Source organism: Physeter macrocephalus, chromosome 4 (assembly GCF_002837175.3).
Source record: "Physeter macrocephalus isolate SW-GA chromosome 4, ASM283717v5, whole genome shotgun sequence".
NCBI lineage: Eukaryota > Metazoa > Chordata > Mammalia > Artiodactyla > Physeteridae > Physeter > Physeter macrocephalus.
In genome coordinates, this window is record NC_041217.1 from 5,071,021 (window position 1) to 5,142,165 (window position 71,145).

General features: G+C 37.1%; 2 protein-coding genes across 2 annotated transcripts in view; both read right to left on the reverse strand.

The window, feature by feature from the left end:
- Nucleotides 1–5,588: 5,588 nt before the first annotated feature.
- On the reverse strand, nt 5,589–39,640 carry LOC102992938 (complement factor H-related protein 5). Its single transcript, XM_055083852.1, has 13 exons — nt 39,586–39,640; nt 36,065–36,259; nt 34,995–35,171; nt 29,826–30,008; nt 27,425–27,601; nt 24,219–24,395; nt 22,934–23,116; nt 22,632–22,811; nt 19,401–19,573; nt 12,352–12,526; nt 11,766–11,963; nt 9,876–10,058; nt 5,589–5,785 (listed from the first exon to the last, which is right to left on the reverse strand). The coding sequence occupies exons 1-13, from the start codon at nt 39,638–39,640 to the stop codon at nt 5,589–5,591; spliced, it is 2,253 nt and encodes a 750-aa protein (XP_054939827.1).
- Nucleotides 39,641–65,756: 26,116 nt separating this feature from the next.
- LOC102993205 (coagulation factor XIII B chain) overlaps nt 65,757–71,145 on the reverse strand; it is a 38,671-nt gene continuing 33,282 nt past the window's right edge. Inside the window, exons 11-12 of the mRNA XM_024130720.1 lie at nt 67,379–67,592; nt 65,757–65,982 (exon numbers count right to left, since the gene is read on the reverse strand). Of these exons, the coding sequence (XP_023986488.1) occupies nt 65,949–65,982; nt 67,379–67,592 (248 nt within the window). The 3' untranslated portion in view covers nt 65,757–65,948. The remainder of the gene's footprint in view (nt 65,983–67,378; nt 67,593–71,145) is intronic.

Below are 71,145 nucleotides of genomic sequence, written 5' to 3' on the forward strand. Positions count from 1 at the left end.
CGGTACGCGGGCCTCTCACTGTCGTGGCCTCTCCCGTCGCGGAGCACAGGCTCCGGACGCGCAGGCTCAGCGGCCACGGCTCACGGGCCCAGCCGCTCCGCGGCACGTGGGATCCTCCCAGACCGGGGCACGAACCCGCGTCCCCTGCATCGGCAGGCGGACTCCCGACCACTGCGCCACCAGGGAAGCCCTCAATCCACTTCTGATGGAAGAACTCCCATTCTTCTGATTTTTAAAAATGTATGTTGAAGATGATGTGATGAATTGTCCTGATGTCAGCAACTTAGTTTAACTTGGTTCAGAGAAAGTAAAGAAAGGTAAATATATACATGAATTTATATAGCTGGACAAGCTGATAAAGCAGATATGGTAAAATGTTAAGAACTGTTGAATTTAGATGTTTCAACAATTGTTGAGTAAAACTGTTTAATCAGATATTCTGTGTGTATACTTGTCATAAAATAGAAGCTGACGGGGAAATGTGTGATAGGCATTTAAAACAGGCTTTCCCATCTTGCTCTCCTTTAGAACTCAACATGGGTAAATGCATGAATACATTACGGAAACTGGACATTTGTCCCATTCAAATGCCAAAGCACACAGTTTATTTTCTTAACAGACAGAAGGGAAGAAGCATGGCTGTGCATCATCCTAATTCAAGCTCAATGTTCGCATCAGGAATGTTTTGTCAGCGAAGCATGTCTTTTGTGGTGATACAATATAAAATCCACATCACGGCTTCCCTGCTGGCGCAGCGGTTGAGAGTCCGCCTGCCGATGCAGGGGACACGGGTTCGCGCCCCGGTCCGGGAAGATCCCACGTGCCGCGGAGCGGCTGGGCCCGGTGAGCCGTGGCCACTGAGCCTGCGCGTCCGGAGCCTGTGCGCCTCAACGGGAGAGGCCACAGCAGTGAGAGGCCCGCGTACCGCAAAAAAAAAAAAAAAAAAAAAAAATCCACATCACAACGTATTTGCCATCGATTCAATATAATAATCAGAAATCTGAGCTTGGTCCAAAGTGAAGCTTGGCCTCTCTTGCCCCAGGCCCTCCAGGTGAAGGTGTGGGTAAGGGCCCGGCCAGCTTCCTCTGTGTCGCCCCAGAGCTCTTCCCACACTCTGCTCCCTCCAACTCAACAGCCAGGACTTTGGCCCCTCTGGGAAACATAAAAGAAGAAAAGGTGGAGTGATACACTTGTGGATAATTACTTCAACAACCTTTTGGGACCTGTTTTTGTTTTGCATTTCAGTCTTGCTGGCTCTCTCTTTTTTTATGGCTGAGTAATATTCCATTGTATATATGTGCCACATCTTCTTTATCCATTCGTCTCTCGATGGGCATTTAGGTTGCTTCCATGACCTGGCTATTGTAAATAGTGCTGCTGTGAACATTGGGGTGCATGTGTCTTTTCAAATTATGGTTTTCTCTGGGTATATGCCCAGGAGTGGAATTGCTGAATCATATGGTTGTTCTATTTTTAGTTTTTTAAGGAGCCTACTGTTCTGCATGGTGGTTGTACCAATTTACATTCCCACCAACAGTGCAGGAGGGTTCCCTTTTCTCCACACCCTCTCCAGCATTCACTGTTTGTAGATTTTTTGATGATGGCCATTCTGATCTGTGTGAGGTGATACCTCGTTGTTTTGATTAGCATTTCTCTAATAATTAGTAATGTTGAGCATCTTTTTTTTTTTTTTTTTTTTTTTTATGGTACGCGGGCCTCCCTCTGCTGCGGCCTCTCCCGTTGCGGAGCACAGGCTCCGGACGCGCAGGCCCAGGGGCCATGGCTCACGGGCCCAGCCGCTCCGCGGCACGTGGGGGGCGCGAACCCGCGTCCCCTGCATCGGCAGGCGGACTCCCAACCACTGCGCCACCAGGGAAGCCCAATTGAGCATCTTTTCATGAGTTTTTGGCCATTTGTATGTCTTCTTTGGAGAAATGTCGATTTAGATCTTCTGCCCATTTTTTGATTGGGATTTTTTTTTTTTTGATATTGAGCATGCAGCGACATGGATGGACCTAGATATTGTCATACCGAGTGAAGTAAGTCAGAGAAAGACAAATATTGTAAGATATCGCTTATATGTGGAATCTAAAAAAAAATAAAACGTACAAATTAACTTATTTACAAAACAGAAATAGAGTCACAGATATAGAAAACAAACTTCTGGTTATCAGGGAATGAGGGGGGAGGGATAAATTGGGAGATTGGGATTGACATATACACAGTGCTATATACAAAATAGATAACTTATAAGGAGGACTTACAGTATAGCACAGGGAACTCAATACTCTGGAATGGCCTATATGAGTGGATATATGTATTTGTATAACTGATCACTTAACTGTACACCTGAAACACAGCTAGAGAAAGTCCACGCACAGTAACGAAGACCCAATGCAGCCAAAAATAAATAAAAATTAATTAATTAATTTTAAAAAGAATATATATGTATATACATATATCTATATATATCTGAATCACTTAACTGTACACCTGAAACTAACACAACATTGTAAATCAACTCTACTTCAAAAAAAAATATTTTTTTTAAAGTCTCGCTGGCTCTCCTTTGGTAACTAGAGCCGCTGCAGGTGGACCTTTTGGGTAAGTCCTTTCAAGTTGGCTTCATGCCAGTTCTCCTTTGCCTCTGACTCTTCTTCTCTGCCTTTTTCTCTTTCCCTCCTTAATTTCATTCAGTCATGAATCAGACACAGTCCATAAAAAGTAAACATCAAGGCTTCCAAATAGCCTCTTTGAAGCCCTTCTGACTAGATATGAGGAAAAGGGAATGAAATGCTACCCGCCTCCCCAAGAAAGGTGGTTGTGGCTCAGCACCTGACGCTTACCTATAAAATGCCTCCTCCAGCTTCCAGTTTTACCCCTGTTATGTTTTCTGACTCCTTCACATCGTGGAGGAGGGTAGTAAGCTGAGCAACAAGCTCTGCCTTGCTGCCCAAGCTCCTGGCTTTGGAATATGTGCCACAAAAGAGTTTGAGAATGAAAGAAATCCTCAGAAACTGAGAGAGAATATCCAAGTTTAAAATACTGTTTCAAACTGTGCTCTGAATAAAACATTTTTATATGTATTTTGTTATTCTGAAAATTTTAGGTAATAGTTCCATTTCAAGATTTCCCCCTCAAAACTGAGGAGAAATAAAACTTCTACCTGCCTTCTTCCTACCCAAGAGGTCAGCTGTTTTAACAGATAGCAAGTGTGAGTTCCAGGTTCTTATTTTTTTATTCAACCCCACCAATCTTTGAGTTAGTGTACTTTCCTTATAAATTTTGATACTGTCTTAATTTTTAAGGTTTTTGATTTTTAAATTCCCAGTGTTTCTTTTTCATTGATTTTAAAATGTTGACCACTATTTCTTTAAATAACTTTATTGAGGCATAATTCACATACCATACAATTAACCCATTTAAAATATACAATTCAGTGTTTTCTGGTATAATCACAGAGTTGTATCACCACAATCAATTTTAGAACATTTATCACCCTTAGCTCTCAGCCCTCACTCCCTCCCCCATTCTAGCACTAAGCACCCACCCATCTACCTTCTGTCTCTATATAGTTTTCTACTCTGGACATGCCATGTAAATGGAACCATATAACATGTGGTCTTCTGTGACTGGCTTTTTACACTTAGCATAATGTTTCTGAGGTTCATTCATGTTATGACATGTAATAGTACTTCGTTCCTTTTCTATGGCCCAATAATATTCCATTGCTTAGACGTATCTTTTGTTTATTTCTTGGGTATATTAATGAGCATCTTGGTTGTTTCTCCCTTTTGGCTACTATGAAGTATTCTGCTAGGAACATTCAGGTACAAGTTTGTGTAGACATATGTTTTCATTTCTCCCAGGTATTTATCTAGGAGTGGATTGCCGAGTCAACGGTAACTCTATGTTTAACCTCTTGAGGAACTGCCAGGTTGTTTTCCAAACAGAGGGCACCATTTTACATTCCCTTCAGCAGTGCCTGTGGGTCCACATTTGTCCACATCCTTAAGAACGCTTGTTACTATCTGACTTTAGATATTGCCATCCCAGTCGGTGTGCAGTAGTGTCTCATTATGTTTTGGATTTCAGTTTGCTTAACAATGATCATGTTACACATCTTTCAATGTGTTTATTGGCCATTCATATATCTTCTTCAGAGAAATGTCTATTCTGATCCTATGTTCATTTTTAAATTGGATTATTTTTCTTATTCTTTTAAGTTGTAAGAGTTCTTTATATATTCTAGATACAAGGCCCTTAACAGTTATATGATGTGTAACTATTTTCTCCCATTTTGTTTGCTGTACTTTCATTTTCTTTTTTTTTTCTTTTTTACTTTCTTTGAAGCATGAATGTTTTTAATTTTGATGAAGTCCAATTTATCTATTTTTTCTTTTCTTTGTGCTTTTGATGTCATATCTAAGAATCCATTGCCAAATCCATGGTCATGAAAACTTTAAGCCACATGTTCACCTGTATTGGTAGTCATCTGTTTCATAGATACTTAAAAACAAAACGAAACAAAACAAAAACCCTGCCAGCCAAAGATTATTTTAACTAAGATATGCTGTCTACAATAGAAGAACATCCAAAGTGTAATTCTCAAACTTCCTGTTCAGTACTTCCCAAACTATGGTACCTCAAAAAATAAAGGAATTGTTGCATGAAATCAGCATCATGACCCAAAGGGTCTTTATACTTTCATCTTCTATTTTCTTGGTCTCTAATAACAGTTCTTGATCACTCTTTTCTGACTATAAAAGCAATATATATTCAAAATGAAATATAGGAAATATAAGTAATTTGAAAGTATTCTAATTTCTTAAAACTATTAATCTCAAATCACATAGAATTATTATAGCCAACATTTTTATTTCCTCTCAGTTTTATCTTCTTTATCCATTTAGTCCTACCTAGACAATTCTATACATGTAATATTGTAACCTAATAGTTTTCACTTATAGTTACCTTTTTGTATGTGTATGTCGCCTCTTGACTATATTAGAAGTCCCTCACTGCGATTTGTGTAAATTTCAAAGTCTTCTACTTATTTGTAGAAGGTGGTGTATTCAATCCTTTAAGGGGTATTTAGTGTTTGATGGATGGTTAGAGTCACATTAGAGGACTTATAAACACTTACTAATGCTTGCTGCAAACATAAGAGGTGACGGTGTTTGTATTTTTATGAAATGATAGTAATACAAAGAGGGAGATTACCCTAACAATTCCATTTCCTCTGAAATAGAGTTGACTCAGAAACCCTCGAAGTTATCTTATAAATTTCAGACAATGAGAAGAGGGTACTAGAATTAAATGCTGAATGTGGGTACGTTTCTGTGTATATTATAGGAGTGGGAGACCAAGGACTGTGATGTGCCCAGGTATAAATGGTCCTAATAAATGAAGCATAAGTTTCTCAGCTTAAACATCTAAGAACCTCTAGAAATCCAGAGTTCTAATTAAAACTACGATAAACCATCCTTGAAAGTATAAAGACAATATAGAATTGACTACATAACAAATACTTACAGCTTACCTGTAAGATTACTTTTAAGAGTATATCCAGGGAAGCTATGCTTGTTTCATTCACACGTAGGATATTGAAATTTCCCTTCCTGACAGACGGCTCGAAATGATTGTATAGATGTTCTCGCTTTATGTGGCTGTTTGCATTCAAATTCAATGATATCGCCTGTCCTTGCATATATTTTTTGGGTTTTTCTCCATTTTAACTGTATGTTATTTTTGTTCATGTTATCTTCAGATATGACACATGCATCTGAAAGAAAAAAATAATAAGATAAAATAAATTATTAATAATATATCTTTCCCTATCCAAGAATGGTGAAATTTCATTTAAGAAAATTTGGAAACAAATAAAATTATAAAAGGATATTAAAAATTAATATTGGGCTTCCCTGGTGGTGCCGTGGTTGAGAGTCCGCCTGCCGATGCAGGGGACGCGGGTTCGTGCCCCGGTCCGGGAAGATCCCACATGCCGCGGAGCGGCTGGGCCCGTGAGCCATGGCCGCTGAGCCTGCGCGTCCGGAGCCTGTGCTCCGCAGCGGGAGAGGCCACAGCAGTGAGAGGCCCGCGTACCGCAAAAAAGAAATGTTCTATTTGGGTCAGTGCTATTTACCCTCCTTTCCTAACTCAAGATTCTTTTACATTTATAGTTTCTACAATGTGCACGGTGTGAACACTGCAAATGCATTAACCTCTTTCCATATATTATCATAAAAATAAGTTTATTTCTTCCTATCAGATACACAGTATGGAACGTGAACTGGAGAAGACAATACATCTAAAAACCCATTATCTCTTTGAATATTCACTTAACATATTCTTGAAGATAACTCTTTATCAATGGGACAAAAAATTCTACCAGCTTTTATGTTGCTTGTTTGGAGCTTCTTTTCCACAATGTCATCATCTTTGGTGAACCCTTGATTTCTGTGGAAAAGCAATGTTACCTTCCCGCATGATCACTGACTCCACTGATTCTTTTTGAAATTAGCCATTTGAAGAGATCGCATTTCCCTGAGTAGATAACTCACTCTGGCACAGCTAAGCACTGTGTTCTCCACGGCCCATAATCCCTCATCTAGGAATTGTCCAGAGATGCTGAAAAAGGCCCAGGGTTTAATTTAAGGAGCCATCCTAGGAAGTGGCAACCATAAAGAACTTCTTTTTGTACCTAGATTTACCTGTGCCCAGGAGACCCTAAGATACATTGCCAAGTATTTTCCTGATGCCGTATGACAGACCAGTCCTTGTACTGCTAAGGAGAAGCTGACCTCTATCTCCCTGACGTTTCTATCTATGGATGTGAGAGGCCACCACAGCGTAGGGCTTAAATGTATGGAATTTGGAGCCAGATTGCTGTGTAGGAATCCTAACTCTGCCAGATACTTGTCAAGCAGCTTGAATTAAATACTAAGGCTTTCTGTGTCTCTGTTTCTTTTTTTTAATCGAATTTTTTGATTGAAGTACAGTTGATTTACCATGTTGTGTTAATTTCTGCTGTATAGCCAAGTGATTCAGTTGTACATATCAATAATTCTTTTTTTATATATTCTTTTCCATTACGGTTTATCATAGGATATAGTTCTCTGTGCTGTACAGTAGGACCTTGTTGTTTATCCATTCTATGTATAATAGCTTACATCTGCTAACCCCAACCTCCCACTCCAACCCTCCCGCATTCCCCTCCCCCTTGGCAACCACCACTCTGTTCTCTGTGTCTGTGATTCTGTCTCTGTTTCATAGAGAAGTTCATTTGTGTCCTATTTTTAGAGTCCACAGATAGGCGATATTGTATGATATTTTTCTTCTCACTCACTTCACTTAGTATGACCATCTCTGAGTTCGTCCATGCTGCTGCATATGGTGTCTCCATTTCTTCACGGATAGGCACAGGTTGTTAATAATACCAATTCCATAAGACTATTGATAGGAATTATGTAGTTTCCATTTCTTGCTATGACAGGCAATGTGGCAAAAGAATATCCTTGTACAGATTCTTTTACCCTCGCAAGAGTATGTGTATAGACTAGTCTTCCAGAAATAAAATAATGATGTCAAAGGATGTGTGTTTTTAAATGTTGAGGTTTATTCCCAAACTGTTCCTCAAAGAGTTCGGCCCACTTTATAATTTCATTAAGAGAATATGAGAGTACTTAACGCCCCACACCCTTGCCAAGCCTTCGTATTGTTCTTTTTCTCCCCCTTTTGCCTCACTGAACATTGCCACTTCATTAAAATTTTACTTTGGTGTGGATGAGCATTTTTCATGTTGCCGTGTTTTTCATTTTTTTGCTTATGTAGTTTGCATATTTTTCTGCTGAGTTTCTGTTATTTCTAGGAATTGTTACATGTGAAGGACCTGAGAATTCCCCCCCACCGCCCATAAGTCATTGAGGATTTTTGAAGTTTAACTCATCTTTCTTTTGGTCTATATTTCCTGTTTACAAGTCAAGACCCAAATCTGGCCAAGCAATCACTTTAAAGTATTTCTTCTCATTCTAGTATAACCACACGGTCTTAGTGAACTGATCCTTTAAAACACTGCATCAAAAAACTGTGATAAAAAAAAAAAAACTGTGATTAAAATTTAAATGGCTCGCAACCACACTTAGTAATTGTGAAGCATCCAAAGAAGTCTAGATCTGGCTTTAGAAAAAATTGTTTCTCCAGAGTTGTCTATCTTGACTCTTCTAGTCTAAGGAAAGCTATCAGATCATTTTCCTTGAATAGGCTACATGACTACGATGAGGTATTTTATTGTTCTTCAAAGCATTGTTTCTCCTGGCTAGAATGCCCTTCCTGCAAACTCTGTTCGTCTGCATGGCATACACTTTTTAGGTTGTAACTTTGGTCTTACCTCTCTCCTGGAAATCTATTTTAATGCCTCTGCCCATGATAATGTCTACCTAATTTCAATCCTCATACTATCTAAAATTTTGCTGCATTTAGTATCTTAGGTAATGGCATCTTCATCTACCTATCAGTTACTCCCACTTAAATGCTAGAAGTTATCTTTGAATCCTAGCTCTTCTTTGCTCTAGCAAAACTGTGCAGATGGTACTTTTGCCATATTCTAATTCAACACTTTCTGAGTTTGGTTCCCACATTACTGTAATGACATCCTAGGAAAAGGGACTCACATATGAGTGGCTAAGAGCCTAAGGAACAGGGCACATCATAGCAGCACTGAGATCATTAGTGATTACAGAAGGTGAGAGAATGTGGCAGAGTCAGAGGGATAAAGTCCCAAGAATTCAAGGAGCATCTGGTCTAGCCCTGAGGAGTGAGGAGCTGGTAGGATTGAGAACTGTTGCAAGAACAGGTCCTTATTAATGTGGTGTCCTCCTTGGGAACAGAAAACAGAAGGACTTTATGAAGTCCTAGCTTTCCCTTACTTAGCCTGGAGTAAGCTGGTGTCCATGCTCTTACTGGTGTTGCCATTGTTATTGAGACCCATTCCCTTATATTTTGTCCCTTTCAGTTTGTAAGACCAGTGAAGTCCCTGTTAGACCCTGCCTGTGACTCTCCTTTTCATAGTGTCACTTATGCTTATTGTTCTTAATGCTACGAGATTCCCATGGTTTGGGGGTGAGGAATATGTGTATCGGTGGCCTGTGTAGATGAAGAAGATAGAGTGAAGTAAGGGAACGTGCAGATTTGGGAAATGACTTGTTAGCCCCTCCAGTTTCTCTACTTTCCTTGTCACAACTCCTGGCAACATGCAAGTAAAAAGCCAGGTCGGTAGCAGTCTGCTGAGAGTTCTACCGGGAAGAGCCTTCAGGTTTACAAGTAGAACCTTATATACTGATAAAGGACAACTCCTGGACCAATCTTTCACAAATGGTCTCTGCAAAAAAACCCTCAGATGTTTTTAACGTGAAAATGCTTAGTGGCATGAGAATATGTCCTGCAGTTAAATAACTTTGGAGGTTCAGGGAGTTTTATAATGCTACTTAGCATACTTAGGCCTCTTAAAAATTGATTTATAGTTTTTATTTTTTTAATTTTTTAAATTATTTATTTATTGGGCTGCCCCGGGTCCTAGTTGTGGCACGTGGGATCTAGTTCCCTGACCAGGGATTGAACCTGGGCCCCTGCACTGGGATCGCAGAGTCTTAACAACTGGATCACCAGGGAAGTCCCCAAACTTGATTTACAGTTTTTAAAGAAACTTTTTTCCACTCTGTTTAAAGCAGATTTTTCAAAATTTTCTGTTATATGTCTACACTTGTTAGACAAGTTTTCGGCTGAATGAAATTTCAGTAAAAATTATCCTACAAAATTAGTGATGAAAATTCTCTAAATATCAAATCTCAGACTCTGGAAGAATATGCACAACTCACCTATGCATATGGGTGGCTCTGACCACCGTCCATTTCTGCACGTCACATTCGGGGAGCCCCGAAGCTCGTAGAAAGACTGGCAACGGTACTCAGCTGTCGATCCTGGAGGGTATACCGATAAGGAGAAGGGGGTGATGTCTCCATTGTTAATAGGTGGAGGGGGCCCACAGTATCGTGTGGACTCTGGAAAACAACATGCGAGTGTTGAAAAAAATCAGTATATAGTTTAAATGGAATAATACAAAGCTCCATATATCATATCTTCAGTATCTTATGTGATGTCTGAGAGTCCAAATAACATTATAGAATTTCTAGCATACAACCTGATGACCAAAAATAATTACAGCATTTTCTTTCACCCTAAAGTAAAACACACAAAAAATAAGTATTAAGTATATCTAAGGACATATAAGTACTAAGAATCATTTTTGTTTAAAGCATGACGAACAGGTGAGTAAACCTCTGGTCTATTTCACCCTTCCTCATAACAATGTTTACTTAAAGAGGAAAGGTAAAAATAAATGACTCCCTTCCCATTTCTATTCCCTGGGGCAACTGTTACTTTATTCAAATAGAACATAGCTATCAGTTATGATCATGAACTTTTAGTTTTACTGAAATGACTTGTAGACAATACTCTTCTGCATTTATTTTTTTGACTCCAAATAATATCATAGGCCTCTTTCTCTGTCAATAAATGTTTCAACTTCACGTTAAGACTGGCTGGAATACGTTCCAATGTACCGATTGATCTCCCTACACAATCACGAAAGCTACAGATATGGAATGACCAAATAAATAATCTTATCACTAATAATTTGTTTTATCTGCTGTTTCATTGAATTGCTGTCCCTGCTCTTTTCTCAAACCAGCTCCTTCATGTGGGCACTAGATTCCACACCCTTTAAATTAGGCAAAGACCCTGCTCCATTAATTGTCCTCTTTCTTCTGTATCATCTATTTCTCCTCTCTTGAATCAGTAACCAACATAGAAACATGCTGGAAATGTCACAACTTAATAAGGTAAAAGCAAAGTCACCAATGACTTTCAGGTAGCTAAATCCACTGTTCAATTATCAGGCAACTTGCCCAGTTCTAAGCAGTCTTTGACACGTTTGATGTCCTGTCAAATAACATTTTAAAATAAGTCTTTTTGACTCATGTCATTGGCATTGCTTCTGGGACACCAGCTTTGATATTGTGATTTATAATAAGAAACAAACATTTGGTCTTCCATCTCATTTCTGGCACAGAGCTCCTGAAACCCTTGGAATTTCCTAAGTAAGGAGAGCACTAAAGGCACCTTTTGTTATGTCAGTGAAGTGATTTTTGGAAAGCCCTTTGGTAACCTAAGGATGGGCTGGTTGCCAGGAGAACCAACCACGTGATTAGGGGGTTGGAACTTTCAGTCCCATCCTGACCTCCTGGGAGAGTGGAGGGGCTGGAGGTTAAATCCATCACCAATGGCCAATGATTTAATCAATTGTGCCTATGGAATGCAGCCTCCAGAAGCCCCCAGAAAGGACAGGGTTCAGAGAGCTTCCAGGTTGGTGAACACATGGAGATGTGGGACGAGGGGACATGGAGGGGGCATGACCCTGGAGGGGGCATAGCAGCTCTGCACCCCTTTCCCCATACCTTGCCCTGTGCACCTCTTCCATCTGGCTGTTCTGGAGTTATAGCCTTTTATTATAAAATGGTGATCTAGTAAGTAGAATGTTTCTCTGAGTTTGCTGAGCTGCACTAGCAAATTAATGGAGCCCAAGGAGAGGGTCATGGGGACCTTCAATCTATACATGGTCGGTCAGAAGCACAGGTGACGACCTGGACGTGCCGCTGGCATCTAAAGTGAAGCCACAGGGAGCAGCCTTGTAAGACCGAGTCCTCAACCTGTGAGATCTGATGCTGTCTCTGGGTAGACAGTGTCAGAACTGAGTCGAATTGTAGGGGACGAGCAGGTGTCAGACGCTTGTAGAATGTGGGGTAACAGCCCCACATTGCAATAGGGTCCTGGAATCATTTTAGCAGCTGTCGCTAGTTTTTCTCCTACAACCCTGTCTGGCTCCTCCTCCTTGTCCAGATCTTCCTCTTATTTTAGACATTTGAACTCTTCATGTGATCCCATCCAGTCCCAAAGCTTTAATATAATCTCTACAGCAGCAATTACCAAATTCATTCCCTAGGCCTGACCACTCTCAAATTGCCCGTTCTACATCTTACGCTGGATATCGAGTAAATATATTCAATAGAATTGGGTAAACAGTAGATAATCTTAAACCTATTTCTTCTATGATCACTGTCAGAGATACCTCTTAGAGAAACAGTTTAAAAAATGGACAGAATTGGGTAACTAGATGACAATTTAATGCTTCCGAATATTGTGTAACAAATAGGTCATGAGTTTTTTTCCTATTCTTTAGATAAAGAAGATCAGTAACCTCTTTTTAAATGACATTATTTAGAAATAAATACTAACCAGTACAGTGTGGTAATGACTGCCATAGTCCACTTTTACACACAAGTTCTTTTGCTTCATGAAGTACATAGTTTTCTTTACAGAGAACAGCTACCTTCTCTCCTTCCTGATAATTCACTGTGGTTAGCATATTATGAGCATTAGGTATCTGAGGTGGAGGTGGGCAGAGTTGTTTCTTTTTTCCTATGAAAGATTAAATTATTTGATTAATAAAAGCTAAAGAAAAACAGCTCAACAAGATAACATTTCGGTATAATGGAACATCCAATAACTAACACACTCTCTCTCTCTCTCTCTCTCTCTCTCTCTCTCTCTATATATATATATATATATATAGTATATGTATGTATGTATTTATGATGCTATAGTAATAACTGTATTTTATGTTAACATAGTTTATGGTTTAGAAAAGCACTTTCATGTTATAAGAATTGATTTAAAATTTCTCAGGTGCCCCGTTCAAACAAGCCAGAACAAATATAGATATATAGATATATAGATATATATAAATATATATAGGAACAGTAATGATAGAATCAACTAAGACTTCCCCTTACAGCCTAGCCTTTGATCACAATAAAAGATTTTCATTATTTGCATTTTCTTCTAAACGGAACAATGCCTGCTGATGGATGTAATTCGAATGCCTCTGTTTGACTAGGAGTTAACTTCTTTTTGGTTGCTTGGCTTGTTCTTAGGGAAACATTTTAAATAATCTCCTCGATGCCAGAGCATCATGGTCTGAGTCACAGGCTCACTACCTGACCAAGGCTCACAGCAGTGTTTCCCTTCAGCTCATCTCCTCCCCAAGGGCAGCGGCTGCTGTCTAGTGGCAACTTCCCTTTCAAATTTTCTTTTCTCTCAGCCCCACCTCACAGCTTGCAGGATCTTGGTTCCCCAACCAGGGACTGAACCCGCGCCCTCGGCCGTGAAAGCACGGAGTCCTAACCACCGGACCGCCAGGGAGCCAGGGAATTCCCACTCCCTTCAAAGTTATTGCAAAGCAAGTATTAGATATGAGTAAAACCAAAGGTCAGTATCAATTAAGCCAAAGCATGCATATTATCTGAATTTTACATTGGATCGTGGTTTATTTTTTCAAGGGAAGGAAGGCACACTGGCATTCTGTAGCGCAAATTTTCTCAACAAAAGCTGTGTCTATGAACAAACTAGAGAGGTGTCTGGGAGCTGGGTCCATTCATGCGTTTTCCTATACTCTATGTGATTTGCCCTGTTTATTTATTGGCTTAAGAAATATGGGAAATGTAAGAATTTGATGCCAGTTGCATCATTTTTCTAGTCAAACTTTAACAGGGCCAAGTCATTTATAGTCTGTTTTGGTTCAGTAACTAACTCTGCAGAAGAAGATAAGGATTCGCCTGGTGTTATTGTTATTGTACATTTTTGATTCACGAAGTTTGTCTCATAAGCTTGAGGACAAGCTCTGGAGAGCACGTGAAAAGAGGATTTCAGACTCATTCAGAAGAGAGATGAATCGGTTTATGACCTCATTTATTGTGTAGAAGATTTCCTGCTTAGATGTTTCCTTTCCTCTTTGTTTAGGTATTTTGTAGTGACATAAATTTGTTTCCGTTTAGTTGTTCAAATATTTTTATTTAAATAAAAAGTCACGGGGATGAATACGTATTGGGTAGCGTCAAAACTTTTAAATGAGCATCAAGCCTGCACTGCCCATCTTGGGTTGGCACTCACGTGCAGACAACCTCTTAGAGGTCCCAGTGAAGGGAAGTGGGGAGGTTGACGTCGTCTCTACTCTCAAACATATAAATCATGATTTACAAAAAGGGTAAATAAAGTCCCAGCTAATCAAGTTAGATGTTCAGATACCATACCAATATCATCGCTGTTATATTTCAGATAAAAAGAATTGTACATGACGATCTCAGTTGTCCAACTTACTTGCCTTACAGAATTAGGGGCAATGTGGTTGGAAATGTCAACCTAGTGTAGGTAGTCTAGTCTAGACTGAACTGATAGAGGAACCTGGAAACAGGTTCCCATCTTGACTTCGACCGCGTAACTTCTTGGGGCTCTGTATTCCTGATTTGTAAAATAAAGAACTTTATTGTCTTTCTCTAGAACAAATCTGGCAGCTTGTGTGATGAATTTTCCGTCTCTCTCCACCTACCACCACCACCACTTCTCAAAAGTCTTATCCGACTCTTTCAACTTTCAAGAACTCCTCCTGGGGGGTTCCCTGGTGGTTCAGTGGTTAGGACTCGGTACTTTCACCGCCTGGGCTCCGGGTTCAGTCCCTCGTCGGGGAACTAAGATCCCCGCAGGCCGCGTGGCACGACCAAAAACATAAAAGAAAAAAGAAAAAGAAAATGCCCAATTATTCTTAAAAAAAGAAACTCCTCCTCCTTTTTTTTTTTTTTTTACCTCATTCTAGGAGTATAATTTTACTAACTGCAAGTACAACCCTTATGAAAATCAATTTGATGCAATAAATCAAATTTTTATAGTTTTTTCATCTAGCTCATATTGACTATTTGGAGATTCTAAACACCACTGTTCATAAATGCGTTCTTGTAAATTTTAGAGCATTTTAAAGTATTAAAATTGTCAGTAATCTGACAACAATGGAGGAATGGAACATTATGTACAGCTTTATATAATACAGAAACACATTTCGGTTCTAATGTTAAGTGGACAATGCAGGATAGATATTAATGTATGTGATATGAGAATAGGCTTAGTAGTGAAGTCCGACTGGGGTAGAATTAGAAAAAACAAAGCCTGCTGCTATTGCATTTAGGCAGATATGGTTTATTCCAGAGTCACTTGAGTGACTCTCTCAGACCAACGTGAGGCATTTCCTGCAGAGTGAGAGTGGCGGGATATTTTGTTTCTGTCATTGGGCAAACACTACCTTTTTTCCTCAAATGGAGATGAGGGAATGGGGAAGGTAGACAGGAGAAAAGGGCTGTCAGGAAGTGGACACATTTACACAAATATCCCTGGGATTTCCAGGCACCATTGGACCGGTAATTCCAACCTCTTTTCCCCAAGATTTTGTGTAGATCTTGTCAAGGTGAAGGAATGACCAAGGAATAGAGTATGGAAACGGAACTCAGGAGGAAGAAAGACGGGCATCCTGACTTCACCTCAACATTGAAGTTCGGGAGAGAGAGTTTCTGGATGCTTTATCTCAGTTTTCCTGCCCTAACCTCAGATGTTAGCAGGGCCCTTGGAAAAGATTGAGAGACGTTTTTTGTTTCAGGGCTCCCAGAAAATTTAACAGTCACGCCAACTTTCACACCACCTGTAAACCTTCTCTGAAAGTTCTGCTGTTTCATTTATAATCCATGTATCTGGTGGCTTTCTTAACCTCTCGCTGTTCCAAGAAGGATGAAAACAGTGATGTGACTTTTTTTTTTTCCTTGGAGAGACATTACTTCCTGAAATTTCATTCATTAGGGTTCTCTGTGTTCTTCGCTCTCTGAAGGACTTTTTAAAAGAACCTATGATTTTATAGTTTATCTTGATTCCTCTTGGTTTTAGGGTGTAAATAAGAGTCTCTTCTTTCTTTTCTTAACAAAAACCCCTAAATTTTACAGCTAAAATAAAGTTACTCTTGTGGCGTACTTAGTTTCATTATTTTTCCTTCTACCCCTTCACATATGTGTGACTACAATTCTTATTTTCTAAACACATACTTGTGAATCCATATTTAACATATTTTTAGTGTCTGTGAATTGTGTTTTTTTTGGCATCCATAAGAGCTATGCTATAACATATAATGGGGAAGCTTGTTTTTTTCCTGAAATATTGTGTTCTGAGATCCGTTTGTATTTGTACATACAAAGCAGAGCATTAAAATAATTAATTTTCTTATTACCTTTGCCTGGTCTTTCAAGCTCAATTATCCCAAGGTTTAAAGTAAGATGACAAACAACTTTTAAAAGCTATGTCAAGAGATTATAAAATGTGCTCTACAAGCCTTAAAATACTACTACAAGTGTAGGAGGGTAAAGAAATGAGTTTTTAGGGGCCAGTAGTGAAGGTTTCTTTAAAAAATGCTGTCTGTATGTTATATCATAGGGGAGAGTAGGGGAAACTCCCATTCATCTTAAGCTAAGTGAAAGTAGGAAGCTTCTAGACCACCACTTTCCCCATGGAATTGATGGTACAGGGAATAGTCCCTGACTCACACTTAAGATTAACTGAAGTATGGGAACACAAACTGCTGCAGCTGCTATGGAAAACAGGATGGAGGTTCCTCCAAAAACTAAAAATAAAACTACCATATGATCCAGCAATACTGCTGGGTATATACTTGAAGAAAACAAAAACACTAGTTTGAAAAAAGATATATGCACCACTATGATCATAGCGGCATTATTTACAATAGCCAAGATGTGGAAGCAGCCTAAGTACCCATCAATAGAGGAATGGATAAAGAAGATGTGGTATATATATATATATACAATGGAATACTACTCAGCCATAAAATAGAATGAAATTTTTGCCATTTGCAACAACATGGATGGATTTGAAGGGTATAATGCTAAGTGAAATAAGTCAGACAGAGAAAGACAAATACTGTACGTTTTCACTTATGTGTGGAATCTAAAAAATAAAACAAGCAAAGGAATATAACAAACAGAAGCAGACTCACAGATACAGAGAACAAACTAGTGGTTACGAGTGGGGAGGGGACTGGGGGGAGGGACAAGGTAGGAGAAAAGGATTAAGAGGTACAAACTGTTAAGTATAAAATAAAAATAAGGTACAAGAATGTGATGTACAGCACAGGGAATATAGCCAATATTTTACAATAATTTTATATGGAGTATAATCTATAAAAATATTGAATCACTCTGTTGTACACCTGAAACAAATATAGTATTATATGTCAACTATACTTCAATTTTTTTAAAAAAATGGAGGAACACACACACACACAAAAGATTAACCAAAGTGGTCTGACTGATAAAACATCTGAAGACATGGCTGCACTGGTGACATCATCCATTACTAAATCTCAGTGGCTACAATGGTACCTGTGGGGAGGCCTCTACCTGGAAAGTCAGCTGTGGGGAGTGAGATAGGGTCAGCAGAGAAATGGACGTGAAATCCAGGGCTGGCAGAGCTTTTACAAGGTAACTAACCCATGTCAAGGGAGATCTTCAGAAAAAGCATCCTCTCAAGAATCTATAAATGCCCTATGGTATTTTCCTTTTCAGTGATGCTTTACATTTCTTTATTTTATTTTTATTTTTTTAAAAAAATTTTTTTAAAAATTTTTAATTTTTTGGCCACGCCGTGCAGCTTTCAGGATCTTAGTTCCCGGACCTGGGATTGAAGCCAGGTCCTCGGCAGTGACAGCTGTGAGTCCCAACTACTGGACCACCAGGGAATTCCCTAAATTTCTTTATTTTAAAAATTGTATTCTCAAATTTTCCTATATTTGTATTTTCACCTACTTTTTGGTTGCGGAATGCTTGTTCCAGACTGCCCACCATTCTTCTTGATTAGAGTAAAATTCGTTAGATATGCTTAATCTTTTCAAGAATTCGTTTTACTTAATGGATCAGCTATAAGTAAAATAGTCTATTGCATTCACTTCTGCTTTTATTTTATTATTTCTTTTTCCTCTTAATATCTGGAATGTACATTTTCCCCTAGCTATATATTTAGCTAATATATATATATTAGCTAAATATATATATATATATATATATACAAGTTTATTTTTTCCAGAAATAATATGCATTTAAGCCTGTGAATGTCACTCTACATTTTGGTTACTGTACACCTCATAGGTTTTACTATGTGCTTTTATAGTTATAATATACTTCTTAGTATTTTAAATATTATCTCATTTGGAAGTGAATTATTTCACAAAACGAAGGCTAGGGGAGTAGACAAATTTCATTATTACTTTTAAATATTATTTCTTTGTGGTTATGAAAGTGATCTATAGTGTTTTAATATTGGAAATGTAACAGTTAACAATAACTGGTTAATTTAAGTAAACATTCCATAGGCACATAAAAGGCATTGAAATTCTTGAAACTCTCAGAACAATATTCACTTCCATATATAAAAATAAAAATATGTTGAAAAAAATTTAATAAAAATGAAAACATTTTAGTTGTTTTAAACAAATTATAGTTTACTTTATCTTCTTGAAATCATTCTTTATTTAAATTTAATAATATATTCCAATTACTTTCTCCCTCACAATTTCTAATGCTATCATACTCTTGTTAAGAGTTACTATTTCATCATATATATTTTATATGATCTCTTTCAAAGTATGTCTTTGAGTGGTAAATTCTCTTAGTCTGTCCTATGTTTGAAATTTTCTCTACTTTGTAATCATTAATGGATAATATGCTATATAGAAAAATTGGTCACCAATTACTTTCTTAAGCACTTTGAAGAAATCGCTCTGTTTTCTTCTGGCTTTTTACTTTGCTGACGAGGAGTCTGTAACCCACCCTCTCCATTTTCTCTATCTTGTTGCCATTTCTCTGTTAGCTCTCTGTCTTTGTACCTGGTTTATTTTAAAATAATACAGTGTCCACTTATAACTGTGATTTATAACCTTATTATTCAAGTTAAATGATTTGAAAATAGGCCTTCAAAGAATGTGAAACTTATTCTTATGGAAATAATTTTTACATCAGGTACTTTTTTCTTCTGGACTTTTGGTCCAGAATTCATCATATATGTCAATTATCCATCACAGTGTGTAATTTGGGTTTTAGTTGTTTCCTAATGTCATTGAAGATTGACTTTTTGCTCTATTTTCACAGTTTTTTTTTTTTTTTTAATGGCTTAGAGAGACTGTAATAGGGTAAAAATGGCATTACTACATCATCTTGACCAGAAATCCAGGGTTCTTAAAGGATAATGTTTGTCTGGAAACAGTGTTATGAGTGGTTTCTAACTTATCTTCAATTTTAAAATTATATGTCACAGTAAATAATTTAATTTAAAAGCATGCCAATTTCAAGAGAATTTTTCTGGTGAAGAAGCAAAGAATCTACAAAATCTTTCAAACAAATCTTACCTACGCAGTCTGGTTCAGGGGCCCATTTCCCGTTGATGCAGACTGTTTGTATGTATGTATCCTTCCCAGTACATTTGTAATTTATTCTGGCATTATGATTAAATTCATGCAAATATGAACTTAACAGTCCTCTTGCATGAAGCCTTGGTTTTATACACCTCTTAAGTTGGTTTGTTGCTATAAAAAAGGAGAATATCCATACAAGATAGGACTATTAAACAGAAACTAAACAATCACCTCAATAAAATATCTGAAATACTTATGGTATCATTAAATTATGCTTGATGCGTTTAAGCAGCATCCTACAAAATTATTCTTTATTTCATTACATGAGGTAGGCTGTGCTGTCGAAAAAATGAAAAAGAAAGCAAAAAACTGTAGCCTGTCTTTGAATGACAAAAAAATATGTCAGAAAGTCTTTTGAGAAATGAGAGTGCAAGATGGATTCCTCGGGTCCAGGGTTTTGACTGAAGGGCAGTCCTTATGGAGTTACATTCAGCCTAATGCTTAAAGGCATGAAAAGGTGTCCACTAAATCATGTTAAAGAAATATTTTCAAAGCATTTAAATAATAAAAAGAGGTGATGCACAAGTATGTCTGTGGGAGTATAGTATTAATAAGGAGAGATAAATCTGGATGTTCCTTGAGGTTCAATCACTCCCACATTTCAGAAGCTCAGCGAAGACCCAGAGTCCCATGCCCCAGGGAGAATTTCCCTGATAACACTATCCACCCTCCGAACATGCATTTCCAATAGGCTCTTGCTTGTTGAGGTGGTTTTTATTGTTACATCTCTCCCCTTTTGTCCACAAATATATAGATTGTTATGGAACCTTCCCCTTAGTGTGTCAAAGGATGGGATAATGAGACATGGAAGTTTCTGCTACTTCTCTGCTGATAAGTGGTTTTTCTCCAACAATTCCTATTTTAAATGTACAGCATGTGATGCTGGTGATTGGATGCCTGCATCCCGCATTTACGATTGGTGACCATGAACAGTTGACACCTTCCTGGGGGTGGGAGACATTTCCTCCCAGTGAGTCATCACAGACTGCCAGTGACCAGGTGTCTGCCAGGCTCAGAGGGGTGCAACAGCTAAACTTTTCATCCCCAGAAGTAGGCCAGTGGAGGATCCAAAAGTCTAGGAGATGGGGGAAAGGAGTGGCTCTGGGTTGTCTACTTTAGAATCTGGAAGAAGAACAGCAGCAGAGAGTCTTGCTAGTTTTTAAAGCTCAAAATTAAAGGCTTTAATATATTGGGGTTGCTGGAAATGGGACAAAGGAGGCCAGTATCTGACCTTATCAGGGAAAAACTGGCAAATACTTATGCATTATGGCTGCAAGTCCAAGGACTGCTGGAATGCAAGGGGAAAGAGCAGGGCACAAGGCAGATAGACCGATAGAAAAACCTGGAATAAATCTTATGACTCTGTGGAGGAAACATATAAACAAGCTAATCTGGAAATCTGAAATAGAGTTAAGAGAATTTGGAAAACAGGAAAAGCAGGGATCAGGCCTCGTTCCTGGGTCCCCCACTCTTTCCATAAGAGGAGACTCCAAACACCCAAGAACTTAATAGAACTCAGGCTACATAGTTATTTTGTTTGTTGTTTCGGGACCATGCAGAAGTATTTTTCTGAGCTGATGCAACAAAATAAAAAAGATTAAATTGTAATTATTTATAGAAATAAAATATCCAAATTTATGACTGGCAGTAAAATGGGAATTCAGTAAGGCTGCTGGAAACAAAATCAATATACAAAATTCAATTTTTTTTTTTTTTTTTTTTTTGTAGTATGCGGGCCTCCCTCTGCTGCAGCCTCTCCCGTTGCGGGGCACAGGCTCCGGACGCGCAGGCTCAGCGGCCACGGCTCACGGGCCCAGCCGCTCCGCGGCATGTGGGATGTGGGATGTGGGATCCTCCCGGACCGGGGCGCGAACCCGGCTCCCCTGCACCGGCAGGCGGACGCGCAACCACTGCGCCACCAGGGAAGCCCACAAAATTCAATTATTATCTTGCCTATAGAAAGCATAACACTTCGAATATATAAAGTTGTAAAAGATCCCATTTACTATACCAATGAAATCCCAAAGAAACTGGGGAAGAAACTTATACAGAAATAGTATTAATGAGGAATCTATAAAACATATGTAAAAGTTTAGTATAAGATCTGAATAAGCAGGTTGATGTAGTCCACTTAAAGGTCAAGTAAAGCTTTACAGATGCTCTGCGTCTCTGACCAAGCCTAGACCAACAGAAGGGAGGTCGCAAATGCGTGAGACAAAAAAGAAGGCTGGCACCTATCGACCACACCCTAGAGGAGGAGCCATTGGAATGGCAACCAGGAGCTATTATGAAAAGAGTTACTGACACATAGTCTTAATGCTTAAAATCTACGCAAACCGAAGTGAATGTTTACCAAGGCTCTGAATTAGGCATTGGGTCCATGCAGATGGGCTCTGCTATTCTGGTACTTTATGATCTAAATAGGAAGACGGATGTCTTAGGTACAAGACAGTGTGATAAATGTTATAATAAATGTGCAGGCAGATAACACAGTGGAGAAGCTATATCCTACTGGAGTTTCAGGATGAGCATGTGGGTAGTGGAAGATGAACCACTAAAAGTTTCACAGGTGAGTGAATTTTGAGTTGAGTCTTGAAGGTGAATAGTTTTATATGTGATTAAAATGGAGAAAGACATTTCCGGAAAAGAGTAAAGAATGAGGAAAGGCACAGAGGTTTAAGAGAACATGGCTTTCCAGAAGCTAAAAGAAAATTAGTTTGCCTAGTTCCATCACATGGTAAATGTGGGATGGGGCAGTAGATACCTGGAAAAAGCAGTCTGGGATTCACCTAAAGCAGAGGTCCCAGGACTTCCCTGGTGGTCCAGTGGTTAAGACTCTGTGCTCCCAATGCAGGGGGCACGGGTTCGGTCCCTGGTTGGGAAACTAAGATCCCACCTGGCATGGCCAAAAAAAAAAAAAAAAAAAAGCAGAGGTCCAAATGTTCTTGATTCGCAGAGCCCTTAGTGTCTCAGTAATTTTGCACAGTATCCGTAGATCAAAGGAGATCCTTAACCATTCAGTTTATTAAATAATAAGGAGCAAACAACAAGTGTCTTACATCCTAACAATTTAATACCTGCTGGGCACCAGCATGTGCTGCTATAAATATATTTATTGATTTAAAAAGTTATAAACAATCATATATAAAATTGAGAAATGCATTCTCACCAACACACTTAGGAAGCTCAGTCCACATTCCATCAATACACGTAATTGTATTATTTCCAATCACTGTATATGTACTTCTGCAATTCAACACCACTGAAACTCCATGTCGATAGGGAGGGACAGAGGGCTGGCCAAAGCCATTCTCAAGTTCAGGTATAAATTCACATGTTTTCCCTGGTTCTAAGAAAACATCATAAAAGATATGCTTAGCTTTAAAATATTTTAAATCTTTTTACCTATGTATTTATATATAAGTACAAAGTAAAAGTAACTCTTCTGTTTAAACATAAGTATCTATTTACCGACACAGGTGGGCAAAGTTGTCCATTCTCCATCCATACATTGGATTTTCTTAGGTCCCTTCATTAGAAAATTAGGATTGCAATCATATTCCACCATTTTACCGTGTTCATACTTTTCTTGTTTGATGTCCTTGATTTTCCCACTGGGGAGCTGAGGAGGTTGACCACATGACTGTACTTGCCCTGTAATAAAATAAGCTGTAAATAACTCTTAAATGGGCTTATAAATATGGCAAAATGTGGACTTACTATTTTGGTTGATCTGGAACTAAATTACATTTATACTACATTCCTATTTTTTTTTCAGGTTCGTTTTTACTGTGTATATAGTTTATTTACTATTATTTTTCTCAAATTTTGACATTTTAGTATGAATAATTTTGAACAAATTAAAGAGGAAAATGCATAATAAACACATATATTGATCATCTAGGTATATAAATGTTCCTTTTTGCCTAATTTGCTTATTTTTTTGTGAAGTAATTTAAAATAAATGATAAACAGTGAGATTTTACTTCTAAATTCTTCGGAATACCTATCTGAGAAATAAGGACATTTACCTACATTCATAAAACATCTTATTACATTTCTTCAAACTAGCAATAATTTTTTAGTATAATCTTATATTCTTTCTAAATCCAAATATCCTAGTTTTCCCCTACCCGCAATATTTTGCAGGTTACTTATTACATAGCCAGGCTATTAAGTTGCACTCTTAAAGATTTTAAAGTAGGTCAATAATCTGTATATTATACAAAAGTTAATAAATATCAAATGTGTGGTATGATATTCACATAAATTATAGTTTTTATTAAGTAATATCTATAAACACCTAAAACAATTTGATCAAATAATGTCAACTGAAGCAAGTCACAAATTATCATTGTTTTAAATTGAATAACCCATATTTACATTGATTTGATTATTTCCTTAATTATTTAATAGAAATATATCAAGGCCCATGCAATATTTTTTAAAGTATATTTCTTTAACGAGATTAAGGGGAAAACACTCTAGCACTTCTTAATCCCAGCCACTATATTTTGATCTATAAAATCCCATTGTATATTTCAAAACACAGAGGTAGAATTACCCCTTGATAAAAAAAATAATAATAATCTATGCAACTCAATTACTATGGCCTATCACCCCTCCTCCTTCTCAGTTAAAATACCACCTTTGACATTTTTTGCGGTTTGTCAATTACAGACATGAGTCAATAAAATACATAGATTTAATATAAAAATCTAATTCTTGTTTCATCAATTCTAAAATAAATATTGACCTTTGCATGTTGGAAAATTAGGTGACCACCCAAATTGGTAACATTGAACTGAATCCGGCCCAACTCTTCTAAGTCTTTGTCTGCAGGAGAATTTCAACACGTCTCCAACTTTGTATTTTTCTTGTTTTGGATGAGCATCTACATTTGCTTCCAAAAGTGGAAGATGACATTCTATTTCTAAAGATAAAATTAAAGTAAATGAATATATGTGAAATAATCATTGCGAAAATGAACTTAACATCTGCTATATAAAAATAAGATTCAGGGAGCTTCATATACAGAGCAGCATATATTCTTGCCTTTAAAAAAATATTTGCATCCAACAAATATGTGTAAGACCCCTTAGAAAAATTAGGAAATTGAGTAGCAAGGTAAAATTTGTATGACAATCTCTTCAGGATTGTAATAGACAAGTTCTGAGAAGTTACTTATAAAATAAATTATTCACTTTGTTTAGTTAACAGTAAAAAGTTAATAACTTTTATAATTTGTTTATAAAATAGAATAGGAATAATTTTCACACTCAAAGCACATGAAAAGCCTTCTTTCTGGGCTTCCCTGGTGGCGCAGTGGTTGAGAGTCCGCCTGCCGATGTAGGGGACACGGGTTCGTGCCCCGGTCCGGGAAGATCCCACATGCCGCTGAGCGGCTGGGCCCGTGAGCCATGGCCGCTGAGCCTGCGCGTCCAGAGCCTGTGCTCCGCAACCGGAGAGGCCACAACAGTGAGAGGCCCGCGCACCGCAAAAAAAAAAAAAAAAAAAAAAAAAAAAAGCCTTCTTTCCAGTAATAAAAATTAAAGCACAACGTATTTAATTACATTTTCTCATTAAAAATGATAGTTATGTTTAGAAAGTAGATAACTGGGATGCTTGAATAAGACATAAAAATTTTATGTAGGAGGGAGCATTAAAAAGCAATTCTTAATTTTATAAACAAGGAACTAAATATCAAAACTTTTTCAAAAACACGTGGCTCAGTTGTCTCTAGATTTCTGAATCTTTCCATTATAGCCAACTGTATCACCTGTAAAACGTTAACAGAAACCTCAATTCAATTACGTCAGGAGACCAGAAGGGGGAGCTCTCACACCCTGTGATCATAACAGAGCCCAACAGGAGGAAGAAAGACTCTTCTTTCCCGCAAGGACTCAGCCAATGAGAAGCCATTGTTTACATAGTCCTCCTGACTTCCTTTTCTGCTCTGTAGCAGAGGTCTCCTTCCCTTGCTATGCAGGGACTTGCACGTGGCTCTTCATGGTTGCAGACCCCAGGCTGCAATTCTCTGCTGATCCCAAATTAACTCATTGCTGGAGAAATAACTGACAGTCCATTTATTTCAGGTCAACCTAGTATGTTTGTAAAAACTAAAACATTATGAATACCTTCTGATTCAATTAGAAATGGTTGTATAAATGAATATGTGTGTATCTTTCTCATTTGACCTTCTGTAATTAAAGATTCATTTATAAAATAATATATCGAAATTCACATGTGAAAATATAAATGGCAATCAAGACAAAATAAACACTCTCGATAGATCAGGCACACATCAAAAAAGTGCAACGAGATATGTTCTAATTAAATAATCTCAGAAATGTTATCTAAACTACCCAGTTTTATGTATCGTTATTGGCAATTTAATGGTTTAATAACAGTTTATTTACGCATATCCCTCTGGAATGCAACTCACTCAGCTTCTATAAAATTTACATCCTTGTATCTGTATTTTATTCCAATATTTTGCACAACAATTCTTTACTGATTGTTTACATTATTTTTCTTATCCAATTGGAAAAGAAAGTTCCATTGAAAATACTTGATCTTGGAGGATACAGGATTTTCCAGCTTGTTTATTCATGCACGGTTATTATATGGTGCTGTAGACGGAATAATGGCCCCCAAAAATGTCCATATCCTAGTCTCTGAAACTTGCAAATGTGTTACCTTACATGGAAAACAGGCTCTGCAGATGTAATTAAGGTAAAGACCTTGAGAAGGAGAGATTATTCTGAATTACCTGTGCAGTGGTGGGTCCAACGTAATCACAGGGTCTTTATAAGAGAGAGGAGGGTCAGAATCAGAGTAGAAAATGTGACAGCAGAGCCAGAGGTTGAAGTGATTTGAAGAAGCGGCCATGAGCCAAAAAATGCAAATGGCTTGGAGAAGTGGTAAAAGGCAAGGAGACAGATTTTTTCCAGAAGGAATCTTGATTTGACACATTTTACATAAATACATACACCTTACCAGAGCAAGCATTCTTTTTTTTTTAACTTTTTATTTTATATTGAAGTATAGTTGATTAACAATGTTGGCTAGTTTCAGGTGTACTGCAAAGTGATTCAGTTCCACATATACATGTATCTAATCTTTTTCAAATTCTTTTCCCAATTAGCGTGTTACAGAATATTAAGCAGAGTTCCCTGTGCTCTACAATATGTCCTTGTTGGTTATCCATTTTAAATATAGCAGTGTGTACATGTCAATCCCAAACTCCCAACTTATCCCTTTGCCCCACCCTTCCCCGCTGGCAACCATAAGTTCGTTCTCTAAGTCTGTGAGTCTGTTTCTGGGGTTCCTTAAAAAACTAAAACTAGAGCTACCATATGATACTGTAATCCCACTCCTGGGCATATATCTGGAGAAAAACATGGTCCGAAAGGATACATTCACCCCAATGTTCATTGCAGCGCTGTTTACAATACCCAAGCCAAGGAAGCAACCTAAATGTCCATCAACAGAGAATGGATAAAGAATATGTGGTACATACGTACAATGGAATACTACTCAGCCATGAAGAAGAATGAAATAACGCCATTTGTAGCAATGTGGATGGACCTAGAGATTGTCATACTGAGTGAAGTAAGTCAGACAGAGAAAGAGAAATATTGTGTGATATCGCTTATATGTGGAATCTAAAAAAAAAAGGTACAAATGAACTTATTTACATGACAACTTGATTTCAGGACGTGGACCTCCAAAACTCTAAGATAAGCTGTTTGTGTATGGCATGAAAGCAACCTTATTCTGAGTGGGCTAAGAGCTTTGCAAATATCTGTTATTACGTCATATTTTACTTTGGCTTCTTAAAGCTATGTGAACATACCTTGAATTTCGACGATTGCTACTTAGGAAACATCTTTCTAGAAAGCCTACCAAAAAGAAACCCATCCAGAATTGTTTTTATTTTCTAGATAAACAAGTACTTACCATGGCATATGGGCAAATGGGACCAGCCGTCTTCACCACACACTATGGAGCCTGTGGTGCGTCCATCCTCGTTCTCATAGCCATCGTGGCATTCATAATCCAGCCTGTCATTGAGCTTAAACCACGTGTTCTTACCTTTGTTTCTGGCATTCACTAATACCGGCCTATCACAGGACTCTGAGGCAAATAAAAATCAGAATTTTATTTCTACTGTTAACTCCAAGCACACAATCAGCCAACAATAACATTTAACAATCATTATGTCTTAATAAATAAATGACCTTATAGAAAACATCATTACTAATAATTTAATAAAAATTAATTTTAGTTACATTTTCCTTATATATCCATTCTTGGATAAAATACAGCAAGTCTTTGGTAAAAAATACATATATATATATATATATATATATATATATATATGTAGTTCTATCTGTCTGTAGTATATATTCTAACAGCAATGCACTAAATAGCAGGCAGCATAAATACGCATCTACACGCGCGCGCACACACACACACACACACAAACACACACACACACACACACATCGTGACAGGAAACATTAGTTCTCTGGATAAGATAGTATGTAATTTACTGCTTACCGAGAGCCATAGAGCCACAGTTCTCAGAGCCCCCGCCCCTAATCCATCAGGCCCCGATGCACCAGATGCAAAGGCAGCCTGATGTCATCCTGCCCGTGCAATGGCTTTGCACCATAGGAAAGGAACCTCAACATTATTAGACTTGAGCTCCTATAGGGTAGCTGGCACACTGATCTATTCTCCTCTCAGGAGAGAAAGGGAAAGCGAAATCTCCTCTGGAAGTTATGAACATCTCCTAAAACAGACAGCTGTGGCCTTAAAAGACGCCAGGCTGCTACAGCCCCACAAACTCTCTGTCCCGAGCCGCCCCGCTGTGCTGGGAGTACCCCTCAGATGTGTGTGAATCTTCCTTCCTGAGTCCCCTCTGCCCCAGGAGATCCCTTGTCTTCTTTTCCCTCTGGGTGCAGCCACACACTGCTGTCTCTGGAAAGTTCTCTTGCTCTGAGGGACTTTCCTGGCGTCCCCCTATCCCCATGGCACCCAAATAAAGCTCACGGTGTGCAACTGCCACCCCGAGGTCATGTCTTTGTCCTCAATGAGCCTCAGAATCATCGAACTCCTCACAATGACATAAATGGCATTTTTGGACTGTGCCATTTTCACTTTGAAGCCTGTCTATAGATGGGGGGAAGCAACAGGAAAAAATTTTTTTTACGGACTCTGGAATAACAGTTTCTGTGTTTATGTGTTCAGATAGATTTTCAGTAACAGTTAAATAATAATGCAGTAAGTATCCGAAAGAGTTGTATTCAGATACATAAGTACATATACTAATAGAAAGAATTTTCTCTTCTGTAGTAGTGTAGTTTGTGATAGATTATTCTTCCTAATTTTAGTAAAAGTAAAGAATTCACACTTGGCTTTTAGAACTCCATAAACTGAGGATATTATAAGAAAAGATTTTATACCTCTTCTTTACTAAGAATCTATGAAAAGAACAGAAATTAAAAGAAAGGATAAGAAGTAGAAGAAGATATAGTAGAAGTAGAAGTTGAAGTTTCTGAAAATATGACTGAGTAAAACTTAGATAATAATAAGCTTACGACATCAATTTTAGGAAGTCTGCATTAAGAAAGAGAATAAAATATCCCTGTATAACTTCAAATCCTACCAAATTTAATATTTTTCCGTGTCTCTTAACTTGATTAAAGAGTACAGATTTAGCACTTTTTTTCCCCTAAGAAAAACTATAAAAATCAGAAATCCATTGGTAGTGTAAGTTTCCCATAAACAAGAGCCTGCCACCCACCCATACCTCTCAAATATTCACAAATTATAAGAACTTCTAGACCTGTTCCTTCTCTGCAGCATCAGATTATGGATTGAAAAGAGCTTAGTATTAGTGTCCTTTGAACACTGCACCACGGATGCAGCTTATTCCCTAGACTCACAACTTGTATTAAAAGGAACAAGAAATCAACTACAGGAGGTTGAGAATTTGGAAATGGTGAAGATAAGTGAATAAAGATCTTAGTCTCAAGTAAATTAAGCTGTGCCTGAAGCTCTGTAAACCTAATTAGTTTTCTTTCCATTTAAAAAATAATGGCATTTCTTCTAGGAAAAAAAAAGACTCAAGAAAAGGATTATCTCCTTTGAAGAGAAGGAAAAACATAACCAAGGAAGTTAAATCAATCTGTCATAGGAGTATAATGTACTTTATTAATACATTTTTTTTAAAACGAGTTTGACATCATTTTATATGGTATCACCTAATCCCTGAAGAAGGAAAAAAAATAGCTGAAGTAAACTTTCATGTTGCAGGTTCAGAAAAATGCATAGAAAATATAAAATTACTTACTAATACAAATTGGTTGAACAGACCATCCACCTTGCAAACACTGAACCGTCCCTGACGTTTTTCCATCTGCTGTTGCATATCCTGGTTTGCATTTATATTGTGTTTCTCTATTTATGGGATAAGCATATTCTGATTCAGACAAAAACCCATTGCCAACTACAATATCTGTTTTTAAACATTTTTCTGAAAAAAAAAACCATGGAAAATATAAGTATTTGTTAAAATTTTTCATGATAAATCAATGAATACGACTATAAAAAGAAAAAAGTAAGCCGCATACCAGGAAAACTACAGCTTAGAATTATCCTTGCAGTCCACATTTTTAGTTTGTTAAAAATAAACTAGCTATAAAGTCTCAAAGAAAATATTCTAGGAAACTATATAAAATATTTTACATAGAATAAGGCAAATCATAAATAACTGTGCTGTTCTTGAAAAAGCAAGCAAAGAACTCTTGCCAGTAGAGTTTTGGTTTGCAAAAGAGAAATTTGATTCAGTAATTTAATAATTCCCTATAAAGAATTATGGGGGGCTTCCCTGGTGGTGCAGTGGTTGCGCGTCCGCCTGCCGATGCAGGGGAACCGGGTTCACGCCCCGGTCCGGGAGGATCACACATGCCGCGGAGCGGCTGGGCCCGTGAGCCATAGCCGCTGAGTCTGCGCGTCCGGAGCCTGTGCTCCGCAACGGGAGAGGCCACAGCAGAGGGAGGCCCGCGTACCACAAAAAAAAAAAGAATTATGGGTGATTTGCAATAAACTGGACCCCTTGCTTAAGTTTTTACACTGGTTTGGACTTCTTAGTGGTCAGAATTCACTTAACTCAAGTCTCAGACCAGGTCCTGTATCAGATCAGAAGTGGCACTGAATTCGTAACTGGGGAACCAAATACTACATAATAAATAGTAAGGCAGTTGTCTCTTGAAGTTTGGGATATGTTGAGACAGAACAATGAGAACAGGGAAAATGAGGCTGTGTATAGCTCATCTGAGGCCAGGTTTTCACTCAGCTAGACTTTCCATTCCTTTAGTTGTTAAGGAGTAGGATTCTGTGATTTCATATGCTCATTGTTTTTATTGTAAATGACTGCGGTAGGCTGAACAGTGGCCCCCGAAGATGTCCACATTATAATCCCCAGAACCTGTGAACGTTAAAAACGGCAAAAGAATTTTGCAGCTGTGATCCAGTTGAGGATCTGGAGATGGGGCAGTTTTCATGGGTTATCCAGGTGGGCCTGATGTAATCACAATGGTCCTCATAAGAGGGATGCAGGAGGGGCCAAAGTCATACAGAAGATGATGTGGTGGTGGAGAGAGAGGGACAGGGAGAAAAATATTTGAAGATGTTAAGCTGCTGACTTTGAAGATGGAGGAAGGGGCCATAAACCAAGGAAAGCAGGTGACCTCTGGCAGCTGGAAAAAGTGCGGAAACAGAGTCTTCCCCAGAAGTACCAGGAGAAGCCAGCCCTGCTTACACCTTGACTTTAGCCCAGAGAAACTGGTTTTGGAGTTCTGGGCTCCAGAACTGTAAGAAAATAGATTTGTGTTGTTTTAAGCCACCAAGTTGGTAGCAATCTGTTACAGCAGCCATAGGATAGGAAACCAATACAATGACAAACAAATGGTGAAGCACCATTGTTTAGAGTTTTACAATTAGATAAATTGGTTTTAAAGTTTGCCTTTAAATACTCTATCAATTTAATTATAGCCTATAAAGATAGCATCACACATGATCACAAATGACCTCTGACCTTTTCAGCAAGAATATGGGAGCTATACTGAAAATCATTTTGATCCCTGAAGCCCATATGACTTTCACCAAAATAGCAGAAACTTCAGAATTTTAGACTTTGTTCATTTTTGAAAATTTTTTCAGAAACGTATTCTTAAGTTACATACAATTGTGTATCAGTAAATAAAGAAGAGGTAAATTAGCAGGTAGAGCAGATACAGTGGTCTCCTAATTTTAAATAATTGGGAGTCAAAGAATTGAAAACTGATAGAACACTTTAGAGATGTCTATGAACATTTAATAACTCAACAAATGGCCAAAATAATACTGTTCAAACGTAGTATTGTGATCTGATGATAAAAATAAGCATCAAGTTGTTTTTATCAAATAATATAAAAAGCTATAGTAAAAAGAGGATGCGACAGAGTTTAGAATGTCCTTAAGATGAATTTGCAAGTTGGTAACATTGATACGTAAAGTAGAAACAATTCATAAAATAGTTTTTGTTTGTCTGAACCTATGAAAATTACCATAAGAGAGAAATCACTATATCTACATATATATGTAGATATGTGTATATATATATATATATATGTATATGTATAAATGGTCAGATAGATAGATGTAATAGACTGATTATTGTACCAGGGCTGCAATGGGTTTTGCACATATTTTGTTTTATATAACTTTAGGGGCTGTCATTTACAGAACTTGAGTAACTGAATGCAGGTACCTGTTTTGGAAGGTAAGCTAATATTGCTTCATGTCGACTGCCTGCACTGGTAGTGACCTTACTATGCCAAGAAAATAAAACCAAAGATAATTTGTTACTGCAAGAAAATCAGTGGTATTTGAAAAGAGTTTGATATGATGAAAGGACTTCCTTGAAAATTTATTTGCTATATTTGAGAAAATGTTAGTGTGAGACACGGTTTTCTTCACTTTTGCAGGTTCTAATAAAGGCATGAAGCTGCTTAAATACAAATGATATGATTTTCAAAAATGTGCTTTCTTTCTAAGACAATGGCATTAAGAGAAAACCCAATACGTGTGATTTACAATGTTGTTATTATTGCCACAAAATGTAAATGCATGTATCATGATTAATTTAATGAAAGGATTAATGATTTTGTCAGCATTTCCACAGCCTATTTTGGGGAACAAAAGGTGTGCGAACTTCAGGAAAGGTTTAGAGCCCTTGTTCTAGATATTTATTTCTTTTCCTCTATTCTTTTCTAATAGTCCTCTTAACTGATTTTTCATCTTCCTGTATCTCTCCCCACTATTTCATTATCCAGTCTTTTTTATTTCCTCCATTGCCACTTGAATCCTCCTTTTAAAAAAAGCCATTTCTCACTAAATATTTGTCAATAAATCTAACACAGTTGGTATAAAATATGAGCTTCCACCACAGGTGGGAAAAGCTTAGAGATTTAAATAAAGAAAAATCTTTCAGGTTTTAGTCATTGCCAGTGAGAAAGCAGTGGGGGGGACCCATTGGTTTAACATTCTCATTTTACAGATGAGCAACCTTAGCTCAAATAGCTGGTCATTTACTCATGGACACAAAGGTAACATTTCTCAGAACCGGTGCTGGAGCCCAGTTGCCCTGGAACGTCATCGACCCTCCACGGTGTTCTGAATCCACCACCCGACCTTGGATCCACGGTGTTCTGCTGGGAACCTCCACTTGGGAGACCCCTGACTTCCTGCTTCTACTCTGCTAAACTCAGAATGTCCTCTTGTATTCGTGGAATATTTGGCAACAGGCAGAAAGAGAAGGCGCCCATTTTCAGACGAGAAATTGAAAGATAAGATGCTATGCTTCTTGTCTGAATGCAAAATACACTAAATTTTGAAGCAGGTTAATTTTGGCTACTTGGTTTCTAAGTACTATTACCCATGAAAAGGAACCAGGACTCACTGGAGATGTGGCTGAGTCCAGTTCTGGGTCAGGGTGAGTATGAATTAAACCTGGGATGCTTTTTGTGCCACAAAACAACAGAATTGCTCAAAGGCAAATGGAGTCTTACAAAACGTACTCAGGACCCAGCTTGGGTGGGTTGCCACTGCTCAGATGGAGTTGTCAGGCTTCTGAAATTCAATTGTTGGGCTGGCAGTTGCCATCACCCCACAAAAAGAAGAGAGCTTGTTCTAGAGATGGAGAAGACAATAAAATATTTGTACCATAACTGAAGCCTATACATCATGAACCCTGTTCAACCACTGGACATTTCAGATATGATGTCAATAAATTCATTCTTTCATTTTTTCTGGAAAATATTGGTCACGTTTAAGCCCTTTGTAATTGAAACAAACCATGGCCTCACTGGTAACTGAAAGACTGTTGTCGTTCAAGCTGCTTTAATAAGACTCTGTTTTCTAAAGGTTTAAATTTAAATATTGAAGATGTGGAATAATTTTGATAACATCATTGTTTTTTAAAAAAAGCATGCCAGAAGACTTCGCTTCCTGGCAAGATGGAGTAGCTGGTATCAGCATCCCCTCCCACTGGTTAAAAAGTTAGAAAACTGTAAAAAATATATTTCCGGAAAACTGGAAACTAGGCAGTGCAGGTCTGTGATGATCGAGAAAAGCCGGATAAACAAAATCCAAACCCCAAAGCATATCTGTGAGTGTCCCAGCTCCCAGGGAGGGAGAAGCCAGGCAGGGTCCTGTGGTCTTTCTGAGAAGAGCAAGATAAGAGTTTTGGAGGCCATGGTGGCTAGAATTCACAGGGCAGAGTAACAAAGGATGGGCGTTATGATGAGAAACAGCTAGAGAAGTTTTTATGTCTCCTTGAATCTCTGGTTGAATACTAAACTGTGCAGGCATAGAGTTAAGAATGATTACAGGAAGCTAGAAAGATAATTATAAGAGTTCACGCAGGTCTGGGAGATGCCACCATATTATAAAGTTTCCAGTGGAATTGTTTTCCAGATTTTAAGCCACTGACAAATAGAAATAACTCTCACAAGTGCAAAATTTTTAAAACATAGAAATTGATTGCTTATTGAATCAAGCATGTGAATTTAATATTAACACAAAAGGTTAATTATTAAAAACTGTCTTAGCTTTAAGACATTTTAACTGGTATTGGATTTTTTTCCCTTTAATATTCTACTTTTGTAGTTGTTTATTTTCAACTAATGTGACCATTTTAATGTACTGTAAACAATAAATGGGCGTTACTTTAACATAAAGTACTATCTTCAAGTGTTTGTATTCTTGTCTAATATTTCTTTTTATTACATACATTTGATTTGTGTAGGCAGGCAAGTTGTTATTTGTACAATCATTCAGAGACATTTGGAAATAAAAAACAAATGTGTAATGATAAAAGCAAGTGGTGAAATCTATATTTAACACCTGACAATAGATTTATTTCTTTTTAAAAAATCACGACATATTCCAGGATCTAAGAAGTCAGGATTTTACTTACTGGTGGATAGGCATTCAGGAGGGGAGGACCATCCACCTTCTGTACATGCAATGATGCTCTGATTATTTGGGAGGCTGTAGCCTTTATCACAGGCAATTTTAACAGTGTCGCCTTCCAGGTGTGTTTGTCCTGAAGATGTAGAACGACCGTTTTCCACGAAAGGAAAGAAACACAGTCCTAGGGACCAAAAGTTGTTCAATGTACCAGATGGAAGTGGTAAAACAATAGTAAAATACATTTGCATTTTACAATCTTTTTTTTAAATGGAAAAAATTCAAAGCTAAAGTTAAGTATGAAAATAAAATTTTAAAAGAATTTAGATTATACTACTAGATTGATGGAATATATGCTTTTCATATATATTTCATATACAGAGGGAAATTAACATTTCATTCTGTTTGTCTATGGTTTTTATAATAAAATATTTTATTTTTATAAACGTTTTTAGGTATAAACAATATCTTAATATATCTCTTTTTCTCTTAATTCTCATAAATGTTTCTTACAGAAAAAACGTTATTATCTCCTTTGTTGGCTCATTTATTCTGCTCCCCCATTGTTTTTCTCTTTTAATACACTTATTACCTCCTGAGTATGCTCTTCACATTTATTGAAGGGTTAAAACAGACATAATTTTAAGGACGAAAGAAGTGATTTATGGAAAATGTAAAAGTGTAGATACTAAAACTTATGCAATCCTTGCAATATTCAAGAGAATGGTACATTTCAAAAGAGAATGTATATGGACAATGACTGTTTTTTAAAGAAAAAATATGACCAGGCTGATACCAAATAAATATTAGGAAATAAATATTAGGAGTGAAATATATTAATCATCAGTTTTTAAAATTAAAATATGCAGCATACTTCTAGATAATACAAGAAAGTTCAGCTATTTATTCCTCATTTGGTTCTTATAAAAGCTTCTCAATAAAAGAAGGACTCATCTCGCATCTTCGCTGGCTCCTCTAGTCCTGATACCTGTGACTGTCTGTCAAGACCTCGTGACCCCATCTGCCACATCCTTCTCCACCCCCCGAATGATTCATCCACATCGAGCGTTTACTCACTGAGACACTTTGGTGCTGGTGACCATCCACCCTCTGTGCATGCTATGCGAGTCCAAAAGGATTTTGAAGGTGACATAAAATTATATTCACAGGAATAATAGAAAAATGTCCCAATAGCAAGTGGGAAAAATGGCTTGTATTTCTTTTCGTTATATAAAATTCCATGGTTTATTTTTGGAAGATCACAATGTCTCACTGGGAAAAATAAAACAAAACTGAAGTATTAAATATGAATCTACATTTGTGAATCATCAAATCATGTTTTAATCACCTTATGGATGTTGTTTTCTTTCATCCAGCTTAAATTCCTTTAGCTTAATGCCTTCCACTGTACTAATTAGTTAAGAACAAAGAAAGATCTCTAATTGTGAGTACAAGAGTATTTGAAGAGGCTGTTGTCAATGCATGTAAAATGTACATGTTGGAGTCATGTAAAATATAACCTGTTTTGTAGTATCTTCAAGAAGAAAATTTCACACAACGAGTTAAGAACCAAGCAGAGTAGGACAGTAGGAGACCTCACTGGTCTACATGGCATGCTGGCATCTCCATTCATCTCCTTTCTCTAGTCTGAATCATAATCCTAGGTATCTCCACCTGAAGTCTCTATCTTGTCTGTTTTTTCCTGGTACAGTGAAAATGAAGTAGATTTTTTTTTCTTATTATTTGGAAAAAGAAAAAAAAAAAACTTACAGAGACTCAGCTCACAAATTAGTTAACCAGGGAAATTCCCCCTTTCCACTTATCTAGAGGTAATTCTCAATGTTGCACAATATTTGAAACTAGTAATTCCAGTAGTATTTCACCTGTGAAACTTGACGTTGCTTATCTAAGTGTTTAAAAATGTTACATTAGATAGTTTTGAGAAAAGACCCCCTCACACATTGAGAGTAGTACTTCCCATAATTCTTTTACAGGTATTCTTTGTCCACCCGTCAAATTATGGTATTTGATTTCTATGCATTTCTATAGAGCACCTACATATTCTTTGCTACCCATCGTAACTTTGCTTCCATCCTCCAGTTGTCCCTATTCTACCCATCCTTCAAAGCTCATTCTTCAACATTTAGCAAATAGTCATTGTGCATATCAGCATTGGTGCTGGCTCTGAATGTTAACTTCTCTTCACGGTCTCCTTTACCCAATTACCCACTCCAAAAGTGGAAAATAATTTCTCAGGTCCCTACTTTCTGATAAAACCTTGTGAGTATATTTCCTATGGGATGTGCATGGATACACACACACACACACACACACACACACACACACACAATCTTGCAATCTATTTGTTTACATGGTTTGCTTTCCTCATAGGACACTGTAAGTTGTAAAGAGACATAGAGTTTTCATTCTTTTGAGCTTTTTGATGCGATGTGAAGCATATAGTGTTTGATAAATATTTTGCTACTGAAAGCATGAAGAATTTTCGACTTATACAAAAGTGTTACTTTAGACTGGCTCTTTGGCCGGTCTCTCAATAGGCATATAAACAGTAGTGCAACACAAACATTCAAGTCATTTAACATCTACACAACTTTCGGATAGAGCTTCACTAAAGGTTCTCCAGGAGACTAGATTGAAGCTTGAGCATCTTTTTCTGGATTAGGGGTGGTCAAAATCATACATATGATTATATTTCACACTCATCTTCCTCTGCTTTTTTTCCCCATTTAGAAATCCCCTCTTACTGTCCATTCTAAGTGGTGTTTAAAACAACATATACCAGACACAGAGGTTAAAAAAGAATCAAAAACACCCATACACACAGTTCTTCAGTGAGGATGTGGTGAAGATCTAGCCCTTACTGTAGGCTAACCAGAGAAGTCGGTATTTTTAATTGGCAAAGCAATGTCTGTTATTGGAGAAAAATTCCGTTTTTTTCCATTAGTTAACTCTTGTCCTGTGATTATAACTCAATGATAAAAGTAGAAACAACTAGAATGAGTTTCAAGTCTGTAGAGATAATGTTTTGCAACTTTTTAAGGGTAGGTCGTAAAAGGGAAGAATTTTATAATTCCTATTTTTTATTATGTTAGGACTGAAGAGACACTGCCCAAAGAAAACTTCAACTATGTGCAAAAATTAGCAAGCAACCAAACAGCAAAATAAATGCTTTCTGAAAATCAAACAGTAAAACACATGACTAAAATCCCATTTTAGTTTAATCAGTTAGCCTAGACCTTGTTAGATTTCATTTGCAATTATTTGGATATGATGAACTTTATTTCAACAGGAAATAAAATGTGACAATTTTTTACATATTGTGAGGCATAGTGTTTGGTGTTAATGGAGAAGTGGTGTACATTTTTTTTTCAATTTCAACCTTTGTTGAAAAGCTCAGAAAAAGCAAATGACTTATTGATATTTCACTAGTTTTATTACATATAAAAATAAGGATATACTCTACTGTTCTATTAAAAGAGATAAGACACTAATTCAAAAAGATATATGCACCCCAATGTTCATAGCATCATTACTTACAATAGCCAGGATTTGGAAGCAACCTAAGTGTCCATAGATAGATGAATGCGTAAAGAAGATGTGGTATTTGTACATATCATGGCATATTACTCAGCCATAAAAAAAGATGAAAATCTTACCATTTGTGACAACGTGGATGGATCTGGAGGGTATTATGCTAAGTGAAATAAGTCAGACAGAGAAAGACAAAAACTGTATGACCTCACTTACATATAAAATCTAAAAAGCAAGACAAACAAAGAAACAAACAAGATGAAACGAAAACTGACTCACAGATAGAACAAACAGGTGGTTTCCAGAGGGGAAGAACGTGGTGGAGGGGTTAAATAGGTGAAGAGGATTAAGAGGTACAAACTTCCTGTTATAAATAAATAAGCCACAGGGATGTAATGTACAGCATAAAGAATATGATGGATAATTTTGTAATAACTTTGGGGACAGATGGTTACTAAGACTTATCATGGTGACCATTTCATAATGCAAGCAAGTGTTAAATCACGATGTAGCACAACTGAAAGTGACATACTATTGTACATCAAACTATATTTTAATAAAAAATAATAAATAAATAAGAGATTTTTCTTTAGCAAGTGATAATTAGATTGAAATAGGAAATTCTTGGTTTTTAATAATATTTAAATCTTAAATTCAAAAATGAAAATTCAAACACGTTGAATGTGTCCAAATTTTCTTGGGATACTTTTCCTGGTCAGTGGCATTGCAGAATTTATGCAGAATTACACTGGTACTTCACTCTTTTGACTTCATTATATGCAGATTTTTCAGCATTTAATTCCTCTCCAGATTTTGTATTTGGTGGCTATTTACACTTCATAACTTAAAGAACAGAGAAAATTTATTTAATTTTATTTTCCTTTAATTGCATATTAGAAAATATTTCCATAAAAATAAAAGTGATGATCCTTCTTTCACCATGTTCTCAGCCATGTATTCATTTCAAAATATATGTACACACAACCAACACACACATTTGAGAGAGGAAATAAATATTCAGAGCTGTTTTCATGTTTTCAGCTTACCTTGTCCCCCCACAGTAGAAATCCATAAGATTAGAAGGACAATTGAGACCAACATGCTAGTTATCCCAGTCGCGTGCAATTGAAAATGGTCCACCAGTGACGGCGAAAGCAGCTCTGAAGGCTGCTTTTATTTACAGTTATACGCATGACTGTGAATTCAGTGCACTACCAGGAAGCCAGTGTAATGAAATCCTCTTGGTAAATATCAAAGTTCACACAGGGTAGTGTGAAATAACTAAATAACGTCTGATCAATGTTTTCACATGAATGCTCTGAATTCATCACTTGATATTTGAGCACAATACTAGCTGTGCAACTTCTTTGTGGTTGCACTTACTACGTTTCCATGTTTGAAGCGTGCAGAAATGGACCACTGAGGGGGAGAGATGAAGCCCCTTCTTGTCTACTTGCTGACCAGGAAGTCAGCTGTTTCAGGGACAGCCAGGTGTAGGTCATCAGTCTTCATTTTAATACAGCATCAATCTTACAGTTATACACTCCTTTTATTTATTTATTTATTTTTTAAATTTATAATTATTTTAATATTTTGGTTTAAAAAATATCCTAGAATAATAAAAAGTATACACTCCTTTTAAAGTGGCATGAAGAATTAAGTTCCTTCTTAATAGTTTCATATTTGTAAATATTTTGAAATTCTAGTCAAGAATAATTTTGCCAAATAATGCTCCCTGAAATTTTTGAACAAATTATGTTTCATAAATCATTTTATTTAGGAAGGACTTTCAGCATGTCTATGAGAGGAGCTTGATATGTTCTCTCCCCCAAGGCAGAAATAAAACTGGGCAAAAAAAAAATCAGCATTTACAGTTTCTGGAAATTGGTCAAAGAGTATATTCTTGACGAATGTTTATTCAGTAAAAAAGAGTGGCTGCTCCCTGGCTACTCTCTCTCTCTCTGGCTCAGAAGTTTTACCCTGGGTGGGTGGGCAAACCAAGTGGACTGGAAGCTCTATTGCCCTCCTGGAGGGAACCGACTTCATAGCAGAGCTTGGAAAAATCCACGCCCAATGACACCGTTGAATACATCAGAGATGATAGTGGGAAACAATCTGGAAAGGCCAACATCTCTAGATGATACTGTTTGGGGCAAGTAAGAAAATGGCAGCCCAGCCAGACATTTAACAGAGCAATTAGGAGAAAGGGACAGCCCCAAAGGGCCCCACTAAGATGCCCCTTATTACTAGTGGTCAGAAGTCAATGGATATGCACACAACTGCTCAGTCAGGGAACAGAGAGACAGTAGTCCTTGGCTAAATATGGAGCAGACTTGTAAACTCCCTGAATTTTGTAAGCATTTTCCCAGACCCCACACAGTTCCAGAGGCAAAAGGTGGGATGCTTACTTGGTCAATATGTTTAAGCAAAACCTCTGACCAATTATTGATTGACTACTGAGCTATGCTGACTCAGGAATGACTCCTAGGAAGTCAGACTGAAAAATAAAAAACTGAGCAATGCCATCAAAATCTATGCACTGTGGAAGACTCAAAATCCACAGAACTAGTCCAGGCTGGTCACTAAGCAAAGAAACAAAAGTTAGCAATTGCAGCAAGCACTTGATCGGGGAGGATTCAGAATTCATATTTATTACCATATGTTATCTAAAATATCCAGTTTTCAACAGCAACAAAAAATATGATGAATTTTCAAAGAATTTGAAAAAGAATAGATACATGTATATGCATGACTGAATCACTTTGCTGTACACCTGAAACTAACACAACATTGTTAATCAACTCTACTCCAATATAAAATAAAAAGTTTAAAAAATGTGATGAGACATGGAAAGAAATAGGGAAGTGTACCCCATACACCGGGGTAAACACACTTATTTTATTCACATTCAGGCTATTACAGTCTTTCTTCCCAGCATGTTGCTAAGAATGATTGTCTCGATGTTTTTGTAGTATATCCTGGATTACATACAAGTTCAATAACAACTGTTTTTGCACAAAGCTTTTTTTCCAAGTTTCCATTTAATTGAAATCCATAAGATTAGAAGGACAATTGAGACCAACATGCTAGTTATCCCAGTCGCGTGCAATTGAAAATGGTCCACCAGTGACGGCGAAAGCAGCTCTGAAGGCTGCTTTTATTTACAGTTATACGCATGACTGTGAATTCAGTGCACTACCAGGAAGCCAGTGTAATGAAATCCTCTTGGTAAATATCAAAGTTCACACAGGGTAGTGTGAAATAACTAAATAACGTCTGATCAATGTTTTCACATGAATGCTCTGAATTCATCACTTGATATTTGAGCACAATACTAGCTGTGCAACTTCTTTGTGGTTGCACTTACTACGTTTCCATGTTTGAAGCGTGCAGAAATGGACCACTGAGGGGGAGAGATGAAGCCCCTTCTTGTCTACTTGCTGACCAGGAAGTCAGCTGTTTCAGGGACAGCCAGGTGTAGGTCATCAGTCTTCATTTTAATACAGCATCAATCTTACAGTTATACACTCCTTTTATTTATTTATTTATTTTTTAAATTTATAATTATTTTAATATTTTGGTTTAAAAAATATCCTAGAATAATAAAAAGTATACACTCCTTTTAAAGTGGCATGAAGAATTAAGTTCCTTCTTAATAGTTTCATATTTGTAAATATTTTGAAATTCTAGTCAAGAATAATTTTGCCAAATAATGCTCCCTGAAATTTTTGAACAAATTATGTTTCATAAATCATTTTATTTAGGAAGGACTTTCAGCATGTCTATGAGAGGAGCTTGATATGTTCTCTCCCCCAAGGCAGAAATAAAACTGGGCAAAAAAAAAATCAGCATTTACAGTTTCTGGAAATTGGTCAAAGAGTATATTCTTGACGAATGTTTATTCAGTAAAAAAGAGTGGCTGCTCCCTGGCTACTCTCTCTCTCTCTGGCTCAGAAGTTTTACCCTGGGTGGGTGGGCAAACCAAGTGGACTGGAAGCTCTATTGCCCTCCTGGAGGGAACCGACTTCATAGCAGAGCTTGGAAAAATCCACGCCCAATGACACCGTTGAATACATCAGAGATGATAGTGGGAAACAATCTGGAAAGGCCAACATCTCTAGATGATACTGTTTGGGGCAAGTAAGAAAATGGCAGCCCAGCCAGACATTTAACAGAGCAATTAGGAGAAAGGGACAGCCCCAAAGGGCCCCACTAAGATGCCCCTTATTACTAGTGGTCAGAAGTCAATGGATATGCACACAACTGCTCAGTCAGGGAACAGAGAGACAGTAGTCCTTGGCTAAATATGGAGCAGACTTGTAAACTCCCTGAATTTTGTAAGCATTTTCCCAGACCCCACACAGTTCCAGAGGCAAAAGGTGGGATGCTTACTTGGTCAATATGTTTAAGCAAAACCTCTGACCAATTATTGATTGACTACTGAGCTATGCTGACTCAGGAATGACTCCTAGGAAGTCAGACTGAAAAATAAAAAACTGAGCAATGCCATCAAAATCTATGCACTGTGGAAGACTCAAAATCCACAGAACTAGTCCAGGCTGGTCACTAAGCAAAGAAACAAAAGTTAGCAATTGCAGCAAGCACTTGATCGGGGAGGATTCAGAATTCATATTTATTACCATATGTTATCTAAAATATCCAGTTTTCAACAGCAACAAAAAATATGATGAATTTTCAAAGAATTTGAAAAAGAATAGATACATGTATATGCATGACTGAATCACTTTGCTGTACACCTGAAACTAACACAACATTGTTAATCAACTCTACTCCAATATAAAATAAAAAGTTTAAAAAATGTGATGAGACATGGAAAGAAATAGGGAAGTGTACCCCATACACCGGGGTAAACACACTTATTTTATTCACATTCAGGCTATTACAGTCTTTCTTCCCAGCATGTTGCTAAGAATGATTGTCTCGATGTTTTTGTAGTATATCCTGGATTACATACAAGTTCAATAACAACTGTTTTTGCACAAAGCTTTTTTTCCAAGTTTCTATTTAATTGTATGTTATTTTTGTTCATATTATCTTCAGATATTACATATGCATCTAAAAGAAGAATAAGCATAGAATCAATAAATTAATCATCTTCACATTTCCTTCCATAGACTAATACAATTTCACCTAATGAAAATTTTAGGATTGAATAAAATAAATTATAGTAATATCCAACATTTAATTAGCAGTTCTAGGACTTGTCCTTACAATTTTTATCTCTTTTAAACCCCCAAACTCCTTCTTCAAAGTAGGCATAATTATCTCATAGTTACCAATGAAGAAAGTGAGACAAAGAGAAATTAAGTGCAACTTTCCCTAGGTGATTTTTATCAAGTGTAGGAGAAGATTATGGACCAGGCAGTCTTAATCCAGAGCTGTGCTAGTCCTGTCTATTTTACAGTTTCTGTATTACAGTCTACATATCAAGTAGGATTATGTTAAAACATCATATTGGGGGACTTCCCTTGTGGCACAGTGGTTAAGAATCCTCCTGACAACTCAGGGGACAAGGGTTCGATCCCTGGTCCGGGAAGATCCCACATGCCGCAGAGCAACTAAGCCCGTGTGCCAAAATTACTGACCCTGTGCTCTAGAGCCTGAGAGCCACAACTACTGAGCCCACGTGCCACGACTACTGAAGCCCGCGCGCCTAGAGCCTGTGCTCCACAACAAGAGAAGCCAGCGCAATGAGAAGCCCTGGCACCACAACGAAGAGTGGACCCCGCTCGCCGCAACTAGAGAAAGCCCGCGCGCAGCAGTGAAGACACAACACAGCCATAAATAAATAAATAAAAATTAGAAAAAAAATCATATTTGCATCATGGATATTCACCATTCTTGCTCCATTAAGGATCCCTTCAAACTGATGATCACTATAAACATTTGAAGTTTGTTTATATTTTATTATAGTTGAAATATTTATGAATATCCTGCTCTTAGATACATATGGCTGAAAGAGTAACTTTAAGAGCCCTAAACACTTTAACAGCCAATATTCTATTAAGATTTTATTTTTTCTAGTTTATCCTCTGGATAGAAGACCCGTAGGTCTACTATGCAACTATAATGTGTATTATAGGTATTTTATATGCAGCATAATATCTTCCAAAGACCTCAAGAAAATGTCACATAATTCATGCAAATCCATGTACCAAACTACACCCTATGGTATGATCATATATCTAAGACCATCTTCATTCCCTTTGACCTTGCTGTAGTCACGACAGGTAGCATAAATTAGTAGTCAAGTGAATGGGCTAGATTTGAATCCTACTTGACTGTGTGCGAGCTATGTAATCTTGAATAACTTATTCAACGTCTCTGTGCTTAGTACACTCAGCTGTGGTATCAGGATAATATTATTATCTGCAATGGACACTTCAGTAATTTCTAGATGCTTTGATGTAACAATAAACATTTTTTCATAAAATTTCATTAGGTATGTGAGTAAAATTATAGGTTAACTTCGCATAGTAGAATTTTAAAAGATGATATGTGCTTTTAAAATATATGTTTATTTCCTCATCTTCACCCAAACTATATATTATAATTTTTTTTTCTTTTTTTGCCGGTCTAATACTTGGAAATTGACTCCTTAGTTATATTTTTATTTAATAGATCTGTTTAGTGGAGACCATGTGTTTATTGACCATATTTATTTCTTTACTTGATAATATAGATCTCTGCATATTTTCTATTAGGTTATTATTGATCCCTAGAAATCTTATGTGTTATGTATCTTATTATTTTTCTCTCTTAACTTAGTGAAGAATACTTGAAGATATCCTTGACTTTTCTTTTTCTCCCTTAGCCAAATTTTCTTGAATCCCAATACGGACCTCTACTTTCCTTGGTAAGGCCTTAAACAGTGTTCCTATATTACATGCTTCCTTATTATAATACATTTTACATGCTGTAATCCAACAGATGTTTTTATTTTTTTAACTGAAGTATAGTTGATTTCAACTGATATTTTTAGAATACAGCATATCATCATCAATACAAAATCTTTTAGGAGTTCCACACTACATTTAGGGACACTGAATTTGTATATTAGCTCTAATATTTTTTTTTGGTGGAATCTTTAGGATTTTTCTCTATGTAAGATTGTGTCATTTGCAAACAAGGACGATTTTACTTCTTCCTTTCTGATTTGCATGACTTTTATTTCTTTTTCTTGCTTAACTGCTCTGGCAAGGACTTCTGGTACTATGTCAAATAGATGTGATAAGAATGGAACACTTGTCTTGTTCCTGATCTTAGAGTAAAAGCTTTTAACCTTTCACCACTGAATGTAAGGTTAGCTATGGGCTTGTTATATATGACTTTTATTATGTTGAGATGCATTCTTTTTACATCAAATTTTTTGAGAATTTTTATGATGAAAGAATGTTGAAACAAATGCTTTTTTTGCATCTATCAAGATTATCATATGATATTTATCTTTTACTTTGTTATTGTGGTGTATCACATTTATTGATATGGATATTTTATTCTATTTATTTTTTATAAGGTTTCTTTCTTATATATTTATTAAAAAAATATTTTTGGCTGCGTTGGGTCTTAGTTGTGGCATGCAGATCTTCATAGCAGTGCATGGGCTTCTCTCTAGTTGTGCTTCTCTCTAGTTGTGGTGCGAGGGCTCCAGAGTGTGTGGGCTCTGTAGTCTGTGGCATGTGGGCTTAGTTCCCCCTGGGATGTGGAATCTTAGTTCCCTGACCAGGGATCAAACCCACGTCCCCTGCATTGGAAGGTGGATTCTTAACCACTGGACCACCAGGGAAGTCCCAATATGCATATTTTAAACCAACCTTGCATCCTATGAATAAACCCACTGGGTCATTGTGTGTGATCCTTTTGATGTGCTCTTAAATTTGGTTTGCTAGTATTTTGTGAGGATTTTTTGCATCTATATTTATCAGTGATATTAGCTTTTAATTTTCCTTTTCCGTAATGTCTCTTATTTGGCTTTGGTGTTAGGGTAATGCTAGCCTCATAAATAAATTTAGAAGTCTTCCCTCCTCTTCAATATTTCAGAAAAGTTTGAGAAGGATTGACATTAATTCTTTTTTAAATGTTTGGAAGAATTCAGCAGTGAAACTGTCTGGTCCTGGGCATATTTTGTTGGAGGATTTTGATTACTAATTCAAATCCTAATTTGTTATTGGTCTGTTCAGATTTTCTTTATTCATGATTCTAGGTTGTATTTTTCTAGGATTTTATCCATTTCTCTTAGGTTACCCAATTTGTTGGTGTTTAATTGTTCACAGTAGTCTCTTATGAGCCTTTATATTTCTGCCTTATCTGTCACAACTTTTGTTTCTCATTTTATGTATTTGAGTCTTCTCTCATTTTTCTTAGTCTAACTAAAGATTTGTTGATTTTATCCTTTCAAAAAAGCAACTCTTAATTTTTAAATCTCTTCTATTATTATTTTAGTTATTTCTGCTTGATCTTGTTATTTCCTTCCTTCTGCTAATTGTGAGCTTAAGTTGTTCTTTTTCTAGTTCCTTGAAGTGTAAAGTTGGGTTGTTTATGGGTCTTTCTTTTCTTAATGCAGGAGTTTATTGTTATATACTTCCCTCTGCTTTTAGAACTAGTTTTGCTGCATCCTGTGAGTTTATACTTTGTATGACTTAAACTTCTTAAATTTGTTAAGACTTGTTTGTGATCTAACATGTGATCAATCCTGGAGAATGTCCTGTATGCACTTGAGAAGAGTGTATGTTCTGCTGCTTTGGGATGGAATGTTCTGTATATGTTAGGCCTATGTGGCCTAAACTATAGTTCAAGTTCAATGTTTCCTTATTAATTTTCTGTCTGGATGATTTATTCATCGTTGAAAGTGGGGTATTGAAGTCCCATACTATTATTGCATTACTGCATATTTCTTCCTTTAGACCTGTTAATATTTGCTTCATATATATATAAGTGTGTCAGTGTAGGGTGCATGTATATTTACATATATTGACAGGGAAGAAGATACACATGTTTAACAAAAACCATTTGATTCTTTTATATCACATTTTATTTTCATCTTCTGATAACATTGCTTGTTGCTCCTTTGCTTTATACCTTACTTCAACATCCTTCCTTTTGGTTGCATGCTTTGACCCATTGGTGTCACATGTTTTCTCACTATTTTAGAAAACTATGGCAATTGTATTTCTAAATTTTACTTGTGCTTGTAAAGATTGCTGATCTAGTGAAACTAAGATAGGAGCAATAATAAAAAATTTTTACTTTTTATCAGCCAGCCTCTGCAAACATGCTGTGTGAAAATACATGTAGGTTCTACAGCTTACCTTATTTTTGTCTTAAAATGTTACTCAATAATTTTAAACACCAAAGCCCTCTCATTCAGTCTAGTAACTCCCATTCAGCCTAGAACTAGAACACTATTAAAAGTTAAAGCTTCTTCTGCAACCAGGAAGACTATGTCGGGAAAGTGTGTCTGCTTTCTTTTCCTTTTACCCCGTAGCTTCTCACTAATCAATGCTAACATGAATAAACTGAGGGGAGGGGAGAGCTATTAAAATCAAGGTTTCAGTTTGTTATACAATTTTAAAAAGTCTTTCTTATAAACATAAAAACACCAGGTATAAAACATAATGAGAGGGTCTTCCCTGGTGGGAAGTGGTTGAGAGTCCACCTGCCGATGCAGGGGACAAGGGTTCGTGCCCCGGTCCGGGAAGATCCCTCATGCCGCGGAGCGGCTGGGCCCGTGAGCCGTGGCCGCCGAGCCTGCGCGTCCGGAGCCTGTGCTCCGCAACGGGAGAGGCCGCGGCAGTGAGAGGCCCGCGTACCGCAAAAAAAAAAAAAAAAAAAAAGACATAATGAGAGAGAAGAGCTTATTTACAATAGTAAAATGTACAAACAAATAACAAAAGGACAAACAAAATCTCTAAGTAAAACAATAAGAAATGTAAAAACCATTTGGGAAGAAAACAAAAATATTTGTACTGAAAAATGTAAATGTAGTTTTGAATAAATACAAAAAATAATTACGTCCTTAAATAAGGAGGTTTAGCATCCTAAAGTGTCAACGTTTCCCCCTGTATTTCTTCACCAGAAAATGATGTTGCTTCATCTTTTCTTGTGAAGTACCACCTCCCTTGAATCATGATGGAGATACAATGTCAATGTTTAAAAGGCAACACTACTTTGGGTAAAAATGATCCTAGTTGGTGAACTGTAACTGGAGAACTGTGACTGCGATAAGGGAATACTGTAATGTGAATATTTTCACTTACTATTACGTACTTTTTTCCCCTTTTTAAATTGAAGTATAGTTGATTGACAATCACTTACTATTTTAATATCTAATTTTATGATTGTATTATTTCCCCAAATGAATTCTAAGCTCACTGGTTTTGTTTGAATATTAAAATGTATTATTCAAATGCAGAAAGGCATATAATCATCACCATTGCTATGTTTATTAATCTTTTGATAAGTAGTCTAAAATCAGGGACTAAGGTAAAAATGATTATTTAAAAAAAATTTTTATTTTAAATTGAAATATAGTTGATTTACAATGTTGTGTTAGTTTCAGGTGTAGAGCAAAGTGATTCAGTTATACATATACATATATCGATTCTTTTTCAAATTCTTTTCCCATTTAAGTTATTACAGAATATTGAGTAGAGTACCAAAAGTAGTTAATATTGTCTTGGTACAAGTGTAAGTGATGATTTAGTTTGTTTTAACATATATGTGAGAAGATATTAAGTTGAAAGAGGAGACTATCATGTCATTTTTATTTTCTTTGAAATAAAGTGGAAAACAGCAGAAAAATATCAACGTTATCTTAGCAAGCTTGGAGAGAGTAAGAGTGGTGGATGGAAGCTGGCACACGTTTAGGTAAGTGTCATGGTTGATGCACATGTGGGGTAGCCCACCACCCCTTCCCGACACACTGCTCGAAAGGACAGATTTGGCGAATTTGCACGATATCCCGATTTACACACAAATTCAATGCTTTCTCCTGTTTTTGCATAATGTTTTTTGGCATCTTTCCACTTTAATTGCCTGTTATTTTTATTCATGTTTTCTTCAGTTATTATACACAGATCTGAAAGTAGAAAAATTCGTTAAAAATCAATAATCATAATCTTTTCTATGGACGAAAAAGGCATCGACTTAATGACTATTTTCAGATAAAATAAGATTATGAAATAATCTAAATAACTAATTTTTATTAACATGTGCCAAGTAGTATTTTTAGCACCTTGTAAGTATTAGCTGTGTAAAACCTCACAACCTCTTCATCGAGCAGTTACTCCTCCTTCACACACTAGAAATCTAGCTACACTTTCCAAGTGAAAGTTCAGTTATGCTTTCCAAGGTTACATAGCTCATCAGGTGGGGATAATGAGTGTGGACCTAGCAGCTGGACTGAAGCATCTTGGCTGTTCATTGTTAACATATATGGTGTCCACACTGGTGACCTTATATGGAACAGGGTTATGTTAACGTGTTCTATTTGGTCATGGCTCTCCATCCTCCTTTCCCCATTCAACTAGCAGTGATAACAGACACTCCAAATTAATTTCTTAACATTCTGCATTTTTGTTTTTTTTTTGGCTGTGCTGTGGGATCTTAGTTCCCCAACCAGGGATCTAACCCATGCCCCTTGCAGTGGAAGTAAAGAGTCTTAACCACTGGACGTCCAGGGAATTCCCCATTCTGAATTTTAAATCTATGTTTATATTTTTCTCTTACGCCAACAATTTGGAAGAACTATAGAAAATCGTACTCTTTCTAATAGTCTTCTATTCAAATGCAACTATATATACATATATACATATGTATAACACTATATCTACTTATCTATCTATCCATCCATCTAATCGTCTTCATTACCTGTGGTAAAGAGAGACTGCATAGATGCATGGATAACCACAAGGAGTGGGTTTGAATCCCAACTTGATTATAAACAAATTACTCTATCTCACGATCTCACCGTGCCCCCATCTGTAAAATCAATATAATAATGTTTCCATTGTTAGAAGTTTTGTGGAGTTTTTCAGGAGACATTAGGGAGTTTCTAGTTCATGGATATTACAGTGTGGATACAAGCAACATTTCCGTAAGTTAATATCATGTTTAAGACCTCGACCATGTTTCTATTGGGGTGCTATTGCATTGTAGAAATTCTTAGATACTAAAAAGTTTTATTTTTTTGAAGACATCATTGACTCCTTTTCCTTTTCTCTTGACCCAAGTATCTTGCATTCTAGTCCAGTCCTCACTGATATTGATAAAACCTTATAAATTGCTCAAAATCATGTTCTAAAACATCTTACAAGCTTTACCCAGTAGAATTTTGTAAATAAAACATGACTTCCAATATCCAAAAATTTTCAAGACTTCCTCAGTACATTCAAATGCTGATTAATATTCAAAATTATACACTATCTGAGTTCTAAATACTTCTCCGAAATATTTTCCAAAACTGTCTTTCTTAAGTTCATTATCCCAAGCAGAAATTTTCCTCATTGCTTTAATATACCATATGTTTATGTAATATTATACATAATTATTCCTTTAATGTCCTGCTTGAATACACTCTGCTCCTTTAGATTCAAAGACTCAAAATAAAATCTCACCTCTATCAGGGACTGATTGTAACCCCCAGATAATGATAATCTTTCCCTATTCTTAATTCTTGGAAAAGATAATACTTTTGCCATGAAACACGTCTTAGACTTCTACACCTATGGAGTCCATCAAACCTGAGACTTAGAATTTATCTTTTAAACTTAATACTTATTTTTCCTGTAAAATTTGGTTTGGGAATATGTCTGGATTATTCTGACTTGGGGATATTAATTTTCCCTCCAGTTCTGTACTTCCAGGGTTCGGAGCCCAGACTTTGCTCTCCTATAGAAGTGAACACATAAATAGGGGATAATAACTAAGGACCGGTTCACAGTGCTTTGGTCAATTACTGTATAGAATCATCAATCAATGTAAAAAGTAAAAAGTAGCATAGTCTGAAAGGGAAAGAGTCACATTACAGAAAGGAACTACTAGTATCACTTTACATTTAGGAACTTAAGCACTTTAAAAACTTAAGAACTTTGAGTTTAAGAACTGTGACAGGAAAAGTTTCTCTGAGCATCAGGCCCTAAAGGATATCCAGTTTTCTACCTCATAGGCTAGCAGAGGCTAGAAGAAAAACACTGCACAGGTTTTGTTATTGTTAAGATTAATATTACAACCATATTCTTTGATTTGTATCACCTCAAATTGGTAGGACATGGGGGATAGAAGTTCTGGAAATATATTGCAGAAAAGGACTTTCTTTAATGGAATGAGGATAGAAGAAATGAATACACAACTCATCAGAACTAGAACTTGGGTTGCTTCTGTAACAATTTAGATTTAAATTCAATACTTTCTATTTAAATGTATTATTGTCCGCTTATAAAACCTGTGGTTCTGTAGCAGTGGGGGGCATATTTTTAACATCTTTATTGGAGTATAATTGCTTTACAATGGTGTGTTAGTTTCTGCCGTATAACAAAGTGAATCAGCTATACATATAGGTATGTTCCCCTATCCCTTCCCTCTTGTGTCTCCCTCCCTCCCACCCTCCCTATCCCACCCCTCTAGGTGGTCACAAAGCTCCCTGTGCTATGTGGCTGCTTCCCACTAGCTATCTATTTTACATTTGGCAGTGTATATATATCCATGCCACTCTCTCACTTCGTCCCAGCTTCCCTTTCCCCCTCCCCATGTCCTCAAGTCCATTCTCTATGTCTGCATCTTTATTCCTGTACCACAATGCTCATTGCAGCTCTATTTACAATAGCCAGGACATGGAAACATTGCTTTAATGTTAGCTTCAAGCTAAGTCTCAGGAGACGTTATGAAGGAAGTAGAGAGGTGCAGAGTGGTATTTTGAAGATAGTGGTGATAGTTCTAATGGAGTAAAGGCTCCTGATGAAGAGATTGCCTGAATTTCTGAAGGAATGATGGCTTTGAGACCTTGGGAATGATTTTTCTAGATTTTAAGATAAAAACACATTCATATTTCTAGTTCCAGTCATTAAAGTATGAATTTCTTTTAGGATTCGTTTATATTTTTTTCAACTGTGATACACATTATACTAACTGAAACATTTGATTTTAATACATGTATGAACATAATGTTGGAATTCTTTCAATTTATTACATTGACGTATGCTTTGGGCCAGTTTTTCTCTCTGAAAAATTTTCCTACGTGCACTGTGATTACGTGTAACCCTTTAGGAATCGCATTTTGTGGTTTTCTTCATACCAGTTTTTATGAATATATTTGCTTTGTTTGTATAGACTATGTAAGAATTTATTCAGATGATATGGTTATTTTTATTGTGGTTTTTTAGTTTCCAGAATTAACTGAAATGCAGTATCAGTATTTACTTTTACATTACAATTTGGATTATATGGGACTTCATTTACTAGTATATTTATTGCTTTATTTCCTGCTGTTTACACAGAACGACTTATTTCCTGTGGAATCTGTATAGAATACATGATAAAATTTGATTTCTCTGGAAAAAAATCTCCATTAAATTAACTTTAATACAGGAAAAAAAATGGAATAGCAGTGAGTTTGGAAAATAGCTGAAATTGCCATCTATTTTCTTCTTTCCTGCTAGGAATACTGGCAAAATGAAGTGGGGAAGATGATCAGTGAAAGGACTTGGTTAACCAGCTCTACGTTCTACCAGGAAGCCATTCAGGTTTTCAAGTAGAATCTTACATAACAATTCAGGATTTTCTTCTTGAAACAATGTTTCCCAAACGCTCTTTGAAAACTCTTTCTGTAAATGTTAATAATGTGAAAATGGTTAATAAATGAGATAACATATTTAACACGTGCACAACAGCTGGATGTTATTCCCGAAAATTCCCGATGCCATTTAACATTGATATTTGAGAGTCAAACACTCAGCAGGATAGCTGTTTGTGAACCCTGTTCTCGAGTATTAATGCTTGAAAATTATACTATAAATGGGAAATACCAAATACTACTCTGATTTTCTCAGGATCCAGAAGAATATTAAGAACTTACCTATACATCTTGGTGGTTCAGATCACTTTCCATAACTAAATGTCACATGTTTAGAACCCTTAAGTGTATTGTAGGGCTGACACCAGTATTCAACTCTCGATCCCAGAGGATAACCTGACGACAGGAAGAAGGTGATGTCTCTGTAGTTAATACATGGAGGAGGCCCACACTTCTCAGTAGATACTGAAAAATAGCACTTTATATGTTGAGGAAAAATCAATTGTCTTATTGGAAACGAAATACAGCTGCATATGTACTTATATTAACTCTACCTAATTTGATTCCTGAGGGAGATATCTTGCATGTTAAACCTTGTTTCTTAAAAATGTCTCTAGATAATGCCCACTCAAACACTATATAAATATAAATAAATATATATATATTTAATTATTGAAAAAAGAAATATCTGAATAAAAATACTTATTATAGCCTGTTGGCAAATGGGACCAGCCATGTTCACCACAAACCATGGAGCCTGAGGTGTTTCCATCTCTGTTTTATCCACCGAGGCATCTGTAGGCCAGCTTGTCTTTGAGTCTAAACCGTGTGCTGTTACCCTTGGTTGTAGCATTCTCAAATACCAGCCTATCACAAAATCCTACAGCAAAATATAATTGAGGATTGTATTTCTAATGCCATATTATGTATAATCCAACTAAGAATATCTCATCCAGGGAACCAAAGACAAAACATAAGGGTGTGCAAATAAAGTACCATTTAAAAATAGTCTGACGGTTAGTGTTATCTTGTGTTTCGAGAGTTAATTACAGGGCTTCCCTGGTGGCGCAGTGGTTGAGAGTCCGCCTGCCGATGCAAGGGACACGGGTTCGTGCCCCGGTCCGGGAAGATCCCACATGCCGCGGAGCGGCTGGGCCCGTGAGCCATGGACGCTGAGCCTGCACGTCTAGAGCCTGTGCTCCGCAGCGGAAGACGCCACAACAGTGAGAGGCCCGCGTACCGAAAAAAAAAAAAAATTGCCCAATGGACTTAAATAACGTACAAAACTGAGCATGCAACAAATTACGAAACGAATAACCCACAGCAATGCATATCCTATTCACACCTAGTAATTAGTAAAGCATCATAAAACTCACTAGAGGTTTCATTTACAAGAACTTGGAAACGAGAGGAGTGGATTATAAAAGAAAATGACGGACTGAAAAAATCATAATGAAGCATTTATAAGTTTAATAAGAGAAGCAATTTAATTTTTTAAAAATTTTCAACATTCGCCAATGATCCCAGAACACAATTTTGAAAGTATTAGCATTACTTTAAGAATATATTCCATATTTTGTTAAAAGAGATGTCTGTTACATATAGCTAATTTTGTTAAAATATAAAATTGACATTGATTTAATGACTTTTAATTAATGTATAATTGAGATATAGTAAACTGAACATATTTAAAATGTTTGATTTGATGAGGCTTGACATATGAATCTGCAAAATCATCACCATATGTAAGATTATGAAGTTATCCAGTGTTCCCCAAAGTTTCCTTGTATTACAAATAAGAATCCTCCAAACATTTTGGAGTTAAAATCTAGCTTTTCTGTGACCTATTTCCTAGTCATATTTTCACAAGCATATTCACATGACACCACAATCAATATACATGGCTTTTCACACTATGGAACTCAGAAGACATAGAAAACTATTTTGTTATTTTCCCCTTAGGTTAATATGTGATAATTTTTCCGTGAAGGTATTCTTTATGGTTATCTCACAGTGCAGACTATTTCTACCAGTTGATTCAATCAAAAACATACACACATGAAGGCAGATAAAGTTATATTTAGGAGGAAGTCTCAGTGTTCATATCTGTTTCCACTTACATTGTCCGTGAGCACAGGAAAACCACAAGGTGAGAATGACATTGATTAGTAACAACATGTTAGATTTTCCTGATGGTACATTCATACAAAGATTCCAGTTGCACCGTTTGGGGTTTAAAATCTGCTTCATTTGCAGTAACCAAGTGTGACTCTGAATTTTAAGTGCATTACAATGGAGCTAGTTAATTAGTGCCATTTAGTAAATATCAAAGTTCAAAGAGTTTTACAATATTCCTAAATGATTTTTCTTGGTAGTTGCACAGTAACTTAGTGTATTCATCATCTGATATGTATGTGTATAACTTTATGTGGGACCTGACATGGACTGGTCCCAAAAGTAATATAACACACTAATTTTTAATAAAACTTTTCTAGAAAGTAGAAATTTTCTTCACAGGAAGTAAATCACCTCTATTTTCATAGGCTTAGAGAAGCCGATTGATTTTTTAAAAAAATTACAGCAGATCCTTATACCTAGTACACAAGTTACAGCGCATTCTTGGTATTTATATATTATTTAATGTGTTTTAAAATTATTATTTTTTCTTCCAGTTTTATTGAGGTAGAATTGACATACATCACTGTATAAGTTAAAGGTGTACAGCATAATGATTTGACTTGCATACATCCTGAAATGATTATCACAAAATAATCAATAAATGATTATACATCACCTCATCAAAATTAAAGAAAAAAAAACAAAATTTTTCCTTGTGATGAGAACTGTTAGGATTTACTGTCTTAACAGCTTTCATGTATACCAGATGGCAGTGGTAACTATATTTGTCATGTTGTATATTGCATCCCTAGTACTTATTTTTAACTGGAATTTTGTACTTTTTCATCATCTTCATCCAGTTCCCCTTCTCCCCAAACCTCCACCTCTGGTAACCACAAGTCTGAGGTATGTTCCCTTGGTACTCACTTTGTTAAGAGTTTTTAACATAAGTGGATTTTGAATTTTGTCAAAGCTTTTAAAATATATATTGAGATGACCACAAGATTTTTATTCTTCAATTTGATAATGTGGTGTATCACACTGACGGAATTGTAGATATTGAACCATTCTTGCATCCCTGGGTTAAATCCCACTTGATCATGCTGTATGATCCTTTTGATGTACTCTTGAATTCTCTTTGCTAATATTTTGCTGAGGATTTTTGTATCTCTGTTCATCAGTGATACTGGTCTGTAATTTATTTTTTTTGTGTGTGTGGAGGCTTTTTCTGGTTTTGATATCAGGGTGATGCTGGCCTTGTAGGATAAGCTCAGAAATGTTCCTTCCTCTTCACATTTTTGGAATACTTGTGGAAGGAAAGGCACTAACTCTTTATTAAGTGTTCAGTAGAATTCACCCTTGATACTTAATTTAAAATTAAAATATTTAGCTGAGTGGAGCCTTTCTATACATTCTGTAAAGAATGCTATTGCTATTTTTCATTTGATTTTCATAAAAGGCTACTCACCCTTATGTATTCTCTGCTTGTTCATCACGACCCACCTATGTAATTGCCTTTCTAGATTCTGTAAACTTTTCTAGTGCATCCCTTTCCTACCTACTGAATAATTAACCTAGATGTAATGATTAGAAAATATTAGTATGGAAAATATACTCCTTACAAGCACTAAGCATATGATATAACTGAAAAGGGGTTAATATCCAACATATGTAAACAGCTTATACAACTCAACATCAAAAAACAAAACAAACAAAAAACAAACAAAAACCCAATTTAAAATGGGCAGAAGCACTGAATGGAAATTTTTCCAAAGAGGAAATGCAGATGGTCAACAGGCAGTAACCTTCCTTGTTTCTGATTTCCCACTCCAACACTTCTATGGCCAAAATTCAATGAAAACCAGCCAAAAAAGAAGAGTGTGAAATATAATAGTTTATAAGCTCTAACCCCTAAGAGTACCTAGTAGTGTGTAGAAGTTGGGTGTGGTGCTTGGTGACACCAATAAAATAATCAGTGTCGTTCACCGTTGTCCACCATGATAACAATAATGATGTTTCCACAACACAATATTAAATGTCATCTAAAATGATGATTCCTTTGTTCTCTTTCTATAAACGGGAGTCAAAACTTCCAAGAGTCATCCTATTTATGTTTGGTGACATTACTACCTTATTTAATTTAGTCACAATCCCACAGAGATGTTCTGTACCTTAAAAATAGAATAATTTCTTTTTAAACAGCATAAGGGCAAAGAGGAGAAATGGTTAAAAATATACAAGTATATTTATAAATATCATACTAGAAAGCACACTGCAGCAATCCTCACTTCAGTAGTGATCACTAGAGTGTGTTGATATTATAAATTCTTTTTCCTATACCTCATTATAGGTTTCCTTCTTCTTCAGCCAGCATCAAAACTAGTCCAGGTCCTTTACCTGATAGGGATAACTTAAACTTCATTTCCAAATGGTCAGAATCTACAGAGCTCTTACACTTAGTAGGTTCCTATTGTCTTCTATTAACCTTTATTTATACACAGAGAACTACAAAGGAGAAGCCTCAGAGAATCTTCTGAATCCAGATATAATTTCCCTGTCCACATTATGTAGCAATAGACAATGACACTTTGAAATTTGACTTCAATATCCCTAGCCTGTGTCCATAATCCACTTCTATGCCTGATAGTTCAATGACATGAGAGGCCCAAGATGACAGAGAGTTACTTTCAACTTCCAGTAAAGGGAAATATTGATTTCTTCCCTGGAGAAAGGATTGTGTCTTATCATCTAAACCTTCTAAACTAGCAGAGTACAATGTTGTAATCCTGGAAAAAGAACATTATTCATGATTACAAATCTTAACAGATGCAGATAAAAAAATAATCCAACACAATCCAACACTAATACTTGGTAAAAAAAAAAAAAAGAAAAAAGAAAAAGAAAATCCAGTATAAAAAATGAAGTCCTTACAAAGAGAAATAGAAGAAAATTTCTTCAAGCAAACAAAAAATAGCAGTTGAGATAGTACTGTCAATATGCTACAATCCCAGTTGCCTTACAACAATGTTTGTATAGCTGTGATATTGTGATTAATAGTAAGGAGTATATACAGGCAGACCTCAGAGATATTGTGTGTTGGTTGCAGACCACTGCAAAAAAGCAAATATCACAATAAAACTAGTTACGTGATTTTTGGTTTTCCCAGTGCATATAAAAGTTATGTTTGGGCTTCCCTGGTGGCGCAGTGGTTGCGCGTCTGCCTGCCGGTGCAGGGGAACCGGGTTCGCGCCCTGGTCTGGGAGGATCCCACGTGCCGCGGAGCGGCTGGGCCCGTGGGCCATGGCCGCTGGGCCTGCGCGTCCGGAGCCTGTGCTCCGCAACGGGAGAGGCCACAGCAGAGAAAGGCCCGCATACCACAAAAAAAAAAAAAAAAAAAAAAAAAAAAAAAAAAAAAAAGTTATGTTTACACTAGTCTGTAGTCTAGTAAGTTTGCGATAGCATGATGTCTAAAAAAACAATGTACATGCCTTAATTAGAAACACTTTACTGCAAAAAAAATGCTAACCTTCATCTGAACCTTTAGTGAATTGTAATATTTTTGGTGATGGAGAGTCTTGTCTCTATGTTGATGGCTGCAGTCTGATCAGGGTGGTGGTTTTTGAAGGTCACGGTGTTTGTGGCAATTTCTTAAAATAAGTATAATGCTTCAACTTCAAGTCACCTGCTGTATTAACCTCTAACAAGAGAGTCAGCCTGTGCTTTGAAGCTTTGAAGCCAGACATTGACTTCTCCTCTCCACCTATGAAAATCCTCGATGGCATCTTCTTCCAATAGAAGGCTGTTTCCTCTACATTGAAAATCTGTTGTTTAGTGCAGCCACCTTCATTAAATGTCTTAGCTAAATCTTCTGGATAACTTGCTGTAGCTTCTATATCAGCACTTACTACTTCACCTTGCTCTTTTGTGTTATGGAGACAGCTTCTTTCCTTAAACCTCATGAACCAACCTCTGCTAGCTTCACACTTTTCTTCTGCAGCTTCCTCATCTTGATAGAATTTGAAGAGAGTTAGGGCCTTGCTCTGGATTGGGCTTTGGCTTAAGGGAACGTTTGATCTTCTATCCAGACCACTAAAACTTTATGTTTTAAAGCAGTTTTAGGTTCACAGTAAAACTGAGCAGAAAGTACAGAGTTTCCATATATCCCTTGCTCCTGCAAACACCCTATCTCCCTCTATCAACACTATCCTTCTCCCCCTATCAACACCCCGCACCAGCGTAGGGCATTTGTTACAATCAATGAACCTAGGGTAACACATCAATATCACCCAAAGTCCACAGTTTACATTAGGGCTCCCTCTTGGTGTGTGTATATACCACGTGATAGTGTAAATTTGTAGGAAAAATGTATAAATGATCATTCAGATGACCAAAATATATGAGAAATATATAGTTGGCTTTTATCCACAGTTCCCGGCTCATAGCTCCCCAAATCCTCGGAGTTTCCTGAGAAGTAAGAGCAACGGAATAAGTCATCATTATGCAGATATCTTTTAATAACACCCTACTCCCTCAACTTTGGGGCAATGTGTGTCTGTCCCTCTCATGGGAAACAATAAAATTAGCTACAACTTCTCCCTTCTCCTTCCCTCCCTCTCCTCCATGATCCAAGTCTATTGAATGTTAAGATCTTTTATATTTGTTCTTTTAAAAACACATAGAATTCTACAATTTCATTTCGGCTTCACATTATTTTTATTTGATTTCCACTTATAACCCATGAAGGAAGGAAGAGAGGAAGGACAGAGGACAGAAGGAAGGTAGAACAGAGGGAAGTGAGGAAGATAATTAAAAGTCCATCAATCAGGAAATAATTAAATAAAGTGTGTTACCTCTAGCTAATGAAATACTATGCAGATATTATAAAAAGTGAGATCAATCTAAGTTTACTGTATGGGGATAGGTCTATCATATATCAAGAAAAAAAACAAAAGACAAGATAATATACAGTATGATATGTAATATACATCTCAATTTATGTATATATGTATAAATTAAAATATGCATGTGTGTATGTAAATACATACTTAAGTGTGCCTATTTACATCTGAAAGACAGAGCAAATGCTTTTCATTGTTCTGTAGACTGAGGAAGTACATCTGGGGTTTTGGGAAGAATAAAGGACATTTTCATTCTTTATCCCATTACATTTGCATTGTTTGAGCTGTTTACAATGTTGAAGGGTTGCTCTTATACTTGAAAAAATAATAAATTACTTAAAATTGTAATTCTTAAGAGATCGGGTTATAGAAAAATGTACTTGATGCTAAGTAAATACACCACTGAATGTTTATTTTCTCACAAACTATTCTGAAAGTATATAAAAACAAGTTAAAATCCCTGTCAAATGGAAACCTTGTATACTGTCTAACACCTGGTTCAATTTGTATCTGAGAAGAAGTATATTAGGCAAACCACTTCTCAGTTTGTGTTTGACTTTTTACCCTGTCCATTTTCTCCATTCTTCCTCCAAAGGAATCATGCTGCATGCCCCTGAACTCAGTTTGAAGGTGTGATGTTCTTCAGTGTTTTGAGCTTTCTTTTTTTATGAAGAAATAGGCAGCTATCTGTGAGTTCTGAACTCCCCTTTGAAAAGTGAAAGTTTCTCTGTGCAGAACTGGGCAGCCCTAGGGTGGTCACCACGTCAGTGATCCTTTGATCTTTGACTAAGTGACCTTGCCCCGCAAGGATGGCAAATCAGCTGAGCAAAGTTTCCTTTCCTATTCACCATGATAAAAATGTCATACAACACAAATTTCTCTAAAAAGCAAAATGGTCATTATTGCAACATGAGCCTCAACAGCCCACACATCTAATTGAAGAGAGAATTCAATGAAGTGGTTAGTTTCCCAGATCACTTTGCTGGTTCATGCTTCTTCGTCAAGTCCTCCTTTCCTTCTGTTACCATCTCCCTCTCCAGGACTCCACATGACTTTTCCAAACGCTTTCTGGTCTCCTCAGCCCTTTAGCCTCTCTCCCCGCACATCCTGACACATTCTCAGCAGGTGACTCCCCTCCTTCACGGAGGAAATAGAAACCGGGGGGGCCGGAAGCCCCTCCTTCCAGCCACAAACCCAGTCCCTCCTCCCAGCCAAGAGCCGCCTTCTACTTCTGCCTTGGGTCCCATCTCTTCTCACTGCTTCAGGAAACCTCTGCATCCGTTATGCCACGTTTTCCCCATTATCTCCCACCTGTCCTTCTTTACCGACCCATTCCCGTTTCACTTGAATAGGCTCAAATTCCTCCCATTTTATTCAGAAAGTCCTCTTCTGTCCTCACCTCCCAGTCCATGCCCCCCCACGCCTCTCCCTTTCACGTCACACTTACTGCCACATTCATCACACTCACGTCTCTGTTTCTGGACCTTCTGATTATTCCTCAAACTGTTCCTGTCTCAGTTTTACACTGAATGATGCCGTTCCTCTCCAGGTGGTCAACAATATCCAAGGAGCAACATTATCCAATGTGATCAACGATATCCAAGCAGCATCTCCAGTCCTCAGCTCTCCTGGTTCTCATTCAACCAGTCCAGCCGTTCCTGATCCGTTTCCTTTGTTAGACCTTTTCCTATAGCCAGTCACCAAACTTTGGATACCCTCAAAGCCCTGAACTAAGCCTACTTCTAAGCTCACCCTGAAAAACTCATCCATTACCTTAGTTTTAGTAGACATCTATTAACTGATGACTCCACATTAGGCCCAGTGCTCTGTTCTGATATGCAGGCTTGTACAACTCCTGCAGACTGGTTTCCCGGGGAAGCAGGCTATGGGATGGAAATTAGCAGTCGAGAGGATTTGGGGGAGGACTCTTAGAATCCACGCCTGTGGAAGGGAGAGGAAGGAAGCAGATGGGGATGAGCTGAGCTGCGGTGAAGTTGCAACCAGTGGCATCAGCCAGCTCTACGGGGAGCTCCGAAGCTGGGAGACCCTTTAGGTGTGTCCTGGGTTGGAGTGAGGGGACATTTCTTTATAGCTCCTGCTGACCGGTCATTGGTGCAGGCACCCTGGGGAGAAGCTATGACCTTGGGAAGAAACGTTCTCTTCGGCTGAGGCAACCCCCTTGGGAGCCGACAACTGAGAGCTCCCCGCAGCTGAGAGGTACATCTTGCATCCGAAAGCCGTCTGGGTGGTTCATCCCAGTATTGAGCACAAGAATCAGCTGCTTACTTAATATGTTTACCTGGCTATGTAGGCCACAAATACCTTAAAAATAACGTTTCTAAAACTAAAATCTTCAGGCCGACACTCAAGTCCTCACATGGCTTCTCCTTCCGTCTTCCTGTCACACTTAAATGGGTGTCCCGTCGGCTTGGTTAAACCAGGGACCATGGAGTCCTCCTGAACCCTTTTCTCTGCCTCATTGCCCCTACAGCTAATCAGTTGCCATGGCGACAATTTCGCTCCTCAGTAACGCTTGCTTAGGTTACTTTGCACATCCCTGGCACTGCTTCCAGTATAAACACCATCCTCTTTTGCCTGGATGATGGTATTATTTTCCTAAGTGTTTTTCCTGTGCCTACACTTTCACCCTTCAGACCGGCCTTCCTCACTGCAGTCAGTGGTGTCTTTTTTTTTTTCTTTAACATCTTTATTGGAGTATAATTGCTTTACAATGTCGTGTTAGTTTCTGCTGTATAACAAAGTGAATCAGCTGTACGTATACATGTATCCCCATATCCCCTCCCTCTTGCGTCTCCCTCCCACGCTCCCTATCCCACCCCTCCAGGTGGTTACAAAGCCTCCCACCCTCCCTATCCCACCCCTCTAGGTGGTCACAAAGCACCGAGCTGATCTCCCTGTGCTATGCGGCTGCTTCCCACTAGCTATCTATTTTACGTTTGGTAGTGTATATATGTCCATGCCACTCTCTCACTTCATCCCAGCTTACCCTTCCCCCTCCCCGTGTCCTCAAGTCCATTCTCTACGTCTCCGTCTTTATTACTGTCCTGCCCCTAGGTTCCTCAGAACCATTTTTTTTTCTTTAAAAAAAAAAAACACTGTAAGCATCTCATTTCAGTCACTGACTTCTGGCATCTTTAATTTGGCAGACAAAGGCCTTCCTCTACTCTCTCCTTCCCTCCTTTCCGCTCAATCCAGTATGCATTTTTATTAGCTTCTTGGAAACACCATGCTCTTTGCTGTTTTCCACGTGTTCTTTCCTCTACCTGAAATGCTTTCTTTTCTCCCTTCAAATCTCAGCCTCCGTATCACCTCCTCAGAGGAGCCTTTCTTGGGCATCCAGGGCTAGGTTGTCCCTCCTGGTCCTTGCTGCCTAAGACAGGATCTTTCCTGACACACCGCATCTTGTAAGGATTTGTTTAATATCTTTCTTGTCTACCTGGAGCACAAGCTCCTAACAGCAGAAACAACGTGTCCTACTCAGTGCTTTACCTCCAGTGTGGAGCCACAGGCCTGGCACATAGTGTGTGCTCAGTATTTGATTCTGTGTGTGCCATTCCTTCTACTTGGAATGTCTTCCCTAGTCTTGTAAACTTAACTTTTTCCAGGAATCTTCCTACAGCCCAGTTAATACCAAAAAAGTTAATTACTGCTTCCTCAATGCCACTCCTTTTACATGCTCCATGGCTGCAGTTTTCACACTTTTATTGCTTTAGCATCTGGGGTTTACAAATTGGCGGCTGATGAGCCACGATGTGAGTCACAGATTTTTTTAGGCACCTCCTCCCCCATATAAAAATCAGTAGATTTCACAATTAACAAATCAGAAGATACGGCAATACTGGATACAGTATTCCCACATGACAATTATCCTCCTTGAGCGAAACTTCTGTTTCCTGGGATAAAGCAGGTACTCAATATCATTTATAAATGGATTCATGGATGAATTAATTGAAAAAGATTAATACCTTTTTTCAACTTACAGAACTTTATGTACCATTGCTAAATTACTTTTAAAATGCAGAAACCCACATTTAAAAACTAAAATCAGGAAGCTAGCAAGCTACCCAGGTTAAAGAGAGCATGCCGTGAGCAGCTCCCCAGAAATACCACTAGACCTGCTTCACCCATACACGTGTTGTGCCTGCCCCCAGACATCAGAGTTTATGACCAATAATACAAGTTTAACTCTTTTCCTAAACTAAGTAGTTCCTTATTGTGAGTTCCTTGAAATAATGAGCTGAATTTTATTCATCTCTGAATCCTGTGTTACCTAGCATGTTTCCTGGGACACCGCACCTGACCAACATCATTTCTTAATGGATTGGTCAAATTAATTGGAAAGGATTAATACTTTCCTATTGACATTTCAGTCAAGTTTCAACTTTATGAGATCCACTGTGAAAAACTACTCTTGGAGATTAATTGAAATAATGCATATGAACTCAAGGAAGGACAGTTCTAAAACATACATGCTTGAACATCAAATGAATTCGTGTTTAATCCACAGAGCTAAGTCCAGGTGTGGCTTCATTTCCAGAGAAGCTCTCATAGCCCAGGAGCAGGAATTGTACGTTGGGGTTTGAAGAACGCCATCATACTGGGAAAATAAGGTCTTGAGTTAGAAGAACTGAAGACCTTCTAGGGAGGAAAAATGTGCTGTTCTGGGAACAACAACCAGTCCTAACAAGGGTCCTAGAACCAGGTAGTGCTTATGAATGAGCCGTAATAACAACTGGGTGAGTAACTCTCTTTCACACTGAAAAGTGACAACGCAGTATTTCAGGCCTCTGACAGGTCCTAGTATTACTGACACACCATTTTTTGGTGCTTGTAGGTCTCTCTGACTTCAGATTTTATTTTTCAGAATCTGCATGATTCCATTAATTACCCGATCTAAGAAAAAAATTGACGGTGTATAATATAAAAATAGTAAGGGTTGTTCTTTTTCATAGCTGTGTTCTTTGGGCAACATTTAAACATGTGGAAAGTTCACTGATTCACAAACCATTTGATGATTAACAAATGGTAGCTAATAGTACAGTTAATTTTAAAAGTTCTTTACACTTAGAAAGTCTGAAGGGCAGTCTCGGCTCATTTAATAAAATAAATCCTCTAACATGATGTATAGTTTCTCAGCTCTAGTGTGGTTGGTTCTTTTGTGTTGACATAAATATTGAACTCAAAGTAACAGAAAACCCTGATATTAACAAAGACGATAAAGACAAATGTGAATTTTTGCACATATATTGAAGACAATATAGTCCAGTGAACTGGCATTAGGAGCCAGAAATATTTTGATGTGCAGACTGATGTTTTAATAGATGAAAGACATGCAGCAAAGATGAGGTCACATGTCAAGTCATCCAAACCAGAAGTGAAACAACAGCATGTGTAGCTTTTATTTATAAATAAAGAAAATGTCCAATGTAAATAGTTTAGATTCAAATCTTCATGCAAGTAAAAACTCAGAGGTTTTTAATTCAACATTTTTCTTCTAACAATTATGTTTTATAAAGGATTTTATGATGTGTCAAAATGTTATTCTTCTTTCTGCCATTCATTTTCATGTCCTTAAGGGTTCTTGATAAGACAACATCCTTGATAAGAAAAAAAGAGAGAGAAGGTGGAGTTGAAATAAGCATCATTTCTGGTCAAGTATTTATTACAGTCTTAGCCCTTCAATATTTTATATAACTGGTCTTTGTTTTAATGGGGTACTGATAAAAGCAAGTAACCATCCTGGTAAATTATACCACCAATTTCTTTTTAAAAACTCAATGTCATTAACTACACTAACACAATTTTCTACAATTTTTTTTCCAAGTTACTTATTCCTTTTTCTCTTAGAAATAGGAAATGCAAGATATAATAAAAAATTTAAATAGCACATACATTTTTCTACTCTGATTTTCACCACAATTAAAAATAAAAAATAAAAAAGTTTTCCACTTGTGTGTGTCTTATGAATGTTTTTTCTAGAATGTTCAAAGTATCTAAAAAACTGTCCTTATGTAGTTCATATAGCTCATTCTTTATAACCATTAGAAGAGTACCACATGCACTTTTAAGTCATTTAAAAATGTTCTTAGTTGAACCTAGAGTATAATTCCCATTTTATAATGTATCTTCAAAGGGGGCAAAATTTTGACCCAATAAAATGAATTACATTATTTTATTGCATTCTTTTAACGTTTCTCTAAGAAAAGAACAGGATTGTTTTCCATTGATCAAGTAGTAGAAAATATATTTTAAAAATTGCTATATGAGAAAACACTTCAGAAATAACTTCCAAATTCTTATATAGAACTGTGTTCCTGAAAACAAATACCATAATTTTAATCTTTGTTATTAACATGCTCTTCCCTCAGTATCAAGTTTGTACAACTGTGTTTCCCATCGTTATTATGAACCGCTAATGAGAAATGGGAGAAAATGTGATTTTCTCTTATCTCAGAACATGTAGGTTAATTTTTCCACATTTAAAAATCGCTCAGGGCTTCCCTGGTTGCGCAGTGGTTGAGAGTCCGCCTGCCGATGCAGGGGAACCGGGTTCGCGCCCCGGTCTGGGAGGATCCCACTTGCCGCGCAGCGGCTGGGCCCGTGAGCCATGGCCGCTGGGCCTGCGCGTCCGGAGCCTGTGCTCCGCAACGGGAGAGGCCACAACAGGGAGAGGCCCGCGTAACGCAAAAAAAAAAAAAAAAAAAAATCTCTCAAATTGATTTATTTACCCGATTGCCAAAAAGTTACAAATATCAAATAGCAAACAGTGCTTTGACTTTAGACCACTCAGAAAGCTTGTTGAATTAGTTAATATGTCTAGGAGTTGGCTTGGTTTAAAAAAATAAAGACAACGTGATTTTTTTCCCTTTATAATGACCATAAAGTAGGACTGTTGTAGAACCTAATGTTTCTGAAATTTATAACATAATGAATCTCATGAATAAAAACCTGAACAGAAAAAAAAAATAGTTGCACGTACAAGCCTCTCCTTACCTTTCTCTTTGAATACATCTTGGATATTTTAACTGCCCTCTGTCACACTGCACTCTCAATTCCGATCCGATAATAGGAAACTCAGTTATGTAAGTATCTCTCTTACAAAGAAACTCAATATACTCGCCGTGGAAAATATATGGCCTATTGTCAAAACTCCATTTCAGGAGCAAATTATTACTTTCCATTGTGTCAAAAGATAATGTGCAAGGCTCTGAAAAAAATAAAAAACAAAGAAAACTATCTTGATACCTCTCAGTATTAACAGGAACCATTGTGTTGCTTTCTCATAATAACCTTAAAATTCCCAGGCATTAGAGCAGCAAGTAAGTTAGAATTCATATTCAAGTCAGAAAATATGTTCAAAGCTCACAGAAAACAGCCTGCCATTTATCTCTGTTGCCCTGAATTTGGAAAAAGGGTATGTCCTGCCAGTTACTGAGCTTTATGCCATTAAGATTTGCAAAGACAGAAACCAAAAAACGTGTTTTTAGAAAAACATTGATAGTTAATAATAGTCATTGAAATAGTGTTCTTTTTATTCTTCAGAAAGTGCAAATAAAACACCCATGAGACAAACCATTGATGGTTGGATAGATAATATTTTATGGAAATGTAGAAACAATCTAGAGTCTCAACACTGACTCAGAATTTATGACCTGATGTATAAAGTATATCCAAAGTAATTAACAGTTTCTTCTCTTTTAAATTTCAGTTATTAAGGATTATTAAGATTGGATTGAGATGCTTTAAATTTTAAGCATTGACAGTATTATTGTGTCCTTCTCCTTATGCATTAAAACAAAACAAAATAAAAACTTAAGAACTAGGACACCCAACAAACTTCTCTGGTTTCTTTTCCTTGACAAAAACATTGGTATTTTGAAAATACCAAATGTCAAATCATGCCAGAAAATGGGGCTGCTTGTGTTCATATTTGCCTCCTGAATGACCGAGCACCAAGCAGTTGCTTCTGAGATAAATAAAAAGGTCCAGAGTTGCTAACAGAGCATATGAATCATACAACTGACATGCTAAAATACTTCTTTATTCAGTCATTCTCAAGTGAAGGCTTGTGTGTCAGATGTCATCCTAGAAATGCTATAGATAGAAAAAAAATGACAGGAATGATTAGAAAGAGTCTAACAGGATCTTTACAGTCACTGCAAAATAGTTTTGAAAATGAGGTCAAATGGTACTATTGTTTAGAATGTTCTACAAAACATGCAATTTAAATTAAAACGAGTTCAAAATTGTTTCACGGAACTTCTGCTCTCAGCCATGACAGAGTAGCCTATATCAGACCAGCACTTCTACTAAGAACTAGAAAATCTGAAAACAGACACAAAGCAAGTATTTCAAGGAATCAGAGAATTTCCAAGGCAGGCAGTACTCCAGAGGCTAAGGGCCTGGTAAAAGCCCATTCAGATGAGTTCCACACTCTGTGCCATTTTTCTCTTGGGGTTTTGTTGATTTTCAGTGCAAGCTGAGAGTCTAGATAGAGATGGGCCAGCAACAAACACAGAGCCAGAAGAGCTTCTGGAAATCCCACGGGGTTGAGGATAGAAAAGTGGGTCAGCCAAGACAGCCAGGACTTGACGTGTCAGAGCCCAGAGAGATGGGAGGTATGAGGAAATGAGCTTGACACTCTGCCCTGGCTTTGCCAGGGGTGCATCTGCCTATTCTTGATTGTGCAGAGAGAGAATGAGGCGCTCAGCTTGAAGTGAATGAAAAACTACAGTGAGCAGTGGACATCTCTCAGGAATATCTGAGCCAGGCAGGAAGGGGGACCTTGGTACACACACCAAACTCTAGTGAAGAAACCTGCAGGGTACATTCTATGAGCAGGAGCAAACAAAGTTCTGAAAATAAGCTTAGAGAAAGCTTTGTCTCTCACTGAATAGAGAACAAATTTCCCTACACCATCAGCCAGAAGATGGGATGAGTATTGTCTGGAATAAGATGGCATCATTGTCTCAAGCTCCTAAAATTATCCACACATAATATTTGATAGTCAATCAACCATTAACAGAAATCGCAAGAAATGGGGCTAGAAAATAGATACAGCTTACAGATGATCCAGATATTGGAATTTGCAGACAAGGAGTTAAAGATAGATAATTGCAACTAATATGGTCAAGAAATAGGTGTTAAGATGAAGTCTTTCATCAGACAACTCAAATCTACAAAAACATATGAAATGGATATTCTAGAAATGCAAAGATAATAGGTGAAATTGAGAACTCAGTATACAAATTTAAAGCAGATTGTACACATCTAAAGAGAGGATTCATGAACTGGAAAATATATCAGCAGAGAATTACCAAACTGAAACAATGAGAAGATAAAAGGAGAGAAAATATTGATTTTAAGAGACAGGGGACACTAGAAAAAGATGTAACATGTGTTTTATGGAATCACAGAGAGTGAAAAGAGAAAATGTTAAAAATATTTGAAAACACATTAGCCAAACATTTCCAAAACCTATGAAAGATGTCAAGTCACAGATTCAAGAAATCCTACCAACCAGGAGAATAAAATGCACAAAGAAATCAGAATCTAGGTCCAAAATAACCTACTGAGAAGACAAAGAGAATCTCAAAGACAGCAGAGTAAAAGATACTTACTTTCAAAAAAGTACTATTAAAATGGTCTTTGACTATTTAACAAAAATTACAAAAACAGAAAAGGATGAAATGACATCCTTAAAGCATTGAAACAAAATAAGGGACAAGCTAGAATTCTATATGAGGCAAAAATATTCCTCAAAGAAGAAAAAAAATAAAGAGATTTGCAGACAAACACAAACTGAGAAAATAATAAAGAACTAATTTTTTCAGGCATACAAAAAATTATCCCAATGAAAAACAGAGAAAAACAAGAAAAGATGAGGTAGATAGCCTCATCCACCAGAGGGCAGACAGCAGAAGCAAAAAGAACTACAATCCTGCAGTTTGTGGAACAAAAACCACATTCACAGAAAGATAGACAACATGAAAAGGCAGAGGGCTATGTACCAGATGAAGGAGCAAGATAAAACCCCAGAAAAACAACTAAATGAAGTGGAGATAGGCAACCTTCCAGAAAAGGAATTCAGAAAAATGATAGTGAAGATGATCCAGGACCTCGGAAAAAGAATGGAGGCAAAGATCTAGAAGATGAAAGAAATGTTTAACACAGAGCTACAAGAATTAAAGAACAAACAATCAGAGATGAACAATACAATAACTGAAATGAAAACTACACTAGAGGGAATCAATAGCAGAATAACTGAGGCAGAAGAACGGATAAGTGTCCTGGAAGACAGAATGGTGGAATTCACTGCCATGGAACAGAATAAAGAAAAAAGAATGAAAAGAAATGAAGACAGCCTATGAGACCTCTGGGACAACATTAAACACAACATTCACATTACAGGGGTCCCAGAAGGAGAAGAGAAAGAGAAAGGACCCAAGAAAATATTTGAAGAGTTTATAGTTGAAAACTTCCCTAACATGGGAAAGGAAATAGTCACCCAAATCCAGGAAGCTCAGAGAGTCCCATACAGGATAAACCCAAGGAGAAACATGCCGAGACACATAGTAATCAAATTGGCAAAAATTTTTAAAAAAGAAAAATTACTGAAAGCAGCAAGGGAAAAACAACAAATAACATACAAGGGAACTCCCATAAGGTTAACAGCTGATTTCTCAGCAGAAACTCTACAAGCCAGAAGGGAGTGGCATGATATACTTAAAGTGATGAAAGGGAAGAACCTACAACCAAGA

Excerpts from the sequence above, each read along its gene's own strand:
- LOC102992938 (XM_055083852.1), bottom strand. The coding sequence starts at position 39,640 with ATGTTGGTCTCAATTGTCCTTCTAATCTTATGGATTTCTACTGTGGGG. Across the intron at positions 10,059-11,765 it reads GACAGCATCAGATCTCACAG|AGTCCACACGATACTGTGGG; the intron begins GTTGAGGACTCG and ends GTTGTTTTCCAG. Across the intron at positions 5,786-9,875 it reads AGAGCCACCCATATGCATAG|ATGCATGTGTCATATCTGAA; the intron begins GTGAGTTGTGCA and ends TTTTTCTTTCAG.